Source organism: Aquarana catesbeiana, linkage group LG10, assembly GCF_042186555.1.
Source record: "Aquarana catesbeiana isolate 2022-GZ linkage group LG10, ASM4218655v1, whole genome shotgun sequence".
NCBI classification, from domain to species: domain Eukaryota; kingdom Metazoa; phylum Chordata; class Amphibia; order Anura; family Ranidae; genus Aquarana; species Aquarana catesbeiana.
The window spans coordinates 200,942,000-201,014,088 of record NC_133333.1 but is presented as its reverse complement, the minus strand read 5'-3'; the positions used below and the strand labels follow the sequence as shown (position 1 = coordinate 201,014,088).

Genomic DNA, 72,089 nt, shown 5'->3' with positions numbered 1-72,089 from the left:
GATTTGGACACACATCACCACTGTGGCATTGATTTTACCTTACAATGAATTGTTCACACATGGACTTTTTTAGCTGTTTATGTTTTAGTTATTTGCTCTGCACTGTTTTGAGTTTTAATTTGACATTGATAGTTTGCTTATTTTTTTCCCCCACTGTTAATAAAGTTTAGGATCTTTTTGGGACACAGCCCCATGCATGTTGTGTGTAATGGTGTGTATCCCATTACCTGCAGGCTGTTGCTTCTGCTAAATAACTTCCCTGCAGCGCTTCCATACAGTTGCTGTATACTGTCCTGAGCACCTGTCCCCGGCGCTATGGGAGATGTTAATTGCTGCCATCTGTGTCCCAGAAAGTGAGCAGAAATCTCTCCAAATATGAGGGAGTTGTCCCTTGGTTCCCCATTGGAAGATTTCCCCTTTATTGCTGGTCTGGTGACAGCTGAAAAAAATAAGATTTTCCTTTACTTTCTGTCCTGGTGACAATGGCCACCAGGAAAAAGAAACAGTGAGTGAATCCCTTTAGCAGAGATACAGACAGAGGTAAAAAGGTGAGTTTATTATTTGTTAAGTACTCTTTTGTCACAATCTGATAGGTAGCAGCCTAGGACCAGAACAAGGTCCATCAGCGCTATTCCTTCATTATGGAATCTCCTTTAAATGAAGACGTACTCCATTGTATATCCACAAGAACCAAGTCTCACTTCTATCGCTCCAGTGCTATCACACACACATCACTATTTTTTATAAGTTTATAAAGCATTTATTGGTAAATCAGAAAAATGAAAAGAACAAAATCTAAACACAATTTATGACATCCCACTGAGAGCCCCATAGAACTAAGGAGGAGGGTGTGTTAGGACCACACTGTGTTAGGACCACATAACACCTCTCTCTCCTCTATAACAGGGGGAGATGTTTTGCAGGTAAAAATGCTAACTGATAACTGTCCAGGGTCAGAGAGTACAGGAAGTTATCATCCCACAAGATTTCTGCCTGAATGAACAACTAATTATTTTCACTTGTCAAACAGATATAATGAGATGTTTTCAACTGTATATTTAACAGACCAAAAAAGAGCAAATAGGATAAACTTATTGTTGGAGATTTCAAATAAAAAAATGTCTGCTCTAGTACACATTTTTTCAGAGGCTGTTGGCAATAATGAACAATATTTGTGACTCCCAGAAAAAACTATCCTGTAATTTGTAATTGCACACCAAAACTATTATAAACCTCAAATAATCTAGTGCACCTTGTACAACATTCATTCCAAAATAATCATATTCACTTATAATAAAATAGACAAAATGAAAGGCTAAATGCAGTGAACATAAAAACGAGAATAAATCTAATGTGAATGATCTTATCAAATAAAGTTTTTCCAAATCCCATCACCTAACTTTAAATTTAATTGACCAATCATAACCACCAATGTGAATAGGAGAGGAGATTAAGGGGGATATTATCAAGTACAGTACAGTATAAATACATAAGTGGTCCATATAGTGAACTTAGGTGTAGAGTTATTTATGTTAAGGTCATAAATAACTCTGACTTGACGGTGACTTGACGGGACTTCCCTGTGACGTCACGGGGAATGCCACAGGGAAGTCCCTCCATGCCAGCATGGGTGCGGAGCGGCCCGGAGAAGAAAATGAAGAAGAGAAGAAGAGAAGAGAAGAAAAGAAGAAGAGAAGAAGATGAAGAGAAGAGCGGGAGCCTCCCCCCATGCCATGGGTGCGGAGCGGCCCGAGGAGAAGAAGATAGAAGACGCCGCGGAGGAGATGCCGGACGAGAACGCCGGAGGAAGAACCAGAAGAGACAGAAGAACCAGAAGAAGAAAATGAAGGAAGATAGAAGAAAGAAGAAGCATTTAAATAAAGGAATTGTCAAAAACTGTCTCTTGTCATTTTTAACATTTTTGACAGTTTTTTAGTGAAATGGTAGGGGTAAGTACCCCCTTACCATTTCACACAGGGGGGCCGGGATCTGGGGGTCCCCTTGTTAAAGGGGGCTTCCAGATTCTGATAAGCCCCCCGCCCGCAGACCCCCACAACCACCGGCCAGGGTTGTGGGGATGAGGCCCTTGTCCTCATCAACATGGGGACAAGGTGTTTTGGGGGGCTACCCCAAAGCACCCTCCCAATGTTGAGGGCATGTGGCCTTGTACGGTTCAGGAGGGGGGGACGCACTCTCGTCCCCCCCTCTTTTCCTGCGGCCTGCCAGGTTGCGTGCTCGGATAAGGGTCTGGTATGGATTCTTGGGGGGACCCCACGCCGTTTTTTTTTTTTTTTTGGCGCGGGGTTCCCCTTAAAATCCATACCAGACCTGAAGGGTCTGGTATGGAATTTAGGGGGACCCCCACGTCTTTTTTTTTTTTAATTTTGGCCGGGGTTCCCCTTAATATCCATACCAGACCTGAAGGGCCTGGTATGGAATTTAGGGGGACCCCCCATGTCATTTTTTTTTTTTAATTTTGGTTCGGGGTTCACCTGTGGGGAATCCCATGCCGTTTTCATCAATGAACTTCTATGTGTATTGTCGGACCGGCAATGCAATAGCCGCGAGTAGTTTTAAATGGGTTTTTTCCTTCGAAATGTCATTTTGCTGTCAGACTGTTCTAAACACAGGAAACATGCGCCCCTTTACAAGCATACTATAGATATCCCCCAGCTACAAAATTTAAAGGGATATTACACTTTTATTGTTTGACTTTAAGCATTATTAAAATCACTGCTCCTGAAAAAACGTCCGTTTTTAAAACTTTTTTTTGCATTGATCCATGTCCCCTGGGGCAGGACCCAGGTCCCCAAACACTTTTTATGACAATAACTAGCATATAAGCCTTTAAAATTAGCACTTTTGATTTCTCCCATAGACTTTTAAAGGATGTTCCGCGGCACTCGAATTTGCCGCGAACACCCCAAATTGTTCGCTGTTCGGCGAACTTGCGAACAGCCAATGTTCGAGTCGAACATGAGTTCGACTCGAACTCGAAGCTCATCCCTAGTACAAACCCATTCGATCTTCTTTTATATATTATTAGTATACAAAGTAAGTGCTTTTGTGTACCATTAACAAATCACAACTAAAAGTATATTTAATACAAAAGTTATAAGAAGGTTGTATTTATAAAGTTTAATTATTTATATAAGCATTTAAACACATAAACTCTCAGTAAATAACTGTGTTTGAGGCCATATGAAAGGAAGTAGACTGGAGGAAAGATTGATCCATGTCTGTGGAGAGATGTTGTTGAGTCTCAGAAACCCCCATTTAAAAAAACCCACCAACATGCCAAAGGCTGTAGCTTGAAATCCTCAAATTAAACACGAGCAGTCTACGTACGTGTGTGCGATGTTTCCTTTTACACTTTATGCATGGCCCAGGATCAACACTGAGGGCCCCCCACTGCCAAAAAGGCCTAACATACCTGAAAGTAATAATCCTTTATTTCCTAAAGTAGACAATAGTTGAATACTATCCTGCCTGCCAAAATTTAGTACTTCTTTAAAAATAAAAAATAGGACCCACTTAACATTTACCCTTGCTGTAGAATTGGATGAAAAGTATTCTTCTTGCATCTGTGCAGGTGCACTTTTTTAGCAGCCAGCCTAGCCTTATATTGCTTCACAGGTGGCCTAAGAGCTATCTTCTGTAGTGCTTTATATAAAGTATTTGCATTAACTGGGGGGGGGGGGGTCAGTCAGATATTTTGGTTACAAACACAATTTTCATAAGGAACATCTCATCATCAAACAAATGCACTAATCTGTCCATTATTTTTTAATTTGAAAACCAACCTCTAGTGTACTGCCTAACGTGTTTCAAGGCAGCGCCTCTTCGTCAGAGCCAACTCACCAATGCTAGGAGACTATATATTTTCCTGGTCTTTTTTCCATAATCTTCATTTTTGTTTGAACAACAATTTTATTATAAAAGTCTAATCTTATGCCTTCTCCTACTTTTTGTCTTATCATATGTTTTAGGGCACACTACCTAACCTTTAGGTCTTGCATTGCAGTTCTTCTGCAACTATCACATGTTCACATGTTCTGTGACAGTTAAAGTGACACTAAACAATATCTTTATTATCCAAAAATAATCCATACGTATTCACTACTTAATGGCCCTGTAATCTATTTTTCATGAAATCGTATTTTACCATGTTTTTCTGCCTCCTTGTAACATCCTACGTGAGGTCTTAAACCTCTCATATTCCGTTTCACTTCTGTTTGTATAATATATGCAGTGCTTGTTAGTTGTGATCATGTGCACTGGTCTATCACACTAAAAATCCCATAGTCCATAGTCTATCTCGGGAGCAAGCAAGAGAGGGTGGCTACTTTCTTACATACATTGGGACCATGGAGAACAAAGGTAGCCACCATTGAACAGGAATTCAGATTTCAGCAGCAAAGTTAGGAATTTGGATGAAGCTGAGAGCAATAGGAGGTAATAATTCTGAGTTAAGCATGCATACTTAAATATAATTGTTTTTAAAACCAGAGTCTAGTGTCACTGGTTGTAAACCTCAGGTCATATAATCTGAACAAAACACATATACTTTATTGCCAAAAGTATTGGCCCACTCTTTGCAGCTATAACAGCTTCAACTCTTTTGTAAAGGCTGCCCACAAGGTTTAGGAGTGTGTGTATGGGAATGTTTGACCATTCTTTCAGAAGCACATTTGTGAGGTCAGGCACTGATGTTGGGCCTGGCTCGCAGTTTCCGCTGTAATTCATCCTAAAAGCATTCTATCGATTTGAGGTCAAGTTCTCCCACATCAAAATCACTCATCCATGTCTTTATGGACCTTGCTTTGTGCATTGGTGCACAGTCATGTTGGAACAGGAAGGGGCCATCCCCAAACTGTTCCCACAAAATTGGGAGAATGAAATTGCCCAAAATGTTTTGGTATGCTGACACCTTAACAGTTTCCTTCACTGGAACTAAGGGGCCAATCCCAACCCCTGCAAAGCAACCCCACGCCATAATCCCTCCTCCGCCAAACCTTACACTTGGCACAATGCAGTCAGGCAAGTACCGTTTTACGGGCAACTGCCAAACCCAGACAGGTCCGTCGGATTGCCTGACACTTGATTTGTCACTCCAGAGAACACATTTCCACTGCTCTAGAGTCCAGTGGTGGCCTGCTTTACATGACTGCATCCGACGCTTTGCATTGCATTTGGTGATGTAAGGCTTGGATGCAGCTGCTTAGCCATGAAAACCTATTCCATGAAGCTCTCTACATACTGTTGTTGTGCTAATCTGAAGGCCACACAAAGTTTGGAGGCTTGTAGCTATTGACTCTGCAGACAGTTGGCGACTTCTGTGCACTGTGCGCTTCAGCATGCGCTGACCCTGCTCTGTCATTTTACGTGGCCTACCACTTTGTGGCTGAGTTGCTGTTGTTCCAAGTTGCTTCCATATTGTTATAATACCACTAACAGTTGAACATGCAATATTTAGTAGCAAGGAAATTTCACAGGTGGACTTATTACACAGGTGGCAACCTATCACAATACCACGCTTGAATTCACTGAGCTCCCGAGAGCGACTCATTCTTTCACAAATGTTTGTAGAAGCAGTCTACATGCCTGGGTGCTTGATTTTATACACCTCTGGCTATTTAGGTGATTAGAACATCTGAATCCAATTATTTGGAGGAGGTGTCCAAATACTTTTGGCAATACAGTGTTTACTTGTCTCTCTCCAAAGCTCTAAGTGTCATTTCTCCCTGGTGCTTTGTTCCTCTGTTATCAGCATGTGTCACTTCTAACAAGTTGTCCCAACACCAGAGATAAAATGGTGACGAGGGAGGAGAGCTCAGCACACAGCTTTTCTTTTGAACAACACAGCTCTGCATCGTTCATTCGTTCCTGTGCCGTGTGTAAAGAGGGAGTGTCCCTTTCCTCAAATCAGCTCTCACGCATTGTACAAGAGCTTTAACTGCAGCTCCACACCCCCTCCTCTGTGTTACTGACAAGTAAACCTTATGTAGGAGGATTTGTTTGTATATCTCTGAGGCTATTCACTTCACTGGGTATTAAGGATGAGCTCCGGCGTGTTCGCAAGCTGCACGTGCAGAGCCCGCCAGGAACTCGGCACTGCACAGCGCTAATCACAAGCAGTGAGACATTTCCCAATGTGCGGCTGCAGAGATCGGGAAATGTCTCATTGCCTGTGATTAGCGCAGCGCACTGCCGACTTCCTGGTGGGCTCGGCATGTGCAGCTTGCGAACACGCCGGAGCTCATCCTTACTGGGTATATAAGAGGGTTTACAATCACTTTATGCGAAGTGTGGTCAAAAGGTTTACTAATTGGAAAAAAAGTAAAATTGTTTATTAGGCCTATTTATAGGCCTATTGAAGGAGCAGTGGCTCCGAGCGCGTAGCCTTCTCTCAACCTCTCTGCTAGCACTCCTCCCTGGACGATCCCTCCCCTGGATACTGAACCCGGAAGCAGACGGACGACCTGTGACGTCATGCACGCTTCACGTGCGCTCCACGCTGGCCCCTAGTCTCTTCCTGATGGCCACAGAAGGAGCTCCCGGCTGGTAATCCACCTTCTGCAGCCCAACATCCCTGCAGCGTCACCACCATAGGATCAGAGGGAACACCGAGGACCACATACCTATACAGATGAGCCTTTTATATGTTTTTATCCTGTAAGTGTGTTTTTACCTGGTGTCATTAAACATCATTTGTTAATACTACACTTAGGTGGCGCTTCCTTCTCTACCCCTCTCTCATCCATCACAGAGCCAGCTCTCTGAGGAAACAGCAGCCGCCTAGCCTACCAGCCTACTTTAACCATTACATTACCGGTTACCACTTAACCCTTGAACTTCCAGCCTGTCCCCTATGGACTAAGTTGCTCAGCCTTTCATATCTCCTGTTATATATGGACTTGTGTGTTTGCGCTTACAGTTACCAATACTCTGTTTGTCTGATACAATGTAATACTGACACATAATCACACACATAGGTTGGACTTGATGGACTTGTGTCTTTTTTCAACCTCACCCACTATGTAACTATGTAACTATGCTCCGGGGGACCTGTCCTGGGTATTTGAATGTTGGTGCGGATGGGGAGGGTATCGCGAATGGTGCTCAATTTTTTTCTACCAGGCAGACATTGGCCCTTATCTGAGGCCAGCTTCTGGTATAAGAATTATTGGGGAGGCTCTTCGAGCTGCAAGAAGTTCACAGCCTTGCTGTTGTCATGGCATCAGGAGCCTGTGGGCATGTGTTTGCCTATCCCATAGAGAGATTGATTTGTCTGACTTAGGTGAAGTACTCCTTCAATACATCCAGATCAATAATGGCACACTTGCAAACAGTCATTAGCTAGCCATAGTAACTATACCTAGATCCTTAGAAACCAACAATGACAAGCAGGAGAGCCAATCCGGTTCTATTATGGTGCATTCTTTCAGCACTACTGAAGGGCTTAGTAGCCCTCACTACACCTATCTTTGGCAGGAAGCCAGTAGCTTACTCACTTTCTTATGATAGAATTTGTTGAAGCTTCCCACCCTGATAGCTATTTATTGATCTATCACATGTATGCTGCTGCCATGAAGGCACCAGGAAAACAGAAAATTGTATCAGACTTACCGTAATTTTCTTTTCCCAGTGCCTATCCATGGCAGTGTACTGAACCCACCCAGTTAGTTTCTAGCAATGTACAGGGAATGGACTGTTGTGTGGGTGTTAACCTTTTAGAACTATGCACTGGTCACATGTATGCTGCCATGGATAGGCACCAGGAAAATAGAATTACAGTAAGTATGATAACATTTTTCTGTTTTTACCAAATACTGACTTGGGATATTAAATGCATAAGGTATAGCCTGTTTGAAGAGACAGCTTGTGACACATGTCCAGAAAAAAAAGATTCTCCCACCATTTGGCCCTGATAAACATACAACCATGCCCTCTGTTATTCAAATGTCAAAAGTCAGAGCCACTGAAGATCTAAGAACTGAAAATTGAACGCCAAGTATCAGGCTTTGGGTCAAAGGGATTGATTCTGGGCAAAGCAAAAGCTTCACTTTATTCCCCCTCTCCAGTGACACATACGCTATTTTCTTTTCTTCCTCCACATCTGTCTTTGGCAATGTGAGCAGGAGAAGCCACATTGCATAAGTTATTATTTACTGAAATCATAACTTATGCAGGGCTATATACTCGATCCATGTGATGGTGCTAGCATTGAGTCACATGATCTTCCATATCTAGAAGTACTTTTATTTTATTTATCTTTAGCCTTTAGTACCTAATATATTTTTTTTTTTTGCTCCCTGCAGGTAAACATAGCACCAATAGAGAAAAGGAAAGATAGGTATGTGGAGGGTTTAGAGCAAGCTTGGTTCATGGATGTGTTAGTGATCAGGGCCAGACTGGCCTACCGGGATACCAGGACATTTCCCGGTAGGCTGCCTGCCCTGGGGCCGCTTTGAGCTGTGGCTGCAGTGCTCCCCTCCCTACCTCCTCCTCCACCTCCTGTGTACATGTCACACAAAACGGGCATCTCCCGCTGTGTCACGGAGCTGAGTCTGAAATGTTTGGCCGCGCTGTGACAAAAGTCCCACCTCCTACACCAGCTCGTGTAATAGACGGAACACTGATTAACCACTTGACCACTGGGCACTTAAACCCCCTTCCTAACCAGACCAATTTCAGCTTTCGGTGCTCTCACACTTTGAATGACAATTACTCAGTCAGGCAACACTGTACCCATATGAAATTTTTGTCCTTTTTTTTCACACAAATAGAGCTTTCTTTTGGTGGTATTTAATCAGCGCTGTTTTTTTATTTTTTGTGCTATAAATCAAAAAAGACTGAAAATAAGATAAAAAAAAAAAAAAAAAATTCTTTGTTTCTGTTAAAATTTTTTGCAGAGTATTGGCAAGTATTGGCAGAGTATTGGCAGAGTATTGGCGAGTATTGGCAGAGTATTGGCGAGTATTGGCAGAGTTTTGCAGAGTATTGGCAGAGTATTGCAGTGTTGCAGAGTATTGCAGTGTTGCAGAGTATTGCACAGTGTTACAGAGTATTGCACAGTGTTGCAGAGTATTGCGCAATGTTGCAGAGTATTGCACAGTGTTGCAGAGTATTGCACAGTGTTGCAGATTATTGCAGATTATTGGCACAGAGCAGCGTGGTGGGCACTAAACATCCAGCCCGCAGCACTGCTGCAATCTCTCCCCCTCTCCCCTCGCACTGTACCGATTGGTACAGAGAGGGGAGGGAGGAACCGGCGTCATGATGTGACGCCGGTTTGTTTACAAGTGATCGCTCCGTCATTTGACGGAACGGTCACGTGGTAAATGGCCGCTATCAGCAGCTATTTACCGTTATCCGTGATGCACTGGGTCCTCAGGTCCCGGTGGTCATGGATGTTCCCGGGTGCGTGCCCCAGGGGACGCGCGGGAGCAACATTCTGGAAGGACGTCCCACAGACATCCACCCAGAATAAGCTGACCGTGCTGTAGCCGTCTTTCGGCTATGGCCCGGTCAGCAAGTGGTTAAGTTTCCTGCCATTAGATCAGTGTTCTGTCTATCACAGGAGCTGGTCTAGGAGGCGGCACTTTTGTCACAGCATGGCCATACATTTCAGACTCGTGACACAGCGGGAGACTGCTGTATAAGGCACTGACCGGTGAGGCTGCATTGATGGGCACAGTGGGGCTGCATTGATGGGCACAGTGGGGCTGCATTGATGGGCACAGTGAGGCTGCATTGATGGGCACAGGGAGGCTGCATGGACGGGCACAGTAAAGCTGCATTGATGGGCACAGTGAGGCTGTATGGATGGGCACAGTGAGGCTGAATGGACGGGCGCAGTGAGGCTTCATTGATGAGCACAGTGAGGCTGCATGGACAGGCACAGTGAGGCTGCATGGATGGGCAAAGTGAGGCTGCATGGATGAGCACAGTGAGGCTGCATGGAGGGGCACAGTAAAGCTACATTGCTGGGCACAGTGAGGCTGCAAGGATGGGCACAGTGAGACTGCATTGATGGGCACAGTGAGGTTGCATTGACGGGCACAGTAAAGCTGCATTGATGGGCACAGTGAGGATGCATGGATAGGCACAGTGAGGCTGCATGGATGGGCACAGTGTGGCTACATGAATGGGCACAGTAAGGCTGCATTGATGGGCACAGTGAGGCTGTATGGATGGGCACAGTGAGGCTGCATGGATGGGCACAGTGAGGCTGCATGGACTTAAAAAGTAAAGCTGCATTCATGAGCACAGTGAGGCTGCATGGATGGACACAGTGAGACTGCATGGATGAACACAGTGAGGCTGCATGGACAGGCACAGTGAGGCTGCATTGATGAGCACAATGAGGCTGCATGGATGGGCACAGTGAGGCTGCATGAATGGGCACAGTCAGGTAGGCTGCATTGATGGGCACAGTGAGGAAGAATTGATGGGCACAGTTCGGCTGCATGGACGAGCACAGTGAGGCTACATGAACGGGAAACAGTGAGGCTGCATGGACAGGCAGAGTGAGGCTGCATGGACGGGCACAGTGAGGCTGCATTGATGGGCACAGTGACACTGCATTGATGGGCACAGTGAGGCTGCATGGATGGGCACAGTGAGGCTGAATGGATGGGCACAGTGAGGCTGCATTGATGGGACAGTAAGGCTGCATGAATGGGCACAGTGAGGCTGCATGGATGGGCACAGTGAGGCTGCATGGACTTAAAAAGTAAAGCTGCATTCATGAGCACAGTGAGGCTGAATGGATGGGCACAGTGAGACTGCATGGATGAACACAGTGAGGCTGCATGGACGGGCACAGTGAGGCTGCATTGACGAGCACAGTGAGGCTGCATGGATGGGCACAGTGAGGCTGCATGAATGGGCACAGTCAGGTAGGCTGCATTGATGGGCACAGTGAGGCTACATGAATGGTCACAGTGAGGCTGCATGGACGGGCACAGCGAGGCTGCATGGATGGGCACAGTGATACTGCATTGATGGGCACAGTGAGCCTGCATCGATGGGTACAGTGAGATTGTATGGATGGGCACAGTGAGGCTGCATAGATGGGCACAGTGAGGCTGCATTGATGGGCACAGTGACGCTGCATTGATGGGCTTGGTGAGGCTGCCTTGATGGACACAGTGACGCTGCATTGATGGGCTTGGTGAGGCTGTATTGATGATGGGCACAGTGAGGCTGCATTGATGGGCACAGTGAAGCTGCATTGATGGGCACAGTGAAGCTGCATTTGATGGGCACAGTGAGGCTGCATTGATGGGCACAGTGAGGCTGCATTTGATGGCCACCGATGAGGCTGCATTTGACGGCCACTGGTAAGGCTGCATTGCTCTTTTGTATCATGTCCGCAGTCTTTGACCATCTCTTGTACCATGTCTACAGTCTCTGACCACCTCTTGCACTATGTCTGCAGTCTCTGACCATCTCCTGTATCATGTCTACATTCTCTTACCATCTTTAGTGTCATGTCCTCAGTCTCTAACCATCTCCTGTACCATGCCCGCAGCCTCTGACATCTCCTGTACCATGCCCACAGCCTCTGACATCTCCTGTACCATGCCCACAGCCTCTGACATCTCCTGTACCATGCCCACAGCCTCTGACATCTCCTGTACCATACCCACAGCCTCTGACATCTCCTGTACCATGTCCACAGCCTCTGACATCTCCTGTACCATGCCCACAGCCTCTGACCATTTCCTGTACCATGCCCAGAGCCTCTGACCATCTCCTGTAAAATGCACGCAGCCTCTGACATTTCCTGTACCATGCCCACAGCCTCTGACATCTTCTGTACCATGCCCACAGCCTCTGGTATCTCCTGTATCATGTCTGCAGCCTCTAACTATCTCTTGTATCATGTCCACAACCTCTGACCAAGAGTCAAGAGTGGAAGCGCTGCTGGGATGTGGGTCATGGGAGAAGTCAGACATGTGTGGACTGTGGAGAGGAGACTATAGGATAAAACCAGAGCCACCAAGCTGGAGCCGACTGACTGAGCCCTGCACGGTGCACCTGAGAGGAGGTCAGTGACATAATCGCCAGGCCAGTCTGAGGTAGGTTACTGATGTAAGGAGGGGAGTGAATACAATAATGTAAGGGGGCACTGACATAAAGGTTTCCCCCTTATATCAGTAACCCCCCCCCCTTACCTTAGTGTATTCTTTCTACGGAAGGTGGTCTATGGTCACTAGAGTCCCCCCCCCCACATTCTCAGAGTCCCTGGTGCCCTCCTTGATGATTGCTTCACTTTAACCACTTTCATATCTGTCTTATCTATATATAATACACTCTTCAAATGTGCTTTAAAATGCATGGTTTTCCCTTTTATGAATAAGAAAATAATGGCGTTATGCTGTTGGGCTGGTATAATAATGCTATGGGGCTGGTTTGAAATTTTTTTTCCAGGGCTGGTTTTTATTCCCAGTCCAGCTCTGTTAGTGATATAAGAATGGTGGTACAATCTGCGTTTACAGTTTTGCTTTTTTCTGTGGCCTTACCCTCTGTTTTCTCTACAATTGCAAAGTACTGTATAATGGGAAGAAGCTGAGAATGGCTCTAGTAATACATTTCTTCTAAGTAAATAAATTAATATTTGTTGTAAAGATTACTTCATAAACCCCATGTGAATAATTTACCTAAAGGAAATGTATTAAAAGAACTAGTTCTAAAGTATTCTCCGAATACATTCATAGATGTCGATTATTATACATTTATTATTTAAGTATATTGTCTACTGATAATGTTTCTGTGAAGAGAGACATAGAGAGAAAAAAAGAGGGGGGGGGAATGTTGTTTGAACAATTATTGAGAAGATCAGAATACAACATAGAGGAAACTAACTAGTAGAAAAATAAAAAGTTAATCGTTTAGAAAGAAAATTACTGACAGGTAGGCTTTTTATTTCAGCATAGTCATATTATGTTGCTTTTCATTCACAAGTAATTTTTGCCTTAGCTTAGTAAACAATATTAAGCTCTGCTGACTTCCATCATCCAATCACATGCAAGAAAAAAAAAAATTTTTTTTTTGCACCTGACAGTGTATCCTTTGAATCTTTACCACATTCAGTAAGCTAAGGGAATGTTCCCTTGGAAGTGAACAGCTTATTTGCCGTTAGTATGTCAACCCCTATGTCACGCATGTGCAACTCAGCTTACAATTTTGGCATGCCTTAGTGTCGGGATGAATAAGCTCCCAAGTGCGTGCACAGGAGTCATGTCATCCCAGGCCAGCCAATAAAGATGGCCAAAGACATTGGACCCAGAAGAAGTCCAAGCAAATATGTCAGTAGCTGCAACAGTGAGAAAGATCATGGCTGCCACAATGTTGGAGGGGTCCCTTTGCCAGGTAGGTGTATCAAAATGCACAAGCATGTTGTGCATACTTGCAAATTATGACAAAAGTTCTTTTACTTGTACTTGAATTTAGTCCTACTTTAATGGTTTGGGGTTGGATAAAGAGACAGCACATCAGATGCTGCAATCTTCCAAGCTCTGTTTGACTGAAAGTTGGGCCAGATAAGGAGTATTAGATATAACTATATCCAGTAGGCTGTGGGTGTCACGCAGCTTCCTAAGCACATGACAATAAAAAATGTGGTTGAGATATCAAGGACTGCTTCCAAACGTTCTGAGAATAAGGCTACTTTCACACTGAGGCGTTGCGGGCGCGGGAGGTATAGTGGCGCTTTATTTATCTGCACTTTACCGTCGTTTTAGCGGCGCTATTCGGTCGCTAGCGGGGCATTTTGAACCCCCCCTAGCGGCCAAAAAAGGGTTAAAACCAGCCGTAAAGCGCAGCTGCAGCGCCGCTTTGCAGGTGGGTTTGGAGCACCCCCCATTGTTTTCAATGGGAAATGGCGCTTTAGGAGCGGTAAATATACCGCTCCTACAGCGCTCCAAAGATGCGGCTTGCAGGACTTTTTAGACCGCCCTGCAAGCACACCGCTCCAGTGTGAAAGCCCTCAGGGCTTTCACATTGGATTGCATTGAGCGGCTCTTTCAGGGTGCTTTGCAGGCGCTATTTTTAGCACTATAGCACCTGCAAAACACCTCAGTGTGAAAGGGGCCTTAATCCACAATAAGAATCCAGAACAAGAAAAAATTCATAAGCGGTCAGAACTATATGTTCATAGTGAAATTGACTTTGGTTAGATTATGACGTGTGATTTTCCATTTTTTTTTTAATTATTATTTTACCCATTTTTAGGTCACTATGAATAACTTCTAGTTTACTTAAACAGTACCTGGATAACTTTCAGAAACATTTTTGGCAAAACAGTCTGTTTTTTCTGCCAAAAAAAGCTTTCCCCTTTCTTCTACCATGCACCTCTATAGTGCGGAAAATGTGTTATCACTTATGCCACCAATATGTGCTCTTTTCAAAAGAGACCAATGTCTGAAGAAGCTTCAGATCCTGACACTTATTGGATTTAAAGATGTCTGAACCCTCAACGTATTCAGTGGATTAGTACATAGGCCCCTACCGCATTGCAGTGGAAGAAACTATGAAGCTTTTCTTTCATTTACAAAAGTTCATTACATATGTCATTTTCATATATGTTTTTTTTTGGGCTTTTTTACTGTTGAAAATAGATTTCCACAAACTGTAATACTGACAGATCTCCTTAATTTATGCCACATGCTCTATTCTATTACGTATTTAAGTATTCTGACTGTAAAAGCCAATTTATAAAAACTGTTACATATGTTTTTGCTTCTTAAAGCAGGGTTCCACTCAAATTTTTAACTTAATCTTACCCCCTTTAGTTAATTGCTTAGATGTTCAAATGCCACACAAAAATTTTTTTTATCGCTGTAATTACCTTTATATTGTACTTTATTGTGGCACTTCCTGTCTCTCCTCCCATGGGAGTAGGCGTGTTTATTGCCTTTCCCCGGCGCCGCACTGTCTCCTGGGAGCTTAGTGTCAGGCTTCCCAAGATTCAGTGCGGAAACAATGGTTATGCACGTGAACAAGCTTTGAATGAACAGCATTCACCGCATCCAGGAAATCAATGATTGTGGGCTTCACATGCCCACAAGCAAGATGGAAACAGCTAGCATCACATTTTTTAAGTTATTCTTCAGTACAAAAACAGACAGAGGCGGAAATATTACACCCAAACTGTGAGTATTATTTTGGGATTACCAAAGTGTCTCAATGACCTAAAAAAAAAAAAAAATAAAAAAGATTGGTCACCGGACTCCCGCTTTAAAGTGTTATTAATCCCTTAAATGTTATCACAAAATATATCTGCTGACCTCAGCACTTACCTTGTCTGCTGCTTCTTCTACTTTGAAAGCTTGCCTTTCTTTCCAACACAGCATGCCCAAAATCAGTGCCTCGCCTTGCTGGTTTTTGTGTGGCTATGTTGCCTTGCATGGAGCCCTTCTCTAGGCACCCATTGGGTTTGTGCTCCTGCCAGGGACTACCGGCTGTTGTTGCAACACTCTATGTGCCAATGTACAAGCTTCTCCAAAGCACAGCAATTCAGAACACTCTCCTACTCCTCTCCAAAGGGAATTGATTGGCAGCTCTAGGAAGTAGAGCAAGTCTGTACTCCAAAGCATAACTAATTATGCTAAGAAAGCCACTTCTTTGCTTCTCCTCCAAGGGAACTTTGGAACTCATTAAGTATGGGCAGTCTTGAGCACTCTTTTTTATGATGATGCTTGGCATGATGTAACAAGTAGTCTTGAACCTTGTGGTCATGTGGCCTTCCTATGGTATCTACTGTGCGCACTCCCTTACGGAAGTTAGGGATAGAAGCACTTAGTAGGAAGGAGTAAGAGTTTTTTCTAACATAAAAATGTGAGTGTTTGAGGACTTATTTGGGGAAAAAAAAGTTTAATGCACAGTTTAGCATGGTGAATATCATTATTTTAATGTAAAAAAGCAGAGGGTTGCTACATTTTTCAATAGTGATAACTATTAATTTAGTTTTGTGCCTACTGCATACAGGAAACATGGTGCTGCTTGAGCCTGGGTTCACACTGATGCAAATTTACAGTGAGTTTGATGCGTTTAGGAACACACAGATTTGCAGGTCATGTAAAAAGCATAGTATTCCATGGCTTTGGTTCACATACATGCGTTGCGAATTTGGTGCGAGAAAAAAAAGGATCCTGTCCTGTATTGACTGTGAGTGTGATGCAAATTCCTATGGTGCAGTGCAAATTTTATCTTCATAGGCTTTATTTGAACTTGCAGTACACTCGCAGCACACAGTTCACATCTCTGCGAATTGTTCGATGCCTGCCTCCTGAAATTTGCGGTAAATTTGAGGTAAAATTGCAGTAAATTCGCACCTCTCCACCTTAAAACGCAAGGCAAATTCGCACCTCACACAGGACAAAAAAAGGATCAAATTTGCAGTAAATCGCATCACAGTAGTGTGAACCTAGACTGAAGTAGTGATTAAATTACCTTTTTTGAGAAAAACTGGCTTTCAGTGGTTAAATAACCTTTTCCTGACGCATCATGGAAGAACACACGTTGGGTTGTGACTCCGCCTCCACAACCTGATAGGACTGGTTAGCTATAAGTTTTGAAGAGGAGTCCACTGCTGAATTATCCTTTTTTCCTCACCTGGATGGTTGGACCGGTAAAAGCTTGAGAACCCCTTACCGCTTTGCCCCAGCTAGGTTCAGCCTCTCCTAGTTGGAAGCCCTGACTGTACAGTCTCTAAATGAGCTCCATGCAGGGAACCCCACTCTGGTGGTCTCAGGGGTATGTAAACAAATCATTTGTACCTTACAAACCTTAAAAGGTTTTTTTGTGACATCTGCAGCGGTCTCCATGCTTGCTCTCCATGCATCCTCTCTTTCCTCTTTTGTCAACAAGACACATTCTCCCTTCCTGATATCTCCTGTATATTTCAACCTGTGTACTGATGTCCAGGGCGCACTGGGCGCTGTAGTCCCTCGGCATCCTCTTCCTATCATGGCGCCGGCTCCAGGGCGCACAACAGCTGACTCAGGCAGTATCCCCGTGCGCGCCAGGTTCCAAGATGGCGCGGGGCGCCGCAAATGGCTACGGCGCATGCGCGGACCGCCGAAAATGGCTACTGCGCATGTGCAGGCATGACGTCAGAGCCGCCGCGACGGCGGCCTATTTAAAAAGTGACATTTATGGTTTTTAGCCCCTGTAAAGGCAAGAGATACAATACCTCCTGGTTTTCTCTTCCCACAAGTGCTGCCTTGTACCATGTCTGATAACTGACACTGGTGAGTTCCTTTTTCTCTTCCAGCACACACATATTTAAAAAAAAAAAAAAATTTCCCTTCTTTCAGGTACACTCTATCTCCTTCCATGGAGGCCGCTGCTCCAGCAGACCACCCATGAGCTTCAAGGTAAGGGGGCATACACTGGGTAAGTAGTGAAGAGGAGAAAAAGAGAGCCTCGCCACTAATGCTATCTCATTCTGATAGCTCTGGCAGATCATCAAGATCAGCGCACTCCAAACGCAAGGACCGCTCACCTTCAAGACGGTCCCAGTCCCGAAGAAGTAGGTCAAGAACCTCCTCCCATCACCACAGAGATGACGCGTCATCCCGTCAACCTCGTGAGGACCAGCGTACCCAACCTGCGGCTAACGCCTGCTGGGTCTGTGGGGCAGTAGCATTACCTAATAAATTAGTCTGCCAAATCTGTTTTGACAAAGCAACACGTGACAAGGAAATGGATGCTAGGGAAGCACCCAACATAATAAGAGAGTCAGTAAAAGATTCCATCATGCAAGTGGCACAGGAACCCATCAGACAACCTTCAGTGGCCTCAACTTCCTATACACCCCAAGATCTTTCCCCGTCAGCCTCCCAGGTTCTACAAGAGGAGTCCCCAGAAGAGGACGAAAATCTAATACCCACTTCGTTTGATTTTGCACTCATAGATCCTTTTGCAAAATCCGTAAAAGAGGTAATTGGTTGGGAGGAGGAGAAGGACGCCCCACGCAAGTTAAGAAAATATTCCTAACCTGAAAAAGGACCCTGAAACTTTCCCCTTTATCGAAGAACTCAACAAATTAATAAAGGATGAATGGCAGAAACCTGATAAGAAACCAGGTCTAAATAACAGGATAGCAAAACTCTACCCATTAAGGGAACCAATGGTAAATCCTTTAATCTCAACTCCTGTGGTGGATTCCTCATTAATGTGTTTGGCGCGGCATGTAACACTTCTGATTGAGGATGCTGTGACCTTCAGGGATGTAATGGATCGCAAAATAGATCTCGACCTCAAAAAGGCCTATTCAGCAGCAGGAGGAGCATGCAGGCCAGCAATCACTCTGGCTGCGGTCGGCAGAGCGATTACATGCTGGGCATCCAACATTGAAAGACTGTTGCTGGAAGCAGCAGACCAAAAAAAAATAATTTCAGCTACGCAAGAACTCAGCCTAGCAGGAGACTTTGTGGCGGAATCCGCGGTTGATATAATAAGATCATCGGCAAGGGCGATGTTGGCATCAGTAATGTCTAGGAGAGCACTGTGGTTAAAACCCTGGGTCGCAGATGCAACTTCTAAATCAACTTGGTGCAGAATCCCCTACGACGGCACCAACTTATTCGGTCCTAAGCTGGATACAGCAATATCGAAGGTTACGGGAGGAAAATCGGGTCTCATTCCTTCTGACAGAAGACCCAAACAGCAAAAAAATCCACCTTTTAGACGCCACCTGCCAGAAAGATGCAGAGACGCAAGATCTTACAGGCCCGGGAAGGAATTCAAGCACAATTGGAGAAATCCCCAACCGTCCTTTATGAGGGTGCAGAAACAGAAAACCTCCAATTGAGGAGACCAACAGAAATCTTTTTGATGGCACGCACGCCCAACCCGCAATAGTAGGAGCGAGGTTGAGGCTATTTGTTCATGTATGGTCAAACCGAATAAAAGACCCCTGGACGATTTCCACCATCCAAGAAGGTCACAGATGGACGTTCAAGCAAAAACCTCCCAAAGATCACTACAGACCTACCAGGCCTCCATCTTCCCTTTCGAAGAAAAAAATTCTAGCCAGTTATATTCTGGAACTGTTACAGAAGCAAGCAATTATAGAAGTTCCTGGGGAACAAAGAGGCATGGGATTCTATTCTCCGCTTTTTCTAGTAGCAAAGAAGACGGGAGATTTGAGACCGGTACTAGATTTAAAAAACCTAAACGAAACAATTTCAGTCGAATCCTTCAAGATGGAGAGCCTCCTGTCCATATTACTAGCTATAGGGGTAGGGGACTGGATGCTCTCGGTCAATCTGTCCAACGCCTATCTGCATATTCCGGTACATCAAAACTTCCAGAAATACCTACGCTTTGCTATAGGTCGCCAGCACTTTCAGTTCAAAAGCCTCCCGTTTGGAATATCTACGGCCCCCAGAACCTTTACAAAGGTCTTGCTACCGGTAATAGCGCTTCTGAGAGAAATAGGACTAAGAGTCCTCCACTATCTCGACGACATTATCCTTCTGGCCGACAGCCAACAAACCCTCCTCAAACATCGAGTGATTCTAATTTCCACACTTCAACAGTTTGGCTGGATAATAAACTGGAAAAAGAGCAGCCTGGTCCCAAAGCAAAGAATGATCTTCTTAGGCGCCGATTTGGACACCAACTCAAATATGGTCGGACTTCCCCAGGAAAAGATAGGACCATTGGTTTACAAAATAAAGAACCTCTTAGCAGCGGAACACCTTTCTGCCAGAATGTGTCTGAGCATCCTGGGCTCAATGTCTTCCACCTTCCTAATGATTCAGTGGTCCCGGTGGAACTCAAGGATCTTCCAAAATTCATTCCTGTCACAGTGGAATGGGTCCTCAATGAGCCAGCAAATAGTCATCAACCAGGCAGTAAAAAGATCCGGATGGTGGTGAACACGAGTCAGCAATCTAACACAAAGACGACCCATAGTTCCTCCATTACCAGAAATAGTCACAACAGATGCCAGTCTCCAGGGATGGGGAGCACATTACCAGCATCAGGCAGCACAGGGACGTTGGTCCTTTTGTCCACAGGGAATACTCTCAAATGTCCTGGAGCTCAGGGCCGCCTGGCAGGCCATCCTAGCATTCAGGCCTTTCCTAGCAGGGAAGACCATACTCCTACGTATGGACAACACTGTGGCGGTGAACTACATCCACAAACAAGGGGGTACCAAGAGCAAAAAGTTCATGGAAGAGGTCTGACCCATACTCGAGTGGGCTCAGGTCCACCTGGTGGACTTGAAGGCGATCTACGTTCCGGGGATACAAAATCAACTAGCGGACGACTTGAGCAGAATGTTTATATCAAACAACGAGTGGTCGCTCAGTCCACAAGCATTCACTCTCCTTACTCACAGATGGGGAATCCCCGATATAGATCTAGCGGCAACCCCGGAGAACAACAAATGTCCCCGATTCCTAGCGAGGGACGACTATCCGACAACAGCAGGGATCGACTGCCTTCACCACCCATGGAAATTTCATCTCGGTTACATTTTCCCTCCAATACCACTAATAGCCAGATTTTGAGCCAGACTGAGGAGTTCGACATCCACGGTCATAGCAGTGTTGCCATTCTGGCCAAGAAGAGCCTGGTTCACGACCGTATTACACTTGAACACAGGGGAGCCGCTTCCGCTTCCAGTGTCCACGGATTTGCTCTCACAAGGTCAATTCCTACACCCGGAACCCGAACGTCTACACCTAACGGCATGGAGGTTGAAAGGGAAAGGCTGCTGGATCAAGGATGTTCACTTAGAGTAGTGACCACACTACAACAGGCCAGGAAAAGATCAACAAACAGCACGCACAACAGGATCTGGGAGCGTTTCACCGTTTTTGCTCAGCAACAGTCTTGGGATCCACTATCTCCGTCAGTTTCTCATATTCTAGAGGTCCTGCAAATAGGCCTAGAAGGGGGCCTAAGCTCGAGCACTCTCAAGGTACAAGTTTCTGCCCTGTCCGCAATGATGGGAACCAGATGGGCATTAGACCCCCTCATAATTCAGTTCCTAAAGGCATGCCTGAAGATAAGGCCACCCAGGAAACCAGTCTTTCCGACCTGGGACCTATCCATCGTCCTAGAAGCTCTGTCGAAAGAACCATTCTTTCCTCTTGATTCAATATCCTTATGGGATCTAACACTCAAGCTGTCATTCCTGGTCGCAAGAACATCTGGCAAGAGAGTCTCAGAACTACAAGCTCTGCTAATCAAGGAACCGCATTTAGTCTTTTTTCCGGATAGAGTCGTCCTCAGACCATCGGAGCAGTTTATACCAAAAGTAGCATCTGCCTTCCACTTTAACTCAGAAATCAATCTTCCAGTCTTCCTCTCTAACGAGGGACATCCACACCCCTTGGACATTAAATCTATCATTTCTTCCTACTTGGAAGCTACTAGATCGTTTCGGAAGACAGAAAACCTGCTAGTCATTCCGCACGGCCCCAAAAGGGGGCAAGCAGCTTCCTCAAGAACAATAGCGACTTGGCTAATTAAAATTATCAAAAGGTCATACCTTATACAATCACTCCCAATCCCGGATGGAATTTAAGGCCCACTCGACCAGAGCAGTGGTCACCTCCTGGGCAGCGTACTGTAGAGTGTCACCAGATACCATTTGCAAGGCAGCAACTTGGTCTTCCAAAACCACGTTCATGTCACATTACAGAATAGATCCGGCTCAACTAACTACAATTGAGTTCGGGAGATCAGTCATCCAATCTAACTCTTCTATACCTTGCAATTGAGTAAATAAAATATTCTCAAAGCACCCACCCATGTAGCGAGTTATTTCCCAACGTGTGTGCTGCCATGATGCGTCAGGAAAACGGAAAATTGTATACTTACCATCCGTAATTTTCCTTTCCTGACGCATCCCATGGCAGCACACAAAAATCCCACCCTTCTAAGGTGATAGTTACTAAGAATACAGCGGTGGACTCCTCTTCAAAACTTATAGCTAACCAGTCCTACCAGGTTGTGGAGGCGGAGTCACAACCCAACGTGTGTGCTGCCATGGGATGCGTCAGGAAAGGAAAATTACGGAAGGTAAGTATACAATTTTCCGTTTTTGTGAACAATAGCAAATCTGTACTAAGCAATATTTATGATAATTTCTTCTCATAAAAAGGAACACTTTTAGGAAAAAATAATCATACAATTAAATAAACAGAATTACAGAATTGAGCCTAATAAGTATTGATACTTTTGTTTGATTTTTTATTTGCATTTTCATTCATTTTGTTTTTTGACAATTATTTTCTGTGTTTAGCTTTTCAATGTTTCCTGATTGCGCTTTCAAAAAGGTTTTTGTGCAAAGTGTCAGTGGGAACTTTTGTTGTACATACTGTCTAAAGAATAGTATGTGCCATACACAAAATGTACAGCTGTACAAGTTGACATTCATTTACATTGAGATATGCTAGTTTTGAAAGTAATTTGTGTTTTCTAAAGTAATTTACTAAAAAAGAATAGTATTTTATTTTGCACGGAGAGCCATTTCATGCCACCTAGGGATAATGACTTTTATACCTTAAAGAATGGACATATTTAATAGAAAATACTGTAAAATGACATGTGCTCCTCACACTGATATTTTAAAACCTAAAAGCACACCCTAATAAAACAATAAAAGAAAATTCATTTTTCACTCTAGTGCTAAGCTCAAGTCAACCAGTGTAAATTTTTGGATGGTTCTCATTTTATTCTCCAGCTCTACAAATCTACCATTTCTTTTGTATGACAATCACTATATATTGTGGCATGCTATTACTTATGAGTCATGTATGCTTTAAGCCTCTGCCATGTTCATAAACATATTAAACAGGACATTCTATGACCAGCTGTATGTGTCGTCCTCTCTTGTCTGTCTCATCACAAACTGAATTAAGCAATACTATGATAGTTCAAGGTTGGTTTTATTTTATAACAAGCATTTCATAAGGAATACAAATTAGAAGAGACATTTCATTTTACTAGTAATTACATGGGACACCACCAAGGATACATAATATAATAGTTATTTTAAAGCCAAACTCCAGGCAAAAGGTTCTTATTTTTTAGTTTTCGATTGGATGAGTAAGAGTCAGAACTTTTGCCAAGAAATGAGTCTGTGACCCCTTTGTGGACATTGAATTTGTGGGTATTAGTGGGACAAGAAGACACAGACAGCAATAAAAACATTACCAAAAGTTCTAATCCTTCTCAACACTTTGTTTTTGCCTGTGTACCCCTAGGAAATATTCCCCATCAATTTCTGCCCTGACAGGAAATGAAGTGAACTCTCCCCTTTGTAATCAATGTTAGCAGTACAAACCTGAGGGGGAGTTTTGCCATGGGGTTTTAAAGTACGTCCACTGGTCTCCAAATCTAAAGCACAGGCTAACATCAGTGAATTTTATCTAATTTTTGGCTGTATCAACAAAATTTGGACCTGTTGGCATTGTTTAGTTATGATGGATGAAAACTCTCAACTCCTGACCTAACTGTATATACAGCAAAAAAAAAAAAAAAGGAAGTTCCCCTGGTGGTGGATTTTATAGGCACATGTAAAAGAGCGTAGAAGGAGTATGTATGATAAAAACAGTAATTTATTGACTTGAAAACATAGTGAAAACATCAAGCAAAAATATAGCAATAATTATAAGAAATGCGAATCATGTACTTATACACAGATATAATGTTGATACCAATATTCTTGCACCCGACGTGTTTCGGAGTTACTTAGCCTCCTTCCCCGGGGATGGATATAGGTTTACAGAAGGTTCTATATTAAATGTAATAATGTATTGACAAGAGATAATAAGCATATAGGTATATATAACCACACAGAAATATACATGCCATGCTTTTCATTTTATTCTCACTTACATTAACACTGTGTAGGCTGACTTGGCATTCCAGAACAGTTAAAAACAAAGGCACTGACATTGTCTGTCTATCCAGCTTATTCCTGATTACTGTAGATGGGAGTTCATCATCATATTATTAATGCTGTTACTTCATGCGTAACAGTGAAAAACTTTTTATTACATATGAATGTAGAAAGATGGTATTTTCTTCAAAAAATGAAGAAAGGCCCAAAAGGGGGTTTAGAAACCTGGAGCTCCACTGAGTCCGAGGGCGGGTCCTGTAAAATGTAATGGTGCACATATGTAGTGCCCGATCGTTTAGGTCATATAATAAAAATGAATAAGATTAAATGAGATATTAATAACAAAAGAAAACCATACCTGATAATGGCTCAGTAGATGGTTCAAGGGGGTACGTAATAGATAACTGGTATTGGCTCGATGGATATGTCTTGGATAGCTGGGGGTAGTAGCGAAAAAAAGGGGATATGAAGGTACATTTAATTGGATGAGCAAACTCTCCAACTATATGTTACTTACAGCTGAAATATTAAAATGTGTCAATATCTAGAAAACTAATAAAACTGTAAAGAAACTGGACTGTCATGAATTGCCCAGTGTCATAAATAGTATGAAAAATTAAAAATGGTTTGTAGTATAAATGGCTAATTAGGCCAATCAGAGCAGACCATAAAAAGAGATCTAGATAGAGGAAAAAGTTTTATTGAAAAACTAAATAAATGTGACATACATTCTTTAAATCAAATTGAGCCATTCAGAAGTACCATATCACATAGCAGGTATGGATGCAGGGGGTAATTATTAGAGTATAGTCAGTATAACCTAGATTGAGATGATAATCATGGGAAAGTAGGGTAATACTTACTTTTTAACACCAAGAAGCTGGATGTCTGCTCAGGCCGGAATCATCCTGCAGAATGGAGCGGATGTTCGGCGTGAGCAGTGTCTAAGTATATAAAGCCCTCCTCCCCAATCAGCTGTTGCTGAAAACAAGCAACAGCTGATCATTTGGGGCGGAGGAGGGGCAGGCACGCCATGAATGGCCCCACCGGGTGGAGCGATAGCCGCCGAGTCTCCAGCACGCACGCGCAAGCGTCTGATGATGATCTACCATAATCAGGAATACGCTGGATAGACAGACAATGTCAGTGCCTTTGTTTTTAACAGTTCTGGAATGCCAAGTCAGCCTACACAGTGTTAATGTAGGTGAGAATAAAATGAAAAGCATGGCATGTATATTTCTGTATGGTTATATATACCTATATGCTTACTATCTCTTGTCAATACATTATTACTTTTAATATAGAACCTTCTGTAAACCTATATCCACCCCCGAAGAAGGAGGCTAAGTAACTCCGAAATGCGTCGGGTGCAAGAATATTGGTATCAACATTATATCTGTGTATAAGTACATGATTCGCATTCCTTATAATTATTGCTATATTTTTGCTTGATGTTTTCACTATGTTTTCAAGTCAATAAATCACTGTTTTTATTATGCATACTCCTTCTACGCTCTTTTACATGTGCCTTTAAAATCCACCACTAGGGGAACTTCCTCTTTTTTTTGGGTATATTTAATTTAGGATGTGGCACAACCTTGCAGTTAACTGCCGATCTACAATTTTAACTGTATATACAGTAACTCTGACACCTTTGAGCGGAGGAGGATGGAACCTCCTTCTCTCAACTGCTCTGGGTCCTGCCACCTTATTCCCTTTCAGATCCTGTTCTTAATACATCTCTTCCCTTTTTGGCCCCCAGAGTCTGTCTCTTTCAAACCTCTTTTTTATCCCATATTATGGAACTTTCCATACAACAATACTATTTGCAAACTACTTCATCCTACATACAAAGCCCAAATACCTACATAAAACATTTGCTCTTAGACAAATTACTCATCAACTAGGTGATTTGACCCCTTTGCAAGTATTTTTTCCTCTTTTTAAGGGCTTGAGACCTCTGTCCCCTAAGGATCTACCTGATCCAGCTGATCAGGCCGACCAAAATACTAACCGTTACTCAAGCCTACTTATACTTTACAGTTTTAACCTATTGTCCTGGGCTATGACCCGATGTGGTTTACAATGTTTGCTTTTGTTCAAAGACAAGTGTTATTATACCTGTATAATCTCTAAAGCATGAATCTATCCTAGTCTGTTCGAATTTTATATGCACCTAAATGCTCCCAGTTGAGAATTTTAAGTTGCTTTGTTTATTGATCCACATGTGATACCCTCGTCTATACACTTCCTCAAACTTAATCTTTCGAAAACCAAGCTCATAATTTTTCCTCCAGCCAATGCCCCCCGACTTCTCCATCAAGATCCCCTCATGCCAAGGTACTAGGTGTAATCCTAGACTCTGACCTGTCCTTTCAGCCCCAAATCCAATTACTGTCCAAATCTTGCAGACTTCACCTCCGAAATACCTCCAAAATACGCCCCTTTCTAACCATTGACACCACCAAGCAACTTATTCACTCCTTGTTATCTTTTGCCTTGACTACTGTAACTCCCTCCTCATTGGCTTACCTCTCCACAAGCTATCCCCTCTTCAGTCTGTCATGAATGCTGTTGCTAGACTCATCCACCTTACCAACCGTTCAGTGTCTGCCACTCCTTTCTGCCAATCCCTCCACTGGCTTCGCATTGCCCAGCGAGTAAAATTCAAAACAATAACATACAAAGCCATTCACAATTCTGTTCGAGTTACATCACCAATCTTATCTCCAAATATCACTCAAACCGTCCTCTCCGTTCCTCCGAAGACCTTTTGTTCTATAGCTACCTTGTCTCCTCCTCCCAACCCAATCACCAACCCAATCTGCCCAGTTATCTCCTACTCTGTCCACTTTGAGGCAATCCCAGAAAACTCATTTCTTCAGGGAGGCCTATGCTGTCTCCAGCTAACAACCGAATCTTCCACTCCCCTCACAGTCTGTACCATTTGTTTCACCAGCCCCTCCCTTTTAGATTTTGAATTGTATTGTTGGTGTATTGTCTCCCTTTACCATGTAAAGCGCTGTGCAAACTGTTGGCGCTATATAAATCCTGTATAATAAATCCTGTATAATAATACACATTGTTGTATCTGTATATTTTAAATAAAGCTTCTGAAAGAACAAACATTTTTGGATGTATGAATTCTATGAATTCAACTGGCAAACTCAATTATTTCAAGAAAACCTACAATAAAATGTGGCTAAAATGGTCACACATAACACAGTCATAAACGTAAGATAACATGTACAAATTCTGCTCTTTCCTTCTCCAATCATAATTTAGTAAAAGGAGGAAAATACACGGATGAGATAAAGAAAATAGATAATAGACAATAGAGTAAGGCAATATAATGAAATATTATATTTGCTGCATGTTCTTTGCTGCACTTCTCAGTTCTTCTAAATTCTTGCCTTTTCAGACAGCCTTTTCTTTACACAGTTTTGACAAACATGGGACGGAGAGATATGGCATGGGAGGATAGCTGTGTGCACAAAACTTAATGGTACCTTGATAGAACAGAAAAATCTCTCATATAATATGCAATGGGGGAGATTTACTAAAACTGGAGCAAGCAAAATCTGGTGCAGCTCTTAAAGGAAACCAATTAGCTTCCAGGTTTTATTGTCAAAGCTTAATTGAACAAGCTGAAGTTAGAAGCTGACTGGCTACCATGAACAGCTGCACCAGATTCTCAGTGCTCCAGGTTTAGGAGATCACCCCAATTGTGTAATAGAGCTAATATATTTATGTAACGTAAAATGAATCTTAGTTAACCATATTACTATATAAATACTTATGTACAGCTAGTTCATACATAAAAGTGTATAACAAGATTTATACATAAAGTCCAATGAAACCTTTGGTTTAAATCAGTTAAATACTTTCCAGGCACATCAAAACAAAAGGCGTACTAGGTCTTATATTTTGTGTTCTTTAGAAAGCAGCCACAGCCTGAGTAGAAAAGTCTATCCCCTGCCCATATGCTGCAGAAAAGGACCCTGCTCTGTGTAGAAACATTGTCCTCTCTGCAGAGGTCCCCTTGTTAAGTCAGAACTAGAACATTTTAATCAACAAGGACACAGAGTACGAAGGTCAGCCCTGAGCTTAGGCAGGTGACACATCAGCCTTCATGGGATCTTGCAGCTTGACACTCGGCTGACAGTTCTGCTCTGGCAGAAAAAAAATAAGACTACATAACAGCACAGACACCAATCCCTTAGAGGTTGGGCTGCACTATATTAAAAAAAGGAAAACTTCCAGTTAATGCCTGTTAATGATGGGGTCTCTTTAAATTTATTAACATATATAATTCATGCTGACTAAGGCTTTGCAGCATACTCCCTTCAAATTAGGTTTTAGGCCTGCTGCCAGTAGGACCACATAGTTGCCAAGGTAACTGTGTATGCCAGCACTGCCACCAGATAAATGCGGAAAAGTAGAACATCAAGGACATAGCCGACCTGTAGCCACTCCCTTGCTATATCACGGTATTCATCTCTCTTTTCCAAATACTGACGGATAGATGCAATTTCATGGAGGATGTTATCCACTACTATAGAGCTTTCCTGTGTAGGTAGAATGGCTCCTATCGATCTGTCATATTCTTTAGTGTTTTCTGAGTTGCAATGGGCCAGCTTAGCTGTAAGACACAATGTGCATTAGTGTAAGATTTTACTTCCATAGTCATTAGTTTCATAACAACTAAAAATAAGGAAAGAAATTAAGTTTTCTTATACTGAGTTAATACAAAATCCTCAATTTTATTAGAACAGATATACCGTATATACTCGAGTATAAGCAGACCCAAATATAAGCCGAGGCACTTAATTTTACCACAAAAAACTGGGAAAACTTATTGACTCGAGTATAAGCCTAGGGTGGGAAATGCAGCAGCTACTGGGTAAACAATGCCCATCTGCAGCCTCACTGTGCCCATCTGCAGCCTCACTGTGCCCATCTGCAGCCTCACTGTGCCCATTTGCAGCCTCACTGTGCCCATCTGCAGCCTCACTGTGCCCATTTGCAGCCTCACTGTGCCCACCTGTACCTTTGATAACCAAAACAGCGGGTGTCTCCTGCTGTGTCATGCAGTCTTAACTGTTTGGCGGTCGTCCACTGTAACAAAGCCCCGCTTCCTCCTTGTCTGTGATAGACTGAACACTGATTCCGTTTACCAGCGTTGTATCAGTGTTCAGTGTTCTGTCTATCAAGGACGAAGAGGAGGCGGGGCTTTGTTACAGTGGATGGCTGCCGCATAGTTAAGACTGCATGACACAGCGGGAGACCCTCACTCGAGTATAAGCCGAAGGGGGCTTTTTTAGCATAAAAAATGTGCTGAAAGAGTCTGCTTATACTCGAGTATATACGTAAGTGTAGTGTAAGTGTAGCACTATCCCCATATGAGGTTATGGAAAAGTTTGGTTTTTGCTGCCCCTCCAAGTGATGACCAACCCTTAACTGGACTTGACAACTCACAGACATGCCGGTATTGGTAAATGGGCTTTATTTAACCGGTTCAATATCGGGCATTTTCACCCCCTTCCTTCCCAGACCAATTTTTAGTTTTCAGCGCTGTCGCACTTTAAACGACAATTGTGCGGTCGTGCGACGTTGTACCCAAACAAAATTGACGTCCTTTTTTCCCCCACAAATAGAGCTTTCTTTTGGTGGTATTTGATCACCTCTGCAGTTTTTATTTTTTGCACTATAAACAAAAGAAGAGCGACAATTTTGAAAAAAACACAATATTTTTTAGTTTTTGCTATAATAAATATCCCAATTTTTAAAAAAAAAACAAATTTTTTCCTCAGTTTCGGCTGATACATATTCTTCTACATATTTTTGGTAAAAAGAAATCGCAATAAGCGTATATTGATTGGTTTGCGCAAAAGTTATAGCGTCTATAAAATACGGGATAGATTTATGGCATTTTTAAAAAAAAAAATTTTTTTTTTTCTTACTAGTAATAGCGGCGATTGCAATTTTTCTTTCGTGACTGCGACATTATGGCGGACACTTTTGAAACATTTTTGGGACCATTCACATTTATACAGCGATCAATGCTATAAAATTGCATTGATTACTGTGTAAATGTGACAGGCAGTGAAGGGGTTAACCACTAGGGGGCGGGGAGGGGTTAAATGTGTTTCCTAGGGAATGCTTCTAACTGTAGGGGGAGGGGACGCACAAGGGGAGGAGACCGATCAGTGTTCCTCCGTTTTGGGAACACAGATCGCTCTCCTCTGAGCTGACAGGACGTGGATCTCTGTGTTTACACACAGAGATCCAAGGTCCGGCCCGGTTAACGGGCAATCGCGGGTGCCCGGCGGACATCGCGGCCACCGGGCACACGCACCGGGTCCCGAGCAACGCGGCGGGCGTGCGCACGCGCCCCCTAGGTGGGCGGGAACCCGAGGCCGTCATATGACGTCCACCCAGGATTGGAGATCCCATCTGTGGACGTCATATGTCTATAGGCGGGTAGGGAAGTGGTTAAACAGAAAAAAGCTCTATAAGGGAAGTGTTAGTTGAACAGTTTCAACAGTGACAAGGTCACAAATGTCAAATACTGGGAAAATTACAAATACAAAGCACAGGGCAACCATAAGAAATGTTAGGGCTCTTTACACATTTCTAGCCCCCCCCCTGGGCCTGCCCTACCACCAACATCCCCCAGGGCCTGCCCACTGGCCATCCCACAGATTCCACCCACTGGCCATCCCACCGAGTCCTCCAATGCACCCACTTTTATTTTAACACTCTTAAAATTTAGTATACAAAAATGAATCCAATCCAGCAAAGAGACTTCCCCATATATCCAGGAAGGAGGCATCCCAATCCAGCAAAGAGACATCTCCATATATTCAGTAAAGAGGCATACCCATATATCCAGCAAAGAGAGATCCCCATATATCCAGTAAAGAGGCATTCCAATCCAGCAAAGAGACATTCCCATATATTTAGCAAAGAGACATCCCCATCCAGCAAAGATACATTCCCATATATTCAGCAAAGAGACATCCCCATACAGCAAAGAGATGGCCCAATCTAGCAGTGACATCCCCCTATATTCAGCAAAGAGACATCCCCATATAGCAAAGATACATTCCCATATATTCAGCAAAGAGACATCCCCATCCAGCAAAGAGATGGCCCAATCTAGCAGTGACATCCCCATATATTCAGGAAAGAGACATCCCCATATAGCAAAGAGACAGCCCAATCCTGCAAAGAGACATCCCCAATCCAGGCCCCTCTGGATGCCCGGGCCCCCTACATGTGTATGGGCTGGCCCTCCTGATGGCAGTCTTGACCAAACATATACTGTTCATCCCCCCAGCTGCACTAGATGAACAAAAGGGAACAATGTTAACACAAAAACATCAGCAGTAACATAGATAAATACCCTGGCAATGTAAGGCAATGCAAGTGGCAGTGTCAATAAGAGTAATAATAGCAAGGCAGCCTAACTACTGTGTACAGGCCCAGTCTAATCAGCTGGTCAGTGGAGTAACAAACAAGTCTGATGACGGTGGGACCCTTAAACTTTTGTTGGAGCACTCACCCTCAAAGTGATAGTGCTTGTACTCCATGGGCTATGGAGGGAATACTCTCAAGGTATCATGGGCAGAGCTATATTGGTGGCAGCAATGATCAAAAGAGAGAAACTGGTGCAGGGGTGGTGTCCTCTTATCCAGCAGACTGTCTTTGTAGGCTGTAAGGAGGTGGGTGGAAATAGGCTGCTGTGCCTCTGGCTAAATCATGAGTGGTACAATGACTAAACTAAAAATAGATAATATAATATATATTTAAAAAATTATATTTTTAGTTTGAGTATGACAAAGAAAGTATGTACAAAACCACCATGAAATGGCCAGTTATCCCTTCACATCGGTCAGAGTGGTTGTTACCTTGGACAGCGATCAGCTGCAGAAAAGACAGCCAGAAGCCTAGAAGTAAAAGTGTTGAACAAACCAATCAGCCAAAGTATGATAAACTTTAAAAACTGTAAGATATTTTACCTGTGCTGCTATTCTCCATTTGTAGGGACATATTAGGACTGTGGATTCGAGAGACACTATATTTCTTCTTGTCCCGAATGCATAATAAAAATGTAATCTTTTCCAGTACCAACCTTTTCACCCACTCAGGAACATGAGGTTGGAGATCTTGCTTATGTACTAATCGAACAATCAATATTGTCTCAGTCAAGCTAATCACCAGGAGTGCCATGCAAACTACAAAGTAGACACCTACCAGGTCAGGAGAAAAAGACAGAATTAAAATTAATGTTATCAGCATAGAAAATCTTTTATAACATTGTTTATTGAAAAACACTGAAGCAACTTATTATTACATCTGCCTAGATGCAAAATGTAAAACATATACAAAAGCTTGTTACATTTCAGCTCAAAATATGATTGTTTGCCACTTTAGTAGCCACTCATTAATAGATTATAGAATACTAAAAAAAAATAACGTCAATTTAGGAAAAGAAATCGAACATACATAATTGGTACACAAACTATTTTCTAAACCATCATATTCTGTATGCAATTACAAACTCCCCCAAAAATGTAATTTTCTGTTCTAGGCCTATGGGTGTTCTTTTATTACTGTACTCAGACTGATCTTGTGATTCTACCATGCAGAGCCTCTCTCTTAGCATTCTGCAGAAAGTGACAAGAATGCACTAATTAATTTTTTGTTGAACAGAGTGTGGCAACCTCAATATTCCAATGGGAGTTTTATCTTTGTTCAGATACTTCACGCAGATTTCTACATGTCTAGAGCAGTGGTGGTCAATCTACTTGATATTGGGGGCCTCAAGTACTGCCCCTGACATTTGAACAAACAAACAACCACTCCAGGGCTCAAAGGACAGTCACCAGATCAAGTTATGTAACTCTGTGGAGTCTATGCTCCTCCCAGTGCAATACTTCAACTATGCAGCATTCCTCAGATGGAGAAATCCAAAATGGAACTATAAAGAAGCACACACACATGAGGACACAAACGCCTAGTGCATTACTCAAGATTTATTTGTATAAGAAACCATACTTGATTTGATTGTAGCCGTATTAGTGCAATTGTGACAGAGAAAATTGAGTACTGTCCGTGATACTTTTTTTATTTGCACTAACATACAATTTTTCAGGACAAGCTTTCGGGGTATGTCCCCTTCTTGAAGGTCCAAGCAGTACTGATTCACACATTTTTAAGCAGAATATTAAAGAAGAAAAAAAAAAAGAAAACCAAACACATACAAATCAATGGTAATAAAGATAGCAGCAGAGTTAGTGAGATAAGACAGAGGGAGAGCTAGGGAGGGAATGCAGGGGGGGATGCTGGTCACAGAGCGGTCGTAAAACTTTAGCATAATGTGTAAGGAAACCAATATCTAAATTCAGGCCATTATTCTTCATGTCAAAAAGAAGTATCATTCTTAGTTCAAACGTTTTCCTTTCCTGGATAGTTCTGAAATTCCCTTTAAGAACTAAGACATTGATGTCTTCTATAGTGTGGTCCGATTGTGAGAAATGATGTCCCACAGGTGTGCATAAACTGTCTTCTTTATGTTCTTTGATGGTATGTCTGTGCAAATTCATCCTCGCTTGCAACTTCTGTCCTGTTTCACCAACATAAGATCCTTTGCTGCACCTTTTGCATTGGATGAGGTACACAACATTACTTGAGGTACAGCTGTAAGATCCCATGATATTGAAGGTCCCATTTGTGTGTGTAACACTTTTGGATAGATTTATCTGGTTGCAAACTATGCTATAAAACTATGCTATAAAACTATATTTTCAAAATCTGTACTCAAGCAGGTGGCTTAACGGACAAATTACTGAAGTTTGAAGTTATAACTTCCACCAGTAATTTCACAGTAAATAGATAAATAATAAATTATTATGTTATAACATATAGCATATAAATATATGATTTAGCTTTAATATAATAGTACCTTTTTAACAGAATCAGTTTTTCCCTCTTAACCGTGTGAGAAAAACATGGGATTGTGGGTAAATCTTATACCCATAAACACATGTTTTTTCCTTGTAGTTAAGAGGACTGGGCTGGAAGGGAGCCTTGTCTTTTACAAACATGCCCCTTCTATGACACTGCATTGAGAGGCGTGCCTCCACTACAGCATTTTTATTGGATAGCTGGGACCAATAGTACTTTACCCATAGGCGTGCGTACGGGGTGTGCCTGGGCACACCCTAATGCCCAGGCACACCCTAATGCCCAGGCACACCCCAGGGCTGTTTTGCTGGCAGGATCTCCATTCTGGCACCTCTGCTGATGGACAACGGGAGCGCTGCGACGATGCGAGTGGGACTGTTTTCTATTTGGCTGTATAACTCCTGTGGGTGCAGACACTGAACGCAGAGTGAGCAGGCCAGTGGACGCATTTTCCGATGCTACTTCTATAGTTCCGGCTACTGCATCCCTGACAGCTGAATATCACTCCGCCGCCTGCTGTCAGGGATGCTATAGCCACAACTATAGAGGTAGCATTGGGCTGGATTAACCCCACTGTTTTTAAACAAGACCTGCCCGCTGCCACTGCGGGGCTTCCAGTTCACCACTGCCCTTTGTCCGAGAAAAGTATTTGCCAGGACCGTCCCAGGCAGAGGAGGAGGAGGTAGCTTTTTCCTCCCTGCTTCTCCTCAGAGTGCCCCGCCTCCCAGATTCCACCCTGCAGTGCCGACAACGCAACAACATGGAGGTGAGGGGGATGCACCGGGACTCAGGAAATGTCACTGGTAAGGGGGGAGTTGGGGGCACAGACTTTAGCAGTGTGTGTGTGCGCGGCTCTGCAGCAGGCAGGGAGAGAGGGGGTGTAGTGCTTTTCATCTATCCTCTGAATTCTTTCATTTGTTGTATTGAACAGCTAGTAAGAAGTGTGTATCACTGTTCCCATGTTCAGGGATGTTCTTCTCATCACATGAATATAAGCCAACATGCTCTTTGGTTCCCAGTCACTGTGCAATGTTCTGTACCTGAAGTCCAGGATATGTCATGGGTAACCTACCCATAGTACAGCTGTGTTAACTTAATGGCATCCTATTGTAGTAATAGCCTTACAAGGGCCTGATTAGAGGGTATAAGTACATATCCTGTGTAAATACCATCACATCTTCTGCAGGGAATAAATATTGACCCCCCCTGTCTCGAGGATTAGTAAGTCATTATCTGGAAAATGTGGCTGATAATTGCATATTCATACTTTCTTGGGGTGAATTACTCAGTCGGCAGATGCTGCCAAGCACAACTGTACATTAAATAGGATTTGAATATTAACCTGAACTTATATATTTATTTTTACACAAAAAAATATATATATATTATATCTATATATATTGTGTAAAAATAAATATATATATATATTACATATACAATTAAAACTATATGAACCCTGGCTTGTTAGCAAAAAAGTATGTAAATATATATATATATATATATATATATATATATATATATATATATATATGCTTGCTGACAAGCCAGGGTTCATATAGTTTTAATTGTATATGTAATATATATATATATATATTTTTTTTTTTTTACACTATATTTATTTATTTATATAGACGCACGTGTGTTTGAGCTTTGGTTTGAGGTGCACACAGTAATGCAATAGGCTGCGCACGCCTATGACTTTACCATTGGTCCAAGGCTCCAAGCTGTTCATTAAATTCAGTGCCTCTGACAAGAAGTGAGAGGCACTGTGAGCTCAACCTCTCAGTCTGCTGCAAACAGAGTGTGTCAGCTTGTATTTAAAGTGGCTGCTCTGTATTTCGTTTCTGACAGGCTGCGCAAGGAGCACATATCTCTGGAACCATAGGTTGTAGAAGCCCCAAATTACCAGTGGTGGGTAGGACTTAGGCTACATAAATTATATATAATCACTCAAATGTATGGGTATAAACATAAATATAATACAAATGCAAAATACTGTACCTATTAAAAAAACATTTTAAGAAAGCTATATCTTAAAAAAAGTAAGGGGACTCCCAAGATCAACATGATACAGAAAGAGTTAATTGTGCTAAAAAATGTATATATACATATAAAAACCTAGAGTGGTGAAATGAGACCAAAAGGGCTTACAACTAATGAATTACCAAAAGTGCCCAAATAAGATAATATAGAACAGCATTTGGATAACCGTCCCAAAAATGTACAGTATATTGGAGCAACTACTGTATATTATATAACAATGTAAATCATATGTAATATGACCAAAATAGTTATAATAATATTAATACGGTGCCTTGCAAAAGTATTCACCCCCCCCCTTGGCTTTTTACCTATTTTGTTACATTACAGCCTTTAGTTCAATGTTTTTTTTAATCTGAATTATATGTGATGGATCAGAACAAAATATATTCTAAGTTGGTGAAGTAAAATTAGAAATATATATACATAAAACAATTTTTTTCAGAAATGAGTAAGTAAGTAATCGACATGTGCGTATTATTCACCCCCTTTGTTATGAAGCCCATAAAAAGCTCTGGTGCAACCAATTACCTTTAGAAGTCACATAATGAATTGATGTCCACCTGTGTGCAATCTAAGTGTCACATGATCTGTCATTACATATACAAACCTTTTTGGAAGGCACCAGAGGCTGCAACACCTAAGCAAGAGGCAACACTAACTAAACACTGCCATGAAGACCAAGGATCTATCCAAACAAGTAAGGGACAATGTTGTTGAGAGGTACAAGTCAGGTTTAGGTTATAAGAAAAATCAAAATCTTTGATGATCCCTAGGAGCACCATCAAATCTATCATAACCAAATGGAAAGAACATGGCACAACAGCAAACCTGCCAAGAGACAGCCGCACAACAAAACTCACGGACCAGGCAAGGAGGGCATTAATCAGAGAGGCAGCACAGAGACCTAAGGTAACCCTGGAGGAGCTGCACAGGTTCCACAGCAGAGACTGGAGTATCTGTACATAGGACGACAATAAGCCGCATGCTCCATAGAGTTGGGCTTTATGGTAGAGTGGCCAGAAGAAAGCCATTATTTTCAGCAAAAAACAAAATGTCACGTTTTGAGTTTGCAAAAAGGTATGTGGGAGACTTCCAAAATGTATGGAGGAAGGTGCTCTGGTCTGATGAGACTAAAATTAGCCATCAAAGAAAATGCTATGTCTGGCGCAAACCTAGCACATCACATCACCCAAAGAACACCATCCCCACAGTGAAACATGGTGGTGGCAGCATCATCCCAGGAGGATGTTTTTCAGCAGTCAGGACTGGGAAACTGGTCAGAGTTGAGGGAAAGATGGTGCTAAATACAGGGATATTCTTGGGCAAAACCTGTACCACTCTGTGTGTGATTTGAGGCTAGGACGGAGGTTCACCTTCCAGCAGGACAATGACCTCAAACACACTGCTAAAGCAACACTTGAGTGGTTTAAGGGGAAACATGTAAATGTGTTGGAATGGCCTAGTCAAAGCCCAGACCTCAATCCAATAGAAAATCTGGGGTCAGACTTAAAGATTGCTGTTCACAAGCGCAAACCATCCAACTTGAAGGAGCTGTAGCTGTTTTGCAAGGAGGAATGCAAGGGGGAATGGGCAAAAATCCCAGTGGTAAGATATGACAAGCTCATAGAGACTTATCCAAAGTGAATTGGAGCTGTGATAGCCACAAAAGGTAGCTCTACAAAGTATTGACTTTAGGGGGTGAATAGTTATGCACATTGACTTTTTCTGTTATTTTGTCCTATTTGTTGTTTGGTTCATAATAATAAAAAAAAAATCTTCAAAGTTGTGGGTATGTTCTGTAAATTAAATGATGCAAATCCTCAAACAATCCATGTTAACTCCAGGTTGTGAGGCAGCAAAACACGAAAAATGCCAAGGGGGGTGAATATTTTTGCAAGGCACTGTAAATTGCAAAGGGGAATAGTAAATACATGATTAAAGAGATAAATATATAAAATGTAAATCTAATGATTGTGCAGTCCATTCATAATACAATTTGAAAGAGTAGCTACCTCAAGAGCACCACTACATCAAGGTATTGATGTTCAGTCTCTCATTGAGACTTTTAGGGGCCAATGTGCCAAGGTGGTGGATCCAGAAGGTTTCTCTCCTACATAACTTACAGTACCACCTTCCAGTATCGACATCCCCTGTGATGCTCTCAAATCTAAAAACCTTCAAAACCATAGGATTCTTTCCATGCTTCTCTCAAAAGTGACAAGGGACAGAGTGTTTATCATACCCATGTATGATGTTTCTTTTGTGTTTGCCAAATCTAACTTGCAAAGTGTACGAGGTTCGACCAATGTAAAGGTGACCACAGGGACAAATGAGGCAATACAGTATACTAACATATTGAGAACCACAATTGATAAACTGTCTGATGCAATATGTGGTGCCATTGCTCCCCATGACCTCCATGGAACTCTGCACCAGTAGTTACCTCTCTGGCCAAGTTATTTTTAACAGCTCAGACCCAACTGGGGGCTATATGGCTGCGTAAGTCTTTGGGTTTGAAAAATCACATCAGGGTACTCTGAAAAAGCCTTTGTCAAATGGGGATCCGGATGAAGTATGCCCAAATATTTCTGCAGAATCTGCTTAATATGAAATGCCTTGTGATTGTACCGAGTACAAAATGTGATGTCATTTCTTTGGTATGAGCTCCTAAGTTTACGCTGGCTAACTGGAATTTCACTAGTGTCACCAATGTACCCGGCTCTGTATTTTTCATATGCTTCCTCTACTACAGAATTTCCGTACCCTTTCTCCAGAACCTTTTTCTTTAAGATCATTCTTTGCTCATCATAATCTTGTAGTCGTGTACAGTTCTTTTAAGCTGACAAAACTGCCCAAAGGGCATGTTCCTAATCCATCTAAGATAATGGTGGCTGGGAGCATGCAGGTAGGAATTTCTCACAGCCAGTTCCACATTGATCATTAGTTCCAGACCCAGAAACACTAATTTCACGCCATCTGTCACATAAGTAAAGTCAATTTTGTATGGGTTGTTTTGTGTCCTACTATATGGAGGTGGAGCTTTGGGGTGCCTTTACATTTATTAAGAGGGGAAAAGGAGAACACCAGTCGGCCACAGCTCTGAGGAAGGGGTGCGTCTCTGAAATGCATCAGTTGATGGCACAGCTATGTATAAGTCAGGTCACTCGATGCCACACTGGTCAAAGAATGGACTTATTATGCTTGTCACTTCCATTGTCTGTGAGTATCCATTTGGCTTTTTAGTTTCTTGTTCAAATAAATCTTGGGTAATGCACTGGCCACACATAGCATCCAGTGATTGTAATGCTAAAGAAAGCAGTTGGGGATGACAAACATGCAACAGGAAATGTTAAGACATGCTATAAGAGATGGTTAGAGATTGACAACATTGTGAACATGCTATAGGGTTAGTTTGAGACTGAAGACATGTTTCAGGAGAACAATCATAGACCAGAGAGATTACATGGGGCTGCTAGAGATCACTGTTATTACAGCCCCTTTAAACATGGATGCTTCCCTATGTGTGCTATGTACAGCCCTTTTAAATTCACTTGTGCCACATTTGAAATTTCTCTTAGCAATATCCATGAAAAAAAGATCAAAGGAAATAAAACATACCAAGCAAAAATGAACTGGCAGTACATAGAAAGTGGGTCAGTGTAAAAGAAATAGATCAAACTTTTAAATTTCTACAAGAATATTTTTTTTTCTTCACTGGTCTGAGAAATCCCTGAAATCCACAGAAGACTCCATAGTAAATGTCTTGGACAGCAGGTTAGGCACCCGCTGTCTAGAGAGATACTGGTTGTTTTGTATAACTCTGGGTTTAATCATTTGATTGAAGTTAAGCATAACATCAGATTGAACTCAAACATTTGAGGATTTCTCAATGGTCTATCAGTACCTAGAACAAAACAGGTAGGGATCTGCAAAGACAATCACTAAAATCATTGCACTATATATATAGTAGGCCAGGAGTTTTTCTTCCTTAGCAAAACATTTTATGGGTTTAGTTTTGTTATAATTACTCAGTTTTCCTTCACAGGTTTTTGTATACACTTTTAATTTTGTTTCCCGTGTACATTAACCACTAGGCGCCCGTGCTATTGCCGAAAGACGGCTACAGCACAGCGTTTAATTGCTGGGAAGGTGTCCCTGGACGTCCTCCTGTTTACTCCTTCCCCGCACGCGTGTTGGCCATGTCCCTTGGAAACTGCCAATCACAGATCGTGCTAAATGATCTGGAACTGACCCTGGACTGTTTGACCATGCTTTTTGCCTGACTCTTGGACTGATATTGTACCCTGCCACTGGATTAGTGGGATTCATAACACAGGGGTCGCACATATGTGAGGGGCGCCAGAATTGTTTTTCTGGATGAAGAAAACCATTTTTTTGGTTTTCTCATTCCTAGATTAGGGTCTGGAGACTCGGAGGCTTCAAAGAGATTTGGGTGGGAGAAGCTTCTACCCCTGTCCCCATTCTGTCCTGAACATGGCCCTACTTCTGCCTGCTGCCTGTAGGATCTATGCCATCATGCCTCTGCCTGTCACATGAACTGACCACACTACATGGACCATGTTTCTGCCTGTTACCAGTACGAATATTTTGGCACTGTTGACAATCTCTGCCTGCACTGACCCTGGACTGTATATGGACAGTATCCCTGCCTGTACTGACTATGGACAGTATTCCTGCCTGTTGTCTGGACAATTGCATTCGCTTTTGCTGACCGAGTCCCTGCCTGCTGCCTTGACCAGTGCTATCTTCCTGTGGACAACTGCGCTACTAAAACCACAGCTAATCTTTTGTTTACCCTTTGCTCAGCAGAATGTATTTTGGGGTGTAATTGTTGGTATGTGCATGCTATGTGTCCCTAGAACACCTGACGGTGTTCCTTGCATGTTCGGCCTCTGTATGTGGCGAGGCTATGTAAAAGTCTCACACATGTGGTATTGCCATACTTAGGAGGAGTAGCAGAATGTATTTTGGGGAGTCATTTTTGTTATGTACATGCTATGTGTTGGAAATATCTTATAAATGGAAAACTTTGCGTAAAAAAAATGTGGTTTTATTATTTTTCTACATTTTCCAAAAACTTCTGGAAAAAATGAACCGTTCAAAAGATTCATTATGCCTCATAGATTATACATTGGGGTGTTAGCTTTCCAAAATGGGGTCATTTTGTGGGTGTTTCCATTGTCCTGGTGCTCCAGGGCCTTCAAAATGTAATAGGTGGTTGAGAAATGAGATGTGTAATTTATGCTCCTAGAATGCCTGAAGGTGCTATTTCAATGTTGGGCCTCTGCATGTGGCCAGGCTGTGTAAAAGTCTCACACATGTGATATCGCCATACTCAGGAGGAGTAGCAGAATGTATTTTGGGGTGTCATTTTTGCTATGTACATGCTATGTGTTGGAAATATCTTATAAATGGACAACTTTACATAAAATAAATGCGGTTTCATTTTTTTCCCACATTTTCCAAAAACTTCTGGAAAAAATTAACTTTCAAAAGACTCATTATGCCTCATAGATTATATGTTGGGGTGTTAGCTTTCCAAAATGGGGTCATTTTGTGGGCGTTTCCATTGTCCTGGTGGGCCAGGGCCTTCAAAAGTGTAATAGGTAGTCAACAAGTTAGATGTGTCATTTATGCTTCTAGAACACCTGATGGTGCTCCCTGCATGTTGGGCCTCTCTATGTGGCTAGGCTGTGAAAACGTCCCACACATGTGGTATCGCCATACTTATGAGGAGTAGCAGAATGTATTTTGGGGCGTCATTTGTGGTATACACATGCCATGTGAGAGAAATAACCTATTTCAATTACAATTTTGTGGGGGAAAAAAATCTTCATTTTGCAAAGAATTGTGGTAAAAAATGACAACATCAAAAACCTCACCATGCATCTTGCTAAGTACCTTGGAATGTCTACTTTCAAAAAAGGGGTAATTTGGGGGGTATTTGTACTTTCCTGGCTTGTTCGGGTCACAAGAAATTACATCGGGTGTGATCAATTTTTTATGATTTGCACCACAGCTTGTAGACTCTCTAACTTTCACACAGACCACATAATATCCACTAATTTAGGTTATTTTTTACCAAAGATATGTAGCAGTATAAATTGTGGCCAAAATGTATTAAGGAAAATTAATAATTTGCAAAATTTTATCACAGGAACTAAGAAAAATGCGTTTTTTTTCCCTAAATTTTCAGTCTTTTTTCATTTATAGCACAAAAAATAAAAAACCCAGAGGTGATCAAATACCACCAAAAGAAAGCTCAATTTGTATGAAAAAAAGGACAAAAAATCCATTTGGGTACAGTATTAGATGACTGAGTAATTGTTATTCAAATTGTGAGAGCACCGAAAGCTGAAAATTGGTCTGGGTAGGAGGGGGGTTTAAGTGCCCAGTAGGCAAGTGGTTGAAATTTCTGTTTCTAATTAGTTGTTTTTTTTTGGTTTTTTTTTTTGGGGGGGGGGCACTTTTTTATTTTAAACTCTAGGGCAATATTATTAGACTTTCCAAAAGACCCAATACCCACCTAAGAACACACACACTGAGGTTTACACAATATAGTATAAGGTTCATTCAACAAAATGTAGATGTTTTAACATCAGACATCCCATCAGGTGCTACTTTCTGCCCTTGTAGTTTATCAACCCCAATGTATAAAACTCATATTTAATTTGTTCTATGCATTAATGAATCACACAAACAGATATTGGTATTCTGCAATAACTACTCAAAATGTTTATTTGTTTAAACACCAGATGTTTCCTTTTTCTCTTTTTATCTTGACTCTAATGTGCTCTCCTTGGTTGCATCTGTTTCCTTTTACTACCTCAAAGACATTGATGTATATGTTCAGATCATTAATTTTTATTGTGCTAAGACATCTCAGAAATTTTCAAACATCATTTTACTATTTGATAGTTCTGTACTGATACAGTTTTAGAAGTAATAAAATAGCAACACCCTTGGAAAAGTAATTAGACCTAGGGACACAATAGTCCTTCTTGCTCAAGGAGAGAAACTAATAACATTTGAAAATGCCTCACATAGAAAAACAATTCATCCCTGTAAAAGGCTTATTTATCAAACAATGAAACACTGAAGATGGTATTGGTTGACAATCAGGAAGTCATAGACGAAGAATGTTACCTTTAGAGGTAGGGTTGGTACGGAAGCTAAATGGGCAAATGCCCACAATGGTCAGTCTTGCTTTAACAATTGAAGGTTAGTGAATAGAAGGTGAGAGGCTACCCTTCAAACTTAGTCATACTGATAAATATTTGCATTTGCATGCTTACTGACCTATTCAGAGATGTATTTTGTTCTCTGGAGCTCTTAGTCACGCAACGATCTGCACCCCTTTAATAGAATCACCTCACACAGAGCATTTCCTTATTTTTCTAGTCCTAATCTGACTTTAAATTTTGAGGTAATATGTACATAACATTATATGAGATAACTGATGGTGGGAAAAAATGTGTCCACAACTATACAAGAAAAGGCTGCTTTTTCAGCTCTGCTGCCTATAGGTACATGCCTGCTTTGCTGAATGGTCATTTCAGACCTAGGGTGATTTGATAAAACAAAAAATAAAGATTAATGTTTATTTAGAATCATTTTTCAGAATCTAAAATTCAGTCAACAAAAATTCCCAGGCTTCTTCATTTCCTTTCTCCAGCTTTTGCCTATATTAATTAAGACAATAGATGTAACAAAAGTCAACCAAATACACTATATGGCCAAAAGTATGTGGACACCCTTCAAAAATGATTGATTTCAGATGTCTCTGTTGCACCCATTCTTAACAGGTACATAAAATCAAGCACATAACTATGCCATTTCCATAAACAAACATTGACAATAGAATACTGTAGGTCATATGCCTTTGGGGTGAGTTGGAACCAACTTGCCAAACATCAGGCCAGGTCTTCTCATCGGTATCTGATCTCCTAAATGTTTTTAATGTTTTTATGCTGAATGGGCATACATTCCCTTAGATTTACGCCAAAATCTTGTGGAAAGCTTTCCCATAAAAATAGATGTTGTTAAACCTAAAAAGTGGGAGAAGCAACTCCATATATGTGCTCATAGTTTTGAAACATAATGCCCAACAAGCTCAAATAGGTATGATTGTCAGGTATTTACACATTTTTGGCCATAGAGTGTAAGATAGGGCCACAGAACAAATAATAAATAAACACTAATAAAACCCTTCACTGTACCTATTAATGGGGTTCCAATAGCAGTAGCTGGTAAGGTGTCTGAAACGATAATGAGGAAAACTGAGTAACCCAGAAGTAGGGTGATCTTGAACGAGACTCTTTCTCCACTGTCAGGAGGAAGATAGAACCCAATTATGTCCATCACCATGAGAAACATACTGGGAAGAAGCAGATTGACAGCATAGAAAAGGGGTCGCCTTTTAATTACAACCTGTTAAAGCAAATAAAAATAATCATTAAAAATTAGGTATGAGGAAATTCAAATATAAGTGGAAGTTTTAGAATCTTATAACTGCAAAAGAACACTATGTTATCTAAGCCTCTGGCGGGTAAAATTGACAAAACCCTTCCTAAATGGTGATAGGAAAGTAAGGGAAGACATGCAAAGCCACATGCTATAACCTACGATAGGTCACAAAAATTTTTAATTGATGATATGCTTTGCCGTGAAACACAAAAAATAACAGATATACTAACTAAGCTGGTTGGAAATAATTAAGAAAAAAAAACCTTGGTATGCCCATCTCCATTCAGCTTTATGTGTCACTACAACTCAACTAATGCTGAGAGATGCTGTGTAGAAGGCATGTTTTGGAAGACTGTAGAGGAGAGAGGGCTGCAGATAAGCAAGTACTACCTATGTAGGAGGATGTGTTTCATCTCTGTGTATCACCTGAGGCTAGTAACTTTTTTGGCCATACTTCTCTTCTGGTTCACAGGAGTCGACTGACGTGACAGAGCCAGTCCAGGCTCGGGAAGGATCCCGACCTTAAGGATGGGATCCGTCCAGATGCCTGACCGGCAGCTGGCTCAGCTGGCTCAGCATGCTGCTAAGAGCTGGAGCCAGCTGCTCCTGCCCCCCCCCCCCCGCAGCCCACCACTCCAGTGAGCGACCAGTGGTCCTGTGACCTCTCAGTTCTCGTTCTTAGACCTGGTGGGGGATAGCTGCAGAATTGGACCAATGTTGCAGCCATATAGGTGAGTATGTACAGTATGTTTGTGTTTTTGATATCCCACACTTTAAGCTACAAAAAAGTTAAAGTGCATTACTATAGCTATTCCATAACTTTAAATCAAACTATTTATATCATGACTGAAACATCAATCTGCGCGGTTAATATGAAGACATTTAGAAAATGCATTGATCCACAACTTACATGAAATTTCATTTCCGCAAAACTATCTTCATTTTCCACAAACATTCTATATTGAGGTAAAACATACAGGAGCTCCCACTCTCCTTTGTTCATAAAAACACTTTTGTCCTCTTTCACTTCTTCTGGCTTCCTCCATAAAGATAGATTGATGTCCTGAACTAGAAAAGGAAGTATGTTAGCATTAATACATTTTTAGTTAGGTACATTGACAGGACTTAACATATTTCATAATGACCCTATTGTGAAATGTATATATTTCATAATGACCCTATTGTGAAATGTATATATTTCATAATGACCCTATTGTGAAATTTATATATTTCATAATGACCCTATAGTGAAAATTGGAAATGTTCAGCAGCCCAGTTAATTTCAAAGTTGGTTATAAGGTGACTGTGAACTGACTACCCATTAAGGAATATGATTCTCAGCTAAAAAGGTTAAACCAAAGATTTGAGTATTTTATGCTTTTCTTGATAATAACCTTATAAAAAAAAATGGAGGCCAGCCCAGTAGATTGCTTTAAAAAAGGTCTGAATAATTTTCCACATGTACATAATATAACTAGATACTAACATTTATAGGTAAAGCTGATCCAGGGAATATCTGATTTCGTGGGATCAGGAAGGAATTTTTCCCCTACTGGAGCAAATTGATTCACGCTTTGCTGTTTTTTTTTTTTTTTTTGCCTTCCTCTGGATCAAATGTGCGTATAGTATTGTGTATATAGGTTTTTGTGATTTTTTTTTTACCTTTTATTGGTTGAACTAGATGGATTTGTGTATTTTTTCAACCAGACTAACTATGTAACTATGTAACTAATGTAAGGATTTAAAGACTAGGGTAAAGTGTGTAACCACTTAAGGACCAGGCCTCTTTTTGAGATTTGTTGTTTACAAGTTAAAATCATTTTTTTTTTGCTAGAAAATTACTTAGAACCCCCAAACATTATATATATGTTTCTAACACCCTAGAGAATAAAATGGTGGTCATTTCAATACTTTATGTCACACCGTATTTCCACAGCAGTCTTACAAGCGCACTTTTTTGGGAAAAAATACACTTTTTTTACTTAAAAAATAAGACAACAGTAAAGTTAGCCCAATTTTTTTTAGGTTGTTAAAGATAATGTTACACCGAGTAAATTGATACCAAACCTGTCATGCTTCAAAATTGCGCCCGCTCTTGGAATGGCAACAAACTTTTACCATTAAAAATCTCTATAGGCAATGGTTAAACATTTCTACAGGTTACATGTTTAGAGTAACAGAGGAGGTCTAGTGCTAGAATTATTTCTCTCACTCTAACAATCATGTGTGGTTTGAACACTGTTTTCATATGAGGGGGCGACTTACGTATGCGTTCGCTTGTGCATGCGAGCTCGCAAGACGGGGCACTTTAAATTTTTTCGTTTTTCCTATTTATTTTACTTTTTATTTTTTTATTTTTACACTGTCCTTTAAAAAAATATGTTTGGGTTACTTTTATTCCTATTACAAGGAATTTAAACATCCCTTGTAATAGAAAAAAAGCATGACAGGACCTCTTAAATATGAGCTCTGGGGTCAAAAAGACCTCAGATCTCATATTTACACTAAAATGCAATAATGATTAAAAAAAATGTCATTTTAAAAAAAAAAATTCCCCTTTAAGAGAATTAGGCGGAAGTGATGTTTGACGTTACTTCCGCCATCCAATGCTATGGAGCCGAGTGGGGGCCATTTTTCCCTCACTTGGCTTCAGGCTGTGGACGTGACAGGACCCGATCGTCTCCTCCGCTACCAGCAGTGGAGGAGACGACCGGAGCGTGGCGGGAGTGAACTTGCAGTGAATAGACCACCGCACCAAGACCAATTTTATCCGAAAGCGGACCACTATCTGCTGCCATAACGACGGTATTCCTCTTCAAACAGCCGCCGTATAATGACGACGGGTGGTCCATAAGTGGTTAAACACAAATAAATAACTAGTTAATGGTCTAAAGACAAAGAGCAGTTGTAAATGGAACATATTTAAACTAAAATGATTTATAGACTTGTGCACAATGGAAAATGTTGTTTAGTTTCATTTTGTTTTCATTCATAAAATACATATAGTTACATAGTTACATAGTAGGTGAGGTTGAAAAAAGACACAAGTCCATCAAGTCCAACCTATGTGTGTGATTATGTGTCAGTATTGCATTGTATATCCCTGTATGTTGTGGTCATTCAGGTGCTTATCTAATAGTTTCTTGAAGCTATCAATGCTCCCCGCTGAGACCACCACCTGTGGAAGGGAATTCCACATCCTTGCCGCTCTTACAGTTAAGAACCTTCTACGTAGTTTAAGGTTAAACCTCTTTTCTTCTAATTTTAATGAGTGGCCACGAGTCTTGTTAAACTCTCTTCTGCGAAAAAGTTTTATCCCTATTGTGGGGTCACCAGTCCGGTATTTGTAAATTGAAATCATATCCCCTCTCAAGCGTCTCTTCTCCAGAGAGAATAAGTTCAGTGCTCGCAACCTTTCCTCATAACTAAGATCCTCCAGACCCTTTATTAGCTTTGTTGCCCTTCTTTGTACTCGCTCCATTTCCAGTACATCCTTCCTGAGGACTGGTGCCCAGAACTGGACCGCATACTCTAGGTGCGGCCTGACCAGAGTCTTGTAGAGCGGGAGAATTATCTTTTTATCTCTGGAGTTGATCCCCCTTTTAATGCATGCCAATATTCTGTTTGCTTTGTTAGCAGCAGCTTGGCATTGCCTGCCATTGCTGAGCCTATCATCTACTAGGACCCCCAGGTCCTTTTCCATCCTAGATTCCCCCAGAGGTTCTCCCCCCAGTGTATAGATTGCATTCATATTTTTGCCACCCAAATGCATTATTTTACATTTTTCTACATTGAACCTCATTTGCCATGTAGTCGCCCACCCCATTAATTTGTTCAGGTCTTTTTGCAAGGTTTCCACATCCTGCGGAGAAGTTATTGCCCTGCTTAGCTTAGTATCGTCTGCAAATACAGAGATTGAACTGTTTATCCCATCCTCCAGATCGTTTATGAACAAATTAATTAGGATTGGTCCCAGCACAGAACCCTGGGGAACCCCACTACCCACCCCTGACCATTCCGAGTACTGCCCATTTATCACCACCCTCTCAACTCGCCCTTGTAGCCAGTTTTCAATCCATGTACTCACCCTATGGTCCATGCCAACGGACCTTATTTTGTACAGTAAACGTTTATGGGGAACTGTGTCAAATGCTTTTGCAAAATCCAGATACACCACGTCTACGGGCCTTCCTTTATCTAGATGGCAACTCACCTCTTCATAGAAGGTTAATAGATTGGTTTGGCAAGAACGATTCTTCATGAATCCATGCTGATTACTGCTAATGATACCGTTTGTATTACTAAAATCCTGTATATAGTCCCTTATCATCCCCTCCAAGAGTTTACATACTATTGATGTTAGGCTAACTGGTCTGTAATTCCCAGGGATGTATTTTGGGCCCTTTTTAAATATAGGTGCTACATTGGCTTTTCTACAATCAGCTGGTACCATTCCAGTCAGTAGACTATCTGTAAAAATTAGGAACAACGGTCTGGCAATCACTTGACTGAGTTCCCTAAGTACCCTCGGATGCAAGCCATCTGGTCCCGATGATTTATTAATGTTAAGTTTCTCAAGTCTAATTTTAATTCCGTCCTCTGTTAACCATGGAGGTGCTTCCTGTGTTGTGTCATGAGGATAAACACTGCAGTTATGGTTACTGAAGCCCCCCGATTCACACGTGAAGGCTGAGGAGAAGAATAAATTCAATACCTTCGACATCTCCCCATCCTTTGTAACCAGATGTCCTTCCTCATTCTTTATGGGGCCAATATGGTCTGTCCTCCCTTTTTTACTGTTTACATACTTAAAGAAGTTCTTGGGATTTTTTTTGCTCTCCTCCGCTATGTGTCTTTCATGTTCTATCTTAGCTGTCCTAATACCACCCTTGCATTTCCTGTTGCATTCTTTATAAAGTCTGAATGCTGAGGATGATCCCTCAACCCTGTATTTTTTGAAGGCCTTCTCCTTTGCTTTTATATGCATTTTTACATTGGAGTTAAGCCATCCAGGACTTTTGTTCGCTCTTTTAAATTTATTACCCAATGGGATACATTGGCTAATGCCCTTATTTAATATGCTCTTAAAGCAAACCCATCTCTCCTCCGTATTCTTTGTTCCTAATATTTTATCCCAGTTTATGCCTTTTAGCAAGGTTTGTAGTTTAGGGAAGTTGGCTCTTTTGAAATTCAGTGTCTTTGTATTTCCTGTATGTTTCCTATTTGTGTGATTTATACTGAAACTAATTGACCTGTGATCGCTGTTACCTAAATTGCCCCGCATTTCCACATCCGTGATCAGGTCTGTATTGTTGGTAATCAGTAGATCCAGTAATGTTTTATTTCTAGTTGGTGCGTCTACCATTTGACCCATAAAATTGTCCTGCAAGACATTAAGGAACTGGCGAGCCTTAAATGAATGCGCGGTTCCCTCGGCCCAGTCTATGTCTGGATAATTAAAATCCCCCATTATGATAACACTTCCCATCCTTGCTGCTACTCCAATTTGTGATAGGAGATCCGTCTCCACTTCCTCCCTCAGGTTAGGGGGCCTATAGCATACTCCCAGTATTATTTTCCCCTTAGCTTCATCCCTTTGGAGCTCTACTCATAAGGATTCCACCTCCTCTCTAGCTCCCTCAGTGATGTCATCTCTCACATTCACTTGTACATTATTCTTGATATATAGGCATACCCCTCCCCCTTTTTTACCCTCTCTATCCTTGCGGTATAGGGTATACCCTTGAATGTTTGCCAGCCAATCATGAGAGCTGTTGAACCAGGTCTCTGAAATTCCCACAAAATCCAAATCCTCCTTGTACAACAGTATCTCTAGTTCACCTATCTTGTCCGCCATGCTCCTGGCATTGGTGAACATGCCACATAGTTTAGACCGGTTGCATATTGTCTTCGTATTGGGTGTTTCGAGATTGCAACTAGGACTTACTACTATACTCACCTTGTGTTTTTGTGCTTTGGTTAACCTACCACTAATGCCCCCAATACTACCCTCTGGAATATCTTCCGCGCTGGCTATCTCTGCCTCTGGACCCTCCCCCCCCATCGCCTAGTTTAAAAACCCCTCTAACTTTTTGGCCATCTTCCTTCCCAGCAGATCTGCACCCTCCTCATTTAGGTGCAGTCCGTCCCTTCTATAGTACCGGTTACCGACTGAGAAGTCGGCCCAGTCCTCCAGGAACCCAAACCCCTCCTTACTACACCAGCTTTTCAGCCATTTGTTTACTTCCCTAATCTCCCTCTTCCTTTCTGGTGTGGCTCGATGTACCGGTAGTATTCCTGAGAATACTACCTTGGAGGTCCTTTTCCTCAATTTAGCTCCTAAGTCCCTAAAATCGTTCTTTAGGACACTCCATCTGCCTCTGACTTTGTCATTGGTGCCAACGTGCACCATGACAGCCAGGTCTTCCCCAGCCCCTCCCAGTAATCTGTCCACAAGATCATAGTTTCATTTTGTTTTCATTCATAAAATACATCATTTCCTTCTGTTATATTCGTTATGTTATGTTTATACGTGTTTGGATAATTTGTTATTTCTGTAGAGAGTCGATATTCGTTATACCAAATTGATTAGTTTTCTGTGTATATTGATTTGATTTGATAACTATGTATGTATATATATTCATGATAACGATTTGTAGTTTGAAAAGTTGTTAGTTTATTGAATCCATTAACACACACAATGACAATATCTCTTCTCCTCTGCTCAAAAACAATACAACTTCCTTCTCACTCAGTTCTCAGGAATGCACTTTGTCACTAATCCAACCTCCAGCAAAAAATTAATCAGCTGATTGGACTGTAAGTGCCGGTTCACACAGGGGCGGCTTCAAAGTCGTCTGACGGCTTGCAAAACGACTTCTGTATAGAAGTCAATGCAAGCCGCTTTGAAGTCGCCCCAAAGTAACACAGGAACTTTTTTCTAAGTCGGAGCGACTTCAGTCGCTCCTATTAGAACAGTTCCATTGCAGTGCATGGAACGCGACTTGCCAGGTGGCTAAGTTGCCTGACAGGTCTCCCCTGTGTGAGCCAGCTCTAAGATTTACCCTGAGTTGACCTTTTGTTTCATTAGACCTTTAACCACTTCAGCCCCGGACCATTATGCTGCCTAAGGACCAAAGGTCTTTTTCCAATTTGGCACTGCGTCGCTTTAACTGCTAATTGCGCGGTCATGCAATGCTGTACCCAAAGGAAATTTGCGTCCTTTTCTTCCCACAATAGAGCTTTCTTTTGATGGTATTTGATCACCTCTGCCATTTTTATTTTTTGCGCTATAAATGGAAAAAGACCGAAAATTTTGAAAAAAAATGATATTTTCTACTTTTTGTTATAAAAAAAATCCAATAAACTCAATTTTAGTCATACATTTAGGCCAAAATGTATTCGGCCACATGTCTTTGGTAAAAAAAAAATGTCAATAAGCGTATATTTATTGGTTTGCGCAAAAGTTATAGCGTCTACCCCATGACCCCCATTTTGGAAAGTAGACACCCCAAGGAAATTGCTGAGAGGCATGTTAAACCCATTGAATATTTATTTTTTTTGTCCCAAGTGATTGAATAATGATAAAAAAAAAAAATATCTACAAAAAGTTGTCACTAAATGATATATTGCTCACACAGGCCATAGGCCTATGTGGAATTGCACCCCAAAATACATTCATCTGCTTCTCCTGAGTACGGAGATATCACATGTGTGGGACTTTTTGGGAGCCTAGCCGCGTACGGGGCCCCGAAAACCAATCACCGCCTTCAGGATTTCTAAGGGCGTAAATTTTTGATTTCACTCCTCACTACCTATCACAGTTTTGAAGGCCATAAAATTCCCAGATGGCACAACCCCCCCCCCCAAATGACCCCATTTTGGAAAGTAGACACCCCAAGCTATTTGCTGAGAGGCATGTTGAGTCCATGGAATATTTTATATTTTGACACAAGTTGCGGGAAAGTGACACTTTTTTTTTTTTTTTTTGCACAAAGTTGTCACTAAATGATATATTGCTCACACAGGCCATGGGCATATGTGGAATTGCACCCCAAAATACATTTAGCTGCTTATCCTGAGTATGGGGATACCACATGTGTGGGACTTTTTGGGAGCCTAGCCGCGTACGGGGCCCCGAAAACCAATCACCGCCTTTAGGATTTCTAAGGGTGTAAATTTTTGACTTCACTCTTCACTGCCTATCACAGTTTCGGAGGCCATGGAATGCCCAGGTGGCACAACCACCCCAAATGACCCCATTTTGGAAAGTAGACACCCCAAGCTATTTGCTGAGAGGCATGGTGAGTATTTTGCAGCTCTCATTTGTTTTTGAAAATGAAGAAAGACAAGAAAAAACATTTTTTTTTTTTTTTTTCAATTTTCAAAACTTTGTGACAAAAAGTGAGGTCTGCAAAATACTCACCATATTGCATAACTGAAAATCAAACATGATAAAACATAATAACAATAAAACATTGCAGAATAGAATACAGTAAAAAAGAGCAGAACAATAGAGAGAGAATAGACAGAGAGAGAAAAATAAAACGACAACTATTTTTTTTTATTTTTTATATATATATATATATATATATATATATATATATATATATATATTTTTTTTTTTACACTTTTTTTGTAACTAACTTTTATAACTGTAACCGGTTCCAGGTTCAGGTCTCTCAAAATGCGATGGCATCTTGGGAGACCCTGTGAAAGTGTGTCCTAGTCTGTGCAATGCTGTACCCTACGCTAATACTCAACTAGTAAATGGTAGCGTTCAAAACATTCACCAATGCAAAAACCAGGATTGTCAGGACAGGAGGGACAATAATAGCGGGTGTCATGCCTATATCCTCGCTTGCTGCAGACACGACATCTTTTTTGGGGGAGTTCGCTGGGTAGGGGTATTCGGGAGGACATAAAGAAAATGCCTCTCATGCAGCCGACTGCATTTGGTTGGGGATGTGAATGGGGGAAGTACGGGCGCTGCAGAAGTGGTGGTTTCCCAATTAGGATTGGCGAATGCAGCAGGAAGGGCACTATGGGCACGACGGGCCTGTGTTTGTCTTTTTGGTGGCAGCGGGACACTACTTGTGCTTGCCACCTCACCAGCTTGAACTGCACTTATGGGACTCGCCACGTCACCAAGTGTTACTGCAGTGCTAGTTTGACTACGACCGGGGTGTACTAGGCCGCTGGTGCTTGCCAGTTCACCAAAACACTACCAAAAAAACTGTTAGCGATCGCAGGGATCAGGCCTGACTCTGCGAACGCTGCAGTTATGCGTTTAGTGTTTTGTAAGTGTCAGTGATTGATCGATACTGCACTTGGGTGGGCTGGGCTGGGCCGGGCGGAGGGGCAAAACGCAGGTGCTAGCAGGTATCTGGGCTGATCCTGCTAACACTGCATTTCTGGGAACCCTAAACTGCTGGGGACACTAGTATAGATCTGATCGGATCAGATATTGATCCGATCAGATACTATACCACTAAGGGAGGTGTACGGTGCGTGCGTGGGTGTTAGCGGTACTGGTGCTAGCCTGACGCTGCCTGGGGCTGGTGCTTGCCAGTTCACCAAAACGCTACCAAAAAAACTGTTAGTGATCGCAGGGATCAGGCCTGACTCTGCGAACGCTTCAGTTATGTGTTTAGTGTTTTGTAAGTGACAGTGATCGATTGATACTGCACTTGAGTGGGCTGGGCCGGGCGGAGGGGCAAAACGCAGGTGCTAGCAGGTATCTGGGCTGATTCCGCTAACACTGCGTTTTTGGGAACCCTAAACTGCTGGGGACGCTAGTATAGATCTGATCGGATCAGATATTGATCCATTCAGATACTATACCACTAAGGAAGGTGTATGGTGCGTGCGTGGGTGTTAGCGGTACTGGCACTAACCTGACGCTGTCTGGGGCTGGTGCTTGCCAATTCACCAAAATGCTACCAAAAAAACTGTTAGCGATCGCAGGGATCAGGCCTGACTCTGCGAACGCTGCAGTTATGCGTTTAGTGTTTTGTAAGTGACAGTGATCAATCGATACTGCACTTGGGTGGGCTGGGCTGGGCTGGGCGGAGGGTGCAAAACGCAGGTGCTAGCAGGTATCTGGGCTGATCCCGCTAACACTGCGTTTTTGGGAACCCTAAACTGCTGGGGACACTAGTATAGATCTGATCGGATCAGATATTGATCCGTACAGATACTATACCACTAAGGGAGGCGTATGCTGCGTGCGTGGGTGTTAGCGGTACTGGCGCTAATCTGACGCTGCCTGGGGTGAGGCATATCACCGCCGGGCGATCAGGGGGCTAAACCTTTATTCGGTAATAAACGGCGGGTGCCCTGACACTATAAAAAATAAACGAACTAACCAGCGTCACCCGTAACACTTATACGGTGATCAGTGGTGAAAGGGTTAACTAGGGGGCAATCAAGGGGTTAAAACATTTATTAGGTAGTATATGGGGGTCCCTGTCGCTATAAAACGCTGACGGCGAACCTAAATATTTACGTCCCTAACTAGCATCACCAGCGACACTAATACAGCGATCAGAAAAATGATCGCTTAGCGACACTGGCGACAGGGGGTGATCAAGGGGTAAAACTTTATTAGGGGGGTTAGGGGGGTACCCTAGACCTAAAGGGGGCTAACCCTAACTGCCCTAACACAGTAACTGTCACAAACTGACACCATGCAGTAATCAGAAAAAACAAAAAACAAAAAAAAAAAAACCTGCTTGGTGTCAGTTTGACAGGGAGGGGTGATTGGGGGTAAACTGGGGGCGATCGGGGGGGATCGGGGGTGTTTTGTGTGCCTGGCATGTTCTACTGTGTGTGTTTGTGTTTTACACTCACAGTGATGTCTTCTCTCCTCGGCGCCGGAACGGAAAATACCGAGCCGAGGAGAGATGACATAATTTCCTTTGCTGCTGTTTAGCATACAGCAGCAAAGGAATGTTCTGATTGGCCGGCGGCGATCACGAGGGGGGGGCCACGAACGGATGGCCTCCCCCTCACCTCCGATCGCCGGGGGGGACAAAAGAGGACCGCCTTGGGCCCCGGGGGGGTCCGATCGGACCCCCCACCCGCGGGAGGCAGATCACGTACATTTACGTGATTTTGCCTGCCCGTGCCGCCTTGCCGACGTATATCGGCGTGAGGCGGTCCTTAAGTGGTTAACGAATGAATGAATCATGTCAAATTCATTATTTTCGCTATAATTTCTTTCGTATTAGTAGGAATTCGTTATTTTTTTTCTTCGGACATTTGGATGCATCCAAATATTTGAAAGATGCAAAATTCGGCTGAATTACAATTTGAATTTTGATTCGATACTAAATGAATTGCACATATCTAACAATGAATATACCAACGATGTAGCACAAGTATTAGTATCAGGCCTTGATATTTTTAGCTGCTTTAATGACCTAAAGGGTTAGATTGAAAATAAAGTTGGCATTTCTACTGACATGGCATTACGCAGAATTTTTACAGCTCAGCAGAATAGTAATTGCTTACAGAAAGACCTCTACAAAATGGCAATATTAACAGTCAAAGGACAGTTTCAATTGAATGTTGATAAATGTAATGTTATTCAAATAAACAGTTGGAAAAACATTAATTTGAGAATGCTAGTTAATGTGGTAAGCTAAGTAGGAGCACTCAATGTCAAATTGCAATTTTGAACGCAAATAACATACTGTAACTAATGTATAAAAAGGAGATAGAAACATATGATTTAAGCAAAAGATCCCTCCTATACAAGTCACATCTTGCATATAGGGTATAATTCTGAACATGGTATTACCAGAACATAATAAGATCAAGTAACTCAACAGGAGATACTAATCACATCAAACTAATCTATAACAAACACACGCTAAATAAAGAGAAGAAAAGTGTATATGAAATACTATTAATGAAAACATGAAACAAAGAAGAAGGAAAGTGTATCCCTTACACCTCCTGACACTCTGCAGTAGGCTGTACACAGGACAATGCACAGTCCTTATCAGAGAGTGGTGGTCTTTGGTAATTGCCCACTTTGCCCCCTCTCCCAATTCTGGCTCTGTAAAACTAGCATGGATGGAAGCCCCCACAGCGGTCTTTATTCACCCCCTGGGGGGTTACTTCTGGGTCTGAGTTGCGATGACGTCACTCCCGCGCATGCGCACAGGAGCCCCTGGTTACGGCACAGTACAACTGAAGCAACGGCACCTACATGCCATTGCTTCAGTTTGCTTAAGTGCCGATGATGTCGGCACATGCAAAAATAGGGATATCTCCTAAACCGTGCAGGTTCAGGAGATATCCAGTGTAGCTACAGGTAAGCCTAATTATAGGCTTGTCTGTAGTATAAAGTGGTTGTAAAGGGTTTACAACCACTTTAATAAAAAAAGAAAAAGCAAAGCCACCCCATCAAATTAGATACTTTTTACTTATCTTTCTGGTGGGCAGTGAGCAGAATATTTGATCTGTTGAAGAGCTAAAAGCTCTGATGTTATCTGACACCCCCAGTTGTTTGCATTTCCCACACTATGTACTGCAGTTCCTCCCAGCAGTTGCTACATCCCTATTGTATTCTGTAATGACATAGAGGCTGGTGGGAGGAACCACAGAACCCAGTATTGCCATGTTGGCATTTTTCATGTTTTGTTAATTGCAAATATGGAATAGCATTTTTAGTTACCATTTAGAAGTAAAAGTGACATTAAGGCCCCTTTCACACTGGGGCGGTGGGGGCGTCGGCGGTAAAACAGCGCTATTTTTAGCGCTGTTTTACCGTCGTTTTTGCGGCTGTATTCGGCCGCTAGCAGTGCGGTTTTAACCACCGCTGGCGGCCGAAAAAGGGTTCAATCTGCTCGTATAGCGCGGCTATAGCCACGGTATTACCGCGGTATAGCCGCGCTGTCCCATTGATTTCAATGGGCAGGAGCGGTTTAGGAGCAGTGAATACTTTTTTTACCGTCCTGCCAGCGCACCGCTTCAGTGTGAAAGCCCTCAGGCTTTCACACTGAACAAACAGCGGGGGCTGTTTAGGGGCGGTTTGCAGGCGGTATTTTTAGCGCAATACCGCCTGCAAACCGCCCCAGTGTGAAAGGGGCCTAAAGGATCCAATTTTATTTAAAAAAAATGACAAACATAATTATACAATAGTTTTTCACAAAGCAGCCCCGATCTTCCTCTCCCTCTACCCCCCGCCAAAGCTCCTGTCTCCTCCACCTGCCAAGTGCCCACTATAGCGAGCTGCTTGATATAGGGGCACTTGTGCCGGCTCGCTACCGAGCCAGCTCTTTTTGTCCATAGACAGCCCTGCCCCCCATCCTCGTCACTGGCTGTGATTGACAGCAGAGGAAGCCAATGTCTCTGAGCCAATAAAGAAGGAGAGAGCAGGGAGAGCCTCTGCTCTTGTGTACAGCTCTGGATCGAGATTGGGTTCAGGTAAGTTTAAAGGGGGGCTGGAGGAAAGCTGCATGCAGAAGGTTTTTTTATCTTAGAATAGAATGGAATAGAATAGAATAGAATAGAATAGAATAGAATGCAGTAGGGTAAAAAAAACCTTCAGCCTTTGCAACCACTTTAATAGGTTAATTGAGTTTAGTGAGTAACTGTGCTTCCTCTATCTAAAAGCTAATTACCTTGTCTGACAGGTTTAAAAGGGGCTGGTTGAACAGGAAGTGATGTTGGCAGAGAATGTAGGAAGGAAGGAAATGATATCACATAGCCGTGTGTTTGAGAAGGGCACAGAGCCCAGAGACTGGAAAGAATAGGAGACAGTCATGCTGCGTGCTCCGTGACCAAGTGAAAACTGTATCTAGATCAGAAGCATGCATCAACCCTCAGAAGGCATTTCATTTCCTGATTTAATGGTAAGTAGCGATGTATTATTGATTGGGAATAGCTTTCTATACATCTTTTTACATCTTTAATCCAGTAAAGATACCCTCTGATGCCTTATCATATGTGAATTCCTATGCTGTCTTGAAGATTGCTGTACAACCCAAGACAATCATTTAGACAAAGCAATACAGAGGTGCACTATCCAACACCCCAGGAAGTGTCAAGAGTGGTGCAGGGAGCTCTTCAAAAGCATGAAGATTTCCCTCACATCCCATCATAAAGGTAAATATAAACCATCCACTTTTTCTTGGCTTTGCTCTATTTATTTATTATGGTGACAACCTTTCCAAAGAGTGAAATAGATAAATTCTCTAAGTAACTTTTTTGCCAAACAATATCTAAACAGCAGTCTGCATTATAAATAGCAATAAAAGCAGCAATGATAAAAACAGCCACTGGATGTCGACATGCATCATAGTATGGTGCAATTTAAAGATTGAGACCATAGGAACATATAAAGAATATAAAACGTACTTGTGTGAAGCCAGCTGGTGAATGTCAGTGAGCAGTTTTGAAGGTCAAATGGGAAATTGTAGATGTTGAGGCTACAGGCAGTCACTACTTGAATAGGTTTGTAATTTTGAACTCTGCCTTCATGGTTGACATAGACATAAGGGATATCTGGAGATTTTCCAACATCCACACTGAAAGTAGACCAAAGAAACGTTGTATGGTCTTCACAAAGATAGTTATTACTTTTGCTTTTTTTTCCATTCCCTATTATTGTTTTAAAATAGTAACTTTTTTTCAACTCGGTTACATTTTTTGCCATAACCATTGAAAAGGAAACTAAAAATTGCCATTCACAAAATTATCACTTGAGTAAAATGCAATAAGTAAAAAGATCAATTAAAGAATCATTAAAAACTATAAAAAGCAGTGGTAAAGCAAACAATAGTCTTTTTGTTTTGTTCTTGTCATTTTGTGATAAAATAGGGATGTCCACAAGTTTATAACCTGAAGGATATTGTTAAGAAGAATAATAAGTCAAACGTATTTTAATTCAAACATGATTCATAAAAACATATTTAACATGTTATTGGATTGTTTTATAAATTAAACATGTTATTTTTGCTGTTTTATCTAGGCAATGTGGCAGATTCCTTTCACATTTACACTGAACTCTAATATTCTAAGAACAATTCAGCCAGTTCATAATGTAATGTTAATGCATTGATTGGAACATAGATGCGATGCTTTCTAAAGCAAGCTGTTACTTACAACTCATTGATTAGAATGTCTGGGACCCAGATCTTCTCAGTGGGAATGGATATTTGAGACACATTTTCATACTCTTCAGGATCCCAAGTGAGAAACTCATCTGTCCAAAACTAAACAAAAAAAATCGAATTACTGTCCTTCTGCAGAAATTGTTTGTAAGCAATTTATTAATAACATTTAACTGTTACATGTCTACATATTTTTTGTTAGATAAAAAAAATAGGAAAAATGTAAACATTGTCATTGTGAGATGAGGTTGGAGAGTCCCAGATAGTCAAGATGCAATTCCAACAATAAGAGGCCATAAATATGTCTTGGTAGCAGCCAAAAGTCTCATAAAGCAGCTGTTATGCTAAATAGCGACATGAGAATTTAGAGGAGGAATACTCAACTCCTCTTCTGCTTGCAAAGATGGAAAAACCCCAACTGGTTTGCCATGCAAAGGATGTGCTTGGTTATCTTATTTGAAAACCTACTATGCTCAGTAGTCATCATATACACACCATGTAATAAATGTGTATTTGCATGGTCAACACTTTATACAAATACATAAAACCAAAAAGGAATCAAGGAACCAGTTTGTAAATGTTAAAACAGTTTCAAAGAAAAGGCAAAAAACTTTACAGTTTCCTTTTAATTTCAGTGGTTGTTAGAATAGCGAACCAATAATGTCCAAATTTTACCCATAACAACTTGATAAAAAATAATGTTCTTTAGCAAGGAACATACATTCCACATTAATAATTATGCTACCTAAATTAATGTATGCTGTAAATTGCCTCCAGCATTGCTTCTGTTTCTTCTTGCTGGAGGCTGCCATTTTGTTGAAGCCCAGAGCCCCAACAGTAAATCATAAAGTGGAACTAAACCCATCAATTCAACAGTCTGGAATGCTAACTGTCACATTTTTTTGTGTCCTCCAACAAACTGTCAAACCATAAAATGGCTGGAGTCATAACTGAACACATGTGTAGCACCCAGGCAGTTACAGATCAAACAGAAGCAGCTTCTTTGGCTGGAAAAGATAGGGAGGTTTAATTCCACTTTAAGCTGTCAGCAGATCAGCCTCTATAAACTCGACAGTGCCTAAAAATGGAGAGCAATTGAGCATGTGCAGAGCAGGGTGAGACAGTGTATTAATAGATTTTAAACAGTATAGGCACTTATTTATGATCTAGCAGTACTAATGTTCTGACTAAAGTTCCACTTTAAGACAGCCAGATCTCTTTTTTGCAAGGGAAATAGGTAAACCTGTTGTTTGTGTTTTTCTTTTTTTTAAATATTTTTATTGAGGTTTTTGAAAAAGAGTAAAATACAAAAACAGAGCCTAATGTGCATACCCAGGCTCGGAACCTTTACACAACATAACATGACTTAGAACAGTCAAAAGCATTAGTGCCCTAACTGGCACTTAGACCAAAAGTGCACTTCCAAATCTACAGTACACCTGCAAAGTGCTTGTATTTAAACCAGTTAGGGTCAATCTTGTTGTCTGTGTTTTAACATAGTAAATATTGTCCTTTAAAAAAAAAAGAACTCCACTAAGCACTGTTTGTTACCAAATAAATCCAGCAATTTATTAGCAGCGTTATTTAAGAAAAACAAGCCTAATGCCCCGTACACACGATCGGAAATTCGGCCAGCAAAAGACCGATGAGAGCTTTTGGTCGGAAAATGCGACCGTGTGTATGCTCCATTGAACTTTTGCTGGCGGAACTCCAGCCAGCAAAAGATTGAGAGCATGTTCTCAATTTTTCGGTCGAAAAAGTTCCGATCGGAAATTCCGATCGTCTGTACCAATTCCGACGCGCAAAATTCCTACGCATGCTCGGAAACAATTCGATGCATGCTCAGAAGCATTGAACTTAATTTTCTCAGCTCGTCGTAGTGTTGTACGTCACCGCGTTCTTGACGGTCGAAAGTTCGGAGAACTTTTGTGTGACAGTGTGTGTGCAAGCTAAGCTTGAGCGGAATTCCATTGGAAAAACCATCCAAGATTTTTCCGACAGAAATTCCGCTCGTGTGTATGGGGCATTAGTTTTAAAAAATACTGTTATATGATTCTCAGCGTTCCAATGATTTTACACTTTTGTTGACCCTTGTAAGATCCCTCCTCCACCTCAGCAAGTCACAGCTAAGTGAGTCGTAATTAAGAACAAAGAAAATCAGGTTCCATGAACCAGGATCAGTTTCCTTCCTATGTTTCATTTGTCAGCTATGATAATGTGATGGTGGAGGTGGTCACAGACACAGCATGGTTTGACTCCCAGAAGCAGAAAGTAAGGCAGAAACATTTAACAACTTTTTGTGGGTGTCTGGTTTAGGAGTTTGGCCAATATGCAGATTAGTAATTCTCATAGCTACAGAAAAAATAAATGTTTTTCTTGCCTTAAGTGGACCTTCATTCATTTTTTTCATCTTTCCATCTATTAAATCTTCTGCCCTTGTTGTTTTAACTTTAGATAGTAAAACATGTTTTTTTTTTTTGCCAGTAAATACCTTATACAGCCCACTTCCTGTTTCTTGCCTAGGCTTATGACATCATGCACAGCTCTCTCTCTCACTCTCGTGAGAGTTTGCCAGGAAGGGAGGGGGGTGAGTCATAAGAGGGCCAATGAGAGCTGCAGCGTTGGAGGTGGGACTCTGTGTGTCTGTGTAAATCCAGGAAGTGAACAGGCAGCAGCTTCAGCTGCCCACAGTTAAAATGGATGCAGCCAGACTTAGTGGAGGGAGATTTCTACAGCATATTTGGCAAGTACAGAATCACAGTATATATAAAATAATATGCAAAGAGGTTGGAGGAAAGCTTCAGAATGGCAAAGATGTTTTTATTACAAATTATGTGAGCACACCGCAGTTCCTCTTTAAACAAGTTTTTCAATACATATATATATATATATATATATATATATATATATATATATATATATATATATACTGTATTTATTGGTGTATAACACTCACTTTTTCACCATGAAAATCGGGTGCAAATAGTGCATGCGTGTTATACGCCAATACTTCAGTTTTAGCTGCCTCGGAGGGGACAGGGAGGAGGGGCAGGACGAGCGCCATCAGATTACATACAGTGAGAATCTCCTGTTAACTTGGCGGCCTCTGTAATAGGAACTCCCGTCTCCTGGGCAGCCATTGGACCACTGTTCTGTCTATCATAGGAGATTCTCACTGTATGTAATCTGGCGCTCGTCCCGCTCCCTTCCCTGTCCCCTCTGGGCTGCAGATGGGCATCGATCAGGCTGCACTAATGGCAATGGTGAGGCTGCATTGATGTGGACTGATGAGGCTGCATTGATGGCACTTGTGAGGCTGCAGATGGGCACTGACCCTTATTTTACTTCAAGGTTCCTTATTTAAAATTTAAGTTTTTTTCCTGAAACTTCCCTCTTAAAATGAATGTGCGTGTTATACGCCTGTGCGTGTGATACGCCGATACATACGGTATATATATATTAATATACATTAGACTGTACCTGTCTATACCATATGTATGTTGTGAGAACTTGATTCTTCTCATCCTGGCAAACAAAAAAAAAACAATAAACATATTATATAATGACGTGTATAGATGTCATTACATGAACAGATTAATTATTTTCATGTGTAACATATGCATTACCATAGTACATAGTCATTAAACATAGACATTTCCACTGTAAGATGTGAATTAGGATATAAATAAATTTTAGGTGTTTAAAAAGATCTAATTGATGTCATTAGAGAACTTACTAGATTGATCTTGGATATATTTAAATATATATAGTGTAGGAGTTAATTACCACAAGGCACACTTTCTGTAAGATAACACGTTTATTTTGGTTAATATTTACTTGAAAGTCATGCTGCCCATTTCTTATTTTCTTTAAGTCACCTGATTTTGAGTCTATTTTATTTTTTATTATATTTGTGTGTAGGGACAAGTCAATGCAAACCAGATCTGACACTGAAAATATCATACATTCATTTGGTGATTACCTTACATTTTTGATTCGTTTTGTTAATCTTTATATTGAGTGGCACTATTCAGCTCTTCTGTGTAACATTCCTAAGTTATTTAACAATTTTTCGATGTTCAACTAAAATGGACATTAGCACAGGCTAGGTGTACAATTTGCATATATAGTACCCAAATTAAACTTTTTTTGTTTTGCCAAATCCTTGACTCATATAAATACTTCTGCAATGGGATACTAAGTTCATTTGTGATTATTACGAAATATAGGTTGATGTCACCTAAAACTGTTGACACTTTTCTGACTGTTCCATCAGTCAAGTCAATAAAGAGATGCTGAAGGACAGTGCTCAAAATTGGTCCCTCCAATGCACCAGGTAAAGCATTTATGTCCACAGGGTGACAAGGCTGTTGTGACTGCTGAATGAACGTCATTGTCACCTTGTTATAGGAAGCAGAAAGTCTATGAATCAACAGGCAATAAATATACATCAATTGTGACACACGTTTATTATTTAGGTACCCTCCTACGTACATACTTGGTTGCCTATTCATAGGACGGAGTGCAGCATGTGGGTAATACAAATTAGCTATTTACACAATGATTGTATGCAGTTTAAATGAAACCTGTCATGAAAGAACAATAAGGGCTGCTATTCCTGAATTCCTTCTGAAAATACTAGTTGCCTGGCTGTCATCTTGCTCCTTTAGCTTCAATATTTTTTACATCACTGCCCAGAAACAAATGTGCAGATCAAGTGATCTGAATTCACTTACTGCATGCTTGTTTTAAGTCAATAGGGTCAAATTATTAAAAGGAGTGGAGACTGTCCACTTACTTACACAAGAATTGACTTTAGAATATATATGTTCACCAGCCTTGGTAAACAAGGTGAAGCTCTGTTCACTTTTAACGCCCAGTCTTGTGAAGGGAAAATAAAAACACAGGGATTTATTTACTAAAGCTGTAGAGTGCAAAATCAGGTTCACATCTGCATAGAAACCAATCAGCTTCTAACCTCAGGTTGTTCAAAACCTGGACGCTGATTGGTTTCTATCAGGTTCACTTCTGCATAGAAACCAATCAGCTTCAATTAGCTTCTAACCTCAGCTTGTTCAACTAAGGTTTGGAAATAAAACCTGGAAGCCGATTGGTTTCTATGCAGAAGTGAGCCTGATTTTGAACTCTCCAGCTTTAGTAAATAAGCCACACCGATTTTAGCTTGTACGTGATTTGAATGATTCTTTTAAACACAGCTTCATATTATTTACTAACCTAAGTAAATAATCACTTTGGATAGTAAACATTCACTTTTCTAATTGAACAGTCTTTATTTCTTTAGTAAACCAGCCCTAGTGACTAAAAATATTAAAGCCACATACTGCATGGCTGATAGGGATTATATTTAATTTATATTTTATAATATAAACCATTTTTTCGTTCTTTAGTTACAATAATGAATAAAGGTTTTGTATATAATGGTTAGTTCTATAATAAAGGTATTGCTAGGATCCCTGTAGGTGTTATTAATGTGTAGAGGCATTCAACAAAACAATGAAAAATGTATTATGTTGATTTATGTGACACATCCTTTATAGTCCCTAAATTACTTTAGATTTTTTCATAGTGGATTTTGAATACTTACAGTAAGGTTGAGTACCACGCAGACTATTTGTTAAACTTTTTTTTTCTGTAGGGATGATTTAGTGCCATCTGGCACTAAATTATCTCTAAAGAAACTATTGGCTAGAAATGTACATTGCTGTTTCTTTTCTCCCCCTGTGTCATATGTCTGTAATTTTCAAACCTTTTATTTTTGTAATGTATAGCATTGACTCACTAGACAGTATGTTGGCACTTTATAACTAAAGTATAATGATAATAATTCTAATAATAATAATAATAATAACATTATAGGGTTTTTACTTGACGTAATCAGAGAGTTTTGGAAAAAAAAAAAAACACTTTTACCACATAGGTTCTTAAATAAATGTATATACCCTATTGATTTAAATAGCGCATTCTGGTTGCATAATCTACTTACCACTCCTAGGATGCCAAACTACATGACATACGCTCCTAGTATACTTACCACTCCTAGGATGCCAAACTACATGACATACGCTCCTAGTATACTTACCACTCCTAGGATGGCATACAACATGGCATACACTCTTAATCTACTTACCACTCCTAGGATGGTATACTACATGGCATACACTCCTAATCTACTTAACCACTCCTAGGATGGCATACAACATGGCATATACTCCTAATCTACTTACCACTCCTAGGATGGTATACAACATGGCATACAATACTTGTCTACTTACCACTCCTAGGATGGCATACACCATGACATCTATGGAGACAGTGGTTGTGTTCCTCCAGTTATGCACTGGCCTCACACCTTTCTTGTATCCTTCCATGAGTTCATCTGATAGACGCATCAGGACCGGCTTGGATTTATTCATTCCATATACTTTAATACAACAATATAAAACAATTAACTGACATAAACCTTATGTAATCTCGTTATTCGCAATTTCTCCAAATGTAAGGCAAATAAACATAACTTTTAACACTTTAGTTTATAATATCCCTGTCTTTACTAAAGCATGGCTTGTGGGCATTACAAGGAAATGCTTGCCAGTTACAATTTTTCTATCAGTTTATAGCTGCTAAACTATCAAACAATTATTTATTACCCACATGAGCCAATAACACATCTGAAAGCATACAGAACATTGCTTATGAGGAGTAAAATACTGTATGTCTCGTACTTCTGCAAACCTATTCTTAATTCAAACACTCTGTTAATTCAATCTGAGTTTAAGTAATCATTCTTCCTTATAGGCTTTTCAGTGAACTCATCACATTCACCCTACAGCTACATTATTCGGTTTAATACAATAACTTCTATGCTTTCCATGTGATATATAGTACAAATATTACATTACATAATTCCATTTTATCTATATATCTATTTTGGATTATCCCTATAACTGTTTGATTTATATATGTTTCTATCTATTTTTTTATCTATCTATCCAATCAAAATAAACAGTTCTGACAAACAGACTAAAACAAACCCACGAAAACACAATTTAGTACTTCATAGGATTTTGTGTATTAACTTACCAGCACTAATCATGAAGAGGGCTGGTACAATCACGTTAGGCTGGGTCCAGAATTTTCTTGGCACCATTTCGTCTGTTGGCCTCGAGTCTTACCTTCAATGATGATTGTAACCACTAAAGGTCGCTTATAGACCTTTTTTAGACTTCAGGATCTTCGGTTTTGCTCCACAAGCAGAAATCCTCCAAATGGTGCTGCATCAAAGCCTTTTATCCATTTGTCACCTTTGAATTATCCTAGCTTGTCTCTTTGATACAGCAATGCATGGATTCCACTTCTAAACTTAGAGGTTTGTTTTTGTTTTCGTTTGTCTTCTAGCTCACTCTTTTATTCTTTCCTTCTCTTCTTGTTACGTATGATAGATATGATATGTTTCCTGTATACCACCGATCCTTTCTGATTATTCTTCCTGTCCACTGCTCCGAATGAGTCTAGTATCAGTCTCTTTCATATGTTCTTTTGCAGGGCTTTACTTGCTTGCCATTAGCCAATGCATTATCTTTAATATTGTAAGTGCATTTATATTTTTGTTAGATATGCATGGTCATTATGATCTACAAACAAGGTATTGCTGGCAAATCACTTACATATAATTACAACTCGTACCCCCCAGTTATCGGATTCTGGCAATACTTATCTTGTTTTCTGGTCATCTCTTCTGTCCCTTTTACTTGATGTCCACTAACTTTCCTGAAGAGGTTTTCCTGTTGTCAGCAACTGGCAGCTTGTCACTCCTCTGCGTGATGTCACTCTGTAATTTAAGGAGTCAGATTGAACCTATTGCCCCTGTTCCCTCTTGCCCATTAGTGCTGTCATGTCCACTTAATGATAATCAGACAGACGGATGGTTTTGCACAAAGAAATTAGTTACCTGAGCTCTGATTAACCCATCTTCTGCTGTCTCTATATTGCAGACATAGTCATATGCTATTGCTGTGTTTGCTGCTTGTGAAACCAATAAAACAGAGAGCCAGTTAATGGATACAATTTCAAGATATCTCATACTGCTAATGAGAACAGAGGCCGCAAGTCTGAGCTAACTCTTATTCTGCCAGATTTATATTTATTTAAATTATGAGATTTTGATAAAAAGCAATTGTTTCTTCCCTATCTCCTGTCACTCTGTAAGTCATTTGCACTATTTTGTTTTCCTTCACCAAATTTTCTTTCCTGTTTGTGGTATTTCATTATACATTTTTGTTTTTATTATTATTATTTTGAATATAAGACAATATATATATTATATATAATTATGAAGCATGTTTTTTTAATTTAAAAAAAGTGACTATAAATAACTGGCAGTCACGTTAAAGCGATATTAAAGTCCTGTTTTCTTTTCTTTTTTTTGTTTAAATAACAAAACTTGTTATACTTACCTTCTCTGTGCAATGGTTTTACACAGAGCAGCTTGGGTCTTCCTCTTCTCTGGTCCAATGCCGGCGCTCCTGCTCCTCCCTCCTGCCAGATGCCCCCACAGCAAGCAGTTTGCTCTGGAGGCACCCAAGCAGGCACACTATTGAGCCGTGGCTCTGTGTGTCCATTCACACACGGAGCCATGGCTCTGCCCTGCCCCCTCTGTCTCCTGATTGACTCACTGGCTGTTATTGGCAGCAGTGAGAGCAAATGGCTCCTGCTGCTGCCAAAAGCCAATCAGGAGTGCGAGTCCCAGGAGATGCAAGGCTCTCATGGACATTGCTGTATCGAGAAGGGGCTCAAGTGAGTATTGGGGGGGCTGTGGAGGCTGATTCACATAGAAGGTTTTTTTACCTTTATGCATAGAATGCATGAAGGTAAAAAAAAAGCCTGTGCCTTTACAACCACTTTAATTTAATTTTTATCCTTAATATTTTTTTCTTTGATGTAGAGTTTATATTTTTAGAAGCTTACTTTTCCATATTTTGTATTGGTTCAAATTATTGATTTGTAAATCAGCTACAAATAAGAAAATATATCAACTGTTATGCCGCGTACACACGGTCGGACTTTTCGTCTACAAAAGTCCAACGGACGCTGACGGACTAAAGCTGGCTGGTAATCCGATCGTGTGTGGGCTTCTCCGGACTTTCAACGGACTTTTTTAGCCTCAAATCCGACGGACTTTAGATTTGAAACATGCTTCAAATCTTTACGTCGTAAGTACGACGGACCCCGAAATCCGCTCGTCTGTGTGCTAGTCCGACGGACAAAAACCCATGCTAGGGCAGCTATTGGCTACTGGCTATGAACTTCCTTATTTTAGTCCGGTGTACGTCATCACGTACGAATCCGTCGGACTTTTGTGTGGTCGTGTGTAGGCAAGTCCGTTCGTAACAAAGTCTGCCGCAAGTCCGCCGAAGGTACGTCGGAAGTCTGTCGGACAGGCTGTCGGACTTTTGTAGACGAAAAGTCCGACCGTGTGTACGCGGCATTACATTTCTCTGCTTAAATGGACTCTTTTGATATTTTAAAAAAGTCCTAATTTTAAAGAGAATAATCAATTCTTACCTGTCCCACTTTCATCCCATTGTTTTTAATTCTTTTAAAGAGCACAGCTTAATAAATCTTCAACATTAACACTTCTAGGAGTGTCAGATGCTTGGCTTCCCTCTACATACCTTTGGTTCCATCTGCTAGCCCTACATCATGACAGGATGCACTACTGACATGGGGAGGATGGAAGGAACTACAGTATTTGTAAGAGATTCTTCAGCAAGTTTAGCATAGTTAAGTTTTATTACTTTTTCTTTTTTAGAAATAGCTTTTATTCATTTTTTTAAGTTGTCAGAGAGTTGCTTTAAAAACTGCAAAAATAAGATCAGGCCACTTGGGTTTTGTATTTTTTATTGAGTCAAAGAGGTCATAATGGTCTATTTATCAATCCAATCCACACATTTTTATATCTGGGTTCAACTGGACAATGTGTGAACCCTGGGTGATAGTTATATTAAAAAAATGTAAAAACAGATCCCACAAGCTTCCACTGGGGGAAGGAGCAGAAAAGTAGAACCACTGTATAGCTCCAGAAAGGAGAAAGCAGAGGAGATATATGTCATTAGTAAATATGGATGCTCCCACATACATAATTACAAATAATACACAGAAGCAAGGCATTTAAAACATTAACATTTATGAAAAAAAATAAGACATTAACACAAATTGATAATAATATTGATATCGAGGTCCTCTTTTATACACATACTGCATTATGTCAGTACTCAAGGTCATATGAAAAGATGGACGTTTTTACACAAGGTTCTGCGACAGTTTATGAACATCAAAGGAAAATGGCTATTATTTTTTTTATTCCTCTTGTATATATACATTTACATTGCTAAAAGTTCATTTATAATAATTTAAACCAAAATGTGTCTGCCACTCTTTTGCATGAGAAAATGTAAAAAAGTCTTGTGAAAAAATAGAGATCAGCTTCTGTACAGATCCCCGTCAGCCAGAGTACGTACTGGAACGGTCCTCTCCCCACCTTTTCCCCTTCATAGGGGAACGAGGCAGGGTTGCCCACTGTCCCCGGGGCTCTTTGCGTTGGCGATAGAACCCATGGCTATCCTTATTAGATCCACCTCTCGGATACAGGGTATAACTATAGGCCCACTACAAGAAAAAGTGTCATTGTACGCAGATGACACCTTGTTATATCTTAAAGATGATGGAAACTCATTGACACAAGCACTTCAGGTCATAGACAGATGTGGGCGATATTCGGGAATATGTATTAATTGGGGGAAATCAGTATTGTTCCCACTGCACTCTGGGGTTGCTCCTGTACATTTGGACGCCCAACTTCGCCGGGTATCCCAGTTTAGATACCTCGGCGTAGAGATACATAGAGACCTTCGCCAATTTATTGGCCTGAATTTGGCCCCGGTGATGTCTCGGGTGACCCACCAATTTTCCTCTTGGAGGTCTCTTCCCCTCAGTCCAGTGGGCCGTGTAAATCTAGTTAAGATGTCTATCCTCCCCAAATTCACCTACCTATTCAGACAAACTCCTGTACCCATACCTATTTCCTTTTTTAACAAACTCGATAGTCTGGTCGTCTCCTTCGTATGGAATGGGAAGGCCCCCAGAATAGCAAAGACAACATTACAACTTCCGGTTACATTAGGTGGCCTCGCACTCCCCTGTTTTTTAAAATACTACTGGGCTGCAGTCCTGGTGACGTTGAAGTGGTGGTTGGCGGAGGAGCCCTCTAACCCGGCGTCTACTGTGGAGGCCGCGTTGCTGGGTTCCTACTCGGAGCTGCGAAATCTAATACATAGAGGCCCCCGCTCCAATCCGAAGCTGTCTGTGCCCATGAAAACAACCATTAAAGTGTGGGATACGGTGAACATGAAACTAGGGAAACAAAACACGTGGTCCCCTGTGACACCACTTTGGGGTAACCCAAGGTTGAGTCACTTTCAATCGATACCGGACCCCATCATATGGGCCAGATACGGAGTAGTTGCACTTAGTGATATTGTATCGCAGGGACAACTGATAACGTTCGATGATCTGAAGAGTAAAAAAGGACTCCCAAACCAGATGTTTTTTAGATTTCTTCAGATAAGACATGCTTTTAGCTCCCAGTTTCCCAACCCGGTAACTTTACAGATGTCTGATTTAGAAACGGAACTTCGGGTACCTGAAGGCACTAGACTACTCTCGACTATATATAACAGACTTGCCCTGTTGGATACATCTAGGGTCTCACAATTAATGTCATTCTGGCAGCGGGACATCCCTGACCTGACTGATGACGATTGGGAGGAGGGGGTGCAGCAATATTTAACCTTGACCATTTCCTCTAGGGACAGGTTTGCCCAACTGAAATTTCTCCATCGTGCTTATTATTCTCCATCGCACTTAGCCAAAATCTATCCAGATAGAACAGCCGTTTGTCCCCGGTGTGGCTCAGACGGTGCAGATTTTTTCCATACAGTGTGGTCATGTCCGAGGATAATTGACTTCTGGAGGACAATTCTAGATGATATTAACTCGATGGGCAAACTCGGGGTCCCATACAGTCCTCTCCCCCTCCTACTGGGCATATGTGATTTTCTTGAGGTCCCAAAAAGGAAAAAATTATTTGTTTTCTACACAGCGTTGTATGCCAGAAAGGCGATTCTCCTTAACTGGAATCAGCCTTAACCACCCACTAAACAACTATGGCTCTCGCTCGTCGATGCAGCTCTTCCCCTGTACAAATTAATGTATATGGGAAGAAATTGTCCGAAGAAATTTGATAAAATTTGGGCGGACTGGGTGGAGGCCAAACACCTGACCATTCCGTAGAGAAACTGAATACTCCACCTTATACTACTGGCTGTCTGCTCATCCCTGCCTCATTTACTTTTGCCCTGAGCATAACCTACTTACTAAACAGTTAATATATTAATAGAGGTGGAGGGTCCTGGTCGGGCCCCCCCCACCCCGACCCCCCCCATTCCCCTCTCCCTTCCTCTTCCCCCCTCCCCCCCCTCTCAGGGGGTCGCCTACAGGGA

The 72,089-nt window shown here is 41.4% G+C and overlaps 1 protein-coding gene across 2 annotated transcripts; it reads right to left on the bottom strand.

Moving 5' to 3' along the window:
* Positions 1-28,031: 28,031 nt before the first annotated feature.
* LOC141111096 (5-hydroxytryptamine receptor 3A-like) lies at positions 28,032-66,679 on the bottom strand. Of its 2 annotated transcripts, none has more exons than XM_073603103.1 (9): positions 66,613-66,679; positions 65,805-65,953; positions 62,992-63,036; positions 59,504-59,613; positions 58,757-58,926; positions 45,297-45,454; positions 44,140-44,350; positions 31,909-32,139; positions 28,032-28,526 (listed from the first exon to the last, which is right to left on the bottom strand). In XM_073603103.1, the coding sequence occupies exons 1-9, from the start codon at positions 66,677-66,679 to the stop codon at positions 28,243-28,245; spliced, it is 1,425 nt and encodes a 474-aa protein (XP_073459204.1). In that variant the 3' UTR covers positions 28,032-28,242. The 2 variants fall into 2 exon arrangements, with proteins under 2 accessions (XP_073459204.1, XP_073459205.1); XM_073603104.1 differs by lacking the exon at positions 66,613-66,679 and adding an exon at positions 31,151-31,183 and having other exon boundaries at positions 28,032-28,502; positions 31,894-32,139; positions 65,805-65,930.
* Positions 66,680-72,089: the final 5,410 nt, after the last annotated feature.

Bases quoted from the DNA above. Each gene is read 5' to 3' on its own strand.
- LOC141111096 (XM_073603103.1), bottom strand. From the start codon at position 66,679: ATGGTGCCAAGAAAATTCTGGACCCAGCCTAACGTGATTGTACCAGCC. The intron at 65,954-66,612 runs GTAAGTTAATAC...GTTGTATTAAAG, and splicing joins CCTCTTCATGATTAGTGCTG to TATATGGAATGAATAAATCC. The intron at 32,140-44,139 runs GTACAGTGAAGG...CTGACCTGGTAG, and splicing joins TATTGGAACCCCATTAATAG to GTGTCTACTTTGTAGTTTGC.